The sequence below is a fragment of the Zeus faber genome (genome assembly GCF_960531495.2).
Source record: "Zeus faber genome assembly, chromosome: 5".
NCBI classification, from domain to species: Eukaryota; Metazoa; Chordata; class Actinopteri; order Zeiformes; family Zeidae; genus Zeus; species Zeus faber.
In genome coordinates this window covers 10656290-10718618 of record NC_137192.1, presented here as the reverse complement: position 1 = coordinate 10718618, position 62329 = coordinate 10656290, and the positions used below count along the sequence as shown (strand labels likewise).

The following is a 62329-nucleotide window of genomic DNA, read 5'->3' as shown; positions in this document are numbered from 1 at the left end:
CGATATTCCCGCACAAACGCCCTGAGAGATAATGTTGGGAAAAGTGGCCAAAGTCAGGTGAGCGCAGTCTAATTGATTCATCTGTGTTCGGCGGTGAGAATTATCTCTCCTTTTGGACGGGAATTCGATTACCATAATGGTCATGGAGCAACAAACACAATAGGAAATTGTTTGGAGATTCGTTTAGGAATGTGGTAGATAACGGTAAATCTTGTTTTAGGCGGGATGGAGCAAAAGAGCCGGGATCTGAGTGACTTTGCCTTTCCAGAACAATGTCCAACTCCTTCATCAGCGGCCTCATCGTTTCTGTGCTTGACCAGGGGTTCTCAAACTAGGGTCTGCGGCCCCCTAGGCAGTCCTCAAAGGAGTTTTAGGGTCCTCGCAGAAAACGTTTTGTAACCTCTATCCCGAAGGACTTGAAGCAAAGCACACCATCCAGGTGACGAGGTTCAACGGTCACTGGAAAGTAACCCCCAGTGGTGTTCCTTTCCAGCCCATTCACACCGATTCATTGAGGACAAAACAGAGTGAGGGATTCTGCATTTTGTGCATAACAATTCTCATGGCACAGGATGCTTTTTTTTTTTTTTTTTAATTTGGCTATTCATTGCATAACCGTTTCTAAAATATATGTGTGCGTGCCAATGCCTTTCTCATTCATTCAGAGTCGCGTTCCTACTCATAGCGCGGTGCATTGTCGGTCTTTTTGTTGCAGTTTTAATGTAGCACAAAACAGGATCTGGCATCGATTTCAAGCTGCCACTAAGGTTAATGAGAACAGACATCTTGGTTTCCCTGTTTTTGATCCCCATGCAAAGAGATTCTTTATTTCTTTACGAGGTCACAGGCAGTAACCTGAGCAGGGCCATAAATAGTGTCCATCCCAGACAGGCCCAGCGTCTGTCAATACTCAGAAAGTTCACATCCGCAGAGCAAGCAGGCAACAGGGGCTATTACATAAATATTGGAGTGTTGTAAAAAATATATTTTATCACTTTTGGGTGTAATATTTCATCCTGGACATACTGGGTTTTAACAAGTAAGACGTTGTTGGGGTCTAGAGCAGTGGTTCTCAACACAGGGTTCAGGTAGATCCAGGGGTCCTTCAAGAGGTTCCAAGGGGACGCAGCAAAAATAATAATAGTTGTAAATGTTATAAAATGGGGTCTAGGGCTTAATGGGTATCAAATAGAGGGTACTTGATATGAATACGTTTGAGAATCACTGGTGTAGAGGACCACACTCACGGCCACTGCGCCAGTTCCAAATCGCCCTCATACGTGGTGTTGTACTGCCATCCAGTGGAGAAGCAGAACAACTGTTAATAAATACACTTGGTTTTTTGAGGTCACCCAGATTTATTGCTATGACAGTAACAACTGAACTATTGCCCCTTGACGTATAGCCCTTTTCCTCCTCATACATGAACACAGTATAATAATGAAATCTACCACAAAGAGCTGCTCGGCATCAGCAAAAACGGATGCTCCAAGTTCTGCCCTCCAAGGTCACTCGTAAAGGATGATTGATTAAAATCAAGTTGAATTACATCCCTGATGCGTAATATGGTGGAAAGAGACGCAGATACTTGCTTCAGCACTTTTACAATTATTTATTTCAAAATATTCCACAGCTGTTGAATATGAAATCATCCACAAGTCTGCGCACCGACCGAGAAAGGTCTGACTCAGTTCAACTTGGTTCCATTGATAAATAAAAGATCAAGCTCAAGCTCAAGAGGAGGCCAAAAGATGGGAAAATGATCTTCTGATCTTTCAGATCCCCCGTGCAGGCTTGCATGCAATTTGGGCTCGTTCCCTTTCAGACCAATTTACAGCATGGAAAGCGCAGCCATTTAAAAAAGGCTCTTGAAAAAAGTCCATCACAGACAGCTGGTAGAAGCACCCTGACCATTAGTGCCTTAAGCTGTTATTCAAGGATAATATCTCCTTTAATTGGTGAGGTCCTTTGGAATATATAATCGGTGTTTTCTCCTAAACCGAACAGACATCATCATGTATCAACACTTTATGACGTCTTACAGCAACATATGCATTTCCAGGCATTGACTCCTGGGGGTCTGGATTGGAGTAGATTTGGATTCTCACCGTGGAGTGTCGATTTACTTTGTAAACAATAACTTAACAATATCATGCAGGTTCAAATACGGCCAGACATCAGAATAACATTTCCCTTTTGCGTCACATATTTCTTATCTGTTCATTTTAGTATTGAGAAATGCACTGCTCTGTCCAATGGGGCAAATGTTGAAGCCTCAACAAAGTGGAATCTCCTTTTCGAAAACAGGAAGCTCACAATATAGTCAGACAGTCTTCATATCATATGTTACACTGGATGAAGCCGAATAGCGATAATGGTCGTGCACAGTCCACAAGAGTGAAGGCGACGCCCTGTAGCCAATGTTACCCTCTGCATGTGAAGACAGAAAGAAAGACACACGTGACTGAGTTTGTGGGTTTCCCGTTTTTGCTCTTTTTTTGGTGGGGCCTGAGTCGAAAATCAGCAACGCTATATCGCTTACACTTTTATCACTTTCAGTTCTCAGAGCTGAAAGTGTTTTGCCATGAGCGATACTTTGCGTCAATTCGGGGTCACCTCCTTAAAAAAAAAAAAAAAAACGATACACGCCAAAGAGCGCCGCATGTGAGTTTTTCGTCGACAGCTGCTCTCCTCGGCGAGGCTCTAGAGTTCATCGTGGCAGGGCCGCCACTTGGCGTGGTGCGTGACGTAGTCGACGGCCTCCAGCACCAGATGCATGAACTCCTCCACGTCAAAGGAGTAGTTGGTGAACTTGGGATGGTCTCCCAGCGTGGGGTGGTGACCCTGCGGGAGCAGAGAGAGGGGAGGAGAGGGACCGGTAAACCAGCGCGTCCAAACCTGGACGAGTCCCAGAGATCAGATTCCGTTTTTGTGCGCCCGTGTCGATGATCTTGCGGGAGGGCAGACGAGAAAAAAAACGGGCAATTTTTGACGCAAACAAGCACAACCTCAAGCGTGATGTTGTTTTTTATAAACATTCCCAGGAGGATTGTTAAAGGTTCCATTTGGCCAACAAAAGAGAGGCCCAACAATCCAAAATGAGCTCCCCAACAGCAGGTGAGCTAACTTTTTATGACACACATTTACCTGTAGAGCGGAGTGATACATAAGGTAGAATACCTCTTGTCCAATCAAATTACTCGACCGGAGCTAATTGGTGTATAAATGACAGTACACACCGCTATCTCCTCCTACTGGTAACTTGGTAACTATTAAATCCTGCTTGCGCGTGTGAGTGTGAGAGTGTGTGTGTGTGTGTTTGTGTGTGTGTGTGTGTGTGTGTGTGTGTGTGTGTGTGTGTGTGTGTCGTCGGTGAGATAAGTGAGATGAAGTGAAATAAAAGCTGGGAAACTAATGGCTGGGTGGGGAGTGTCCCCTACCTTGTCCTGTGGGAGTAATTTGTCCATTTTCTGCCAAGTCACGTACTGGATGCCCCGCAGTCGAGCCAAATCTCGATAGCAGCTCTCATCCTGACAATTATATCTGGGAGGGACAGATGCAGACACGTTATCTCTCTCTCGCGCTCTCTCTCTCTCTCTCTCTCTGTCTCTCTCTCTCTCTCTCTCCTGCCTCCATCCACCTTTATCCGTACTCCATCTCTCTCTTTATCTGCCTCGCTTCATACGGACTGATTTCCTTTCTCTCTGACACTCATAGACATGGGACAAAGCAGAAAAGAAACACACGCGCCCGCTGCCACACACCCAGACGCGATCGCACACCTTGTCTTGTATTACGCTATGTGTGGCCAGGAGTGGTGAATGCCTGGTTTAATTAGGAGATAATCCCACCGCGGAACTCACAGCTCAAAGACAACGGCCCAGTCGGGGAGGAAGAGGAGGTGCGTGAGGCCGGCACCGTGCATTCCTATGAAGATGTCAGAGTTGGAGGTGATCCTCAGCTGCTCCAGGAACGGAACATCCCTAAATAAAGACAAGACAAGGCGTAAAGAGTCCAACATCCGTCCTTTGCGTGGACCGGTTCCCACGATAAACAACCAAGTATCAGGGCGTTGTACTCATGATGGTGACGTCTAAAAACACAAGAATTTAATCACCTAGTAAACGTTATCCAATCCAAAGTAATCCAATCCAAACTTTTGTTTCCTTACTTGTATCTGAAGTCCACCACGGTGACCTCCAGTGAAGGCACGGTCTTGAGGGCGTTCACCAGCTTTAGAAACAACAGTGAGAGGTGTCCTCTGATCACGAGGGAGCCAACAATATCAACACCGGGTCGTTTAAATCGCCGGCCTTTGCTGTTTATAGCAAATAAAGTTAAAGCACTTGTGTGAGGCAGGCGGTAAATCAATGCCGTAAAGGCGGTGGCGGGCAAGAGTCGGTGACTGGGAGAGAGCGAGGGAAATCGCGAGTCGTCGAGAAGGAAGGAACGGGGGCGGGGCGGTGGCGGAGGAGGGTGTGGTGCGGGGAGAAGAGGAAAGCCCACGGTGAACGGGGGTTTGGGTATGAGTGAAGGAAAGAAAGAAAGACAGAAAGAAAGCGGCGGCGGACTCACCTGCACTTGGTTTAATATCCTCCTGTATTCCGTGCTGCGTGCCAGGAGGGTCACACGAACACGCCCCCTCTGAAAAAAACAGCAATGTGCCCAATAATCAGTCAGCCGAGGACAGAAGAGACAGACGCAAAGAGACGACGCTCAGTCACCGTCGCTGACGGTGACAAGTATCCCCTCTTCGCCGCCTTGAGGAGAACATTGGAAGAGGCTGGACTGACAATGTCGGTGTTTTGAAATTGAATGTGGTAGAAATATCTTTTCCTTGAAGAGTTTCTCAAGATGAGCCCGAGAAGAACCCACAACGCAACACAATCCGCTCCTGTACTGCCCCCTTGTGTCTGGAGAAGGACCTGTGAAAGCGTTTCTTTTGTTGTTGTTTTTTTAAGGCCCCCGGAGCGCGTACCAAAAATCGCAGTGGCATATGGGAGTAAACAATGAGCGTCGTAACCTGACACTGACTGCGCTAAATGCGCAGCGGCGACAGCGACAACAACCCACACCCTTGCCACCCTCTCACAATAGGCCTGCCAGACTACAGCGCCTTACGAGAGGCGATGAGGCTATAATGTATTCAGCGCAGACTTAATTTCTCCTCTTGCACGAAAGAACAATGGAAAAAAGAAAGAAAAACAAGCATTGAAGAGGTGCCACGGTGTGACACCAACCAAAGCATATTATGAAAAGAGGGCGATAGGGAGATGAATAAGTACCACGGAGGAGAGGAGCGGTACGAGGGTGTAGTGGCTGTGCCATTAATCTGAGGGATGAAAGGAGGAATGAAGGAAGGGGTCAGGGCTAGAAAGACCTCTCATTCAGCTGGCAGCCGGCTATCTTAGTAACCCTGCATCACTCCGGAAAGCATCTTAGCATATTCTTTTTGGAAACGCCTATGAATGCCCAATAAACTGATCCACAGACAGGGGAAAGCTATTGAGCCCTGCTGCTCGTAAAGATACAGTCAAGCGGTTGACTCGCATGATCATAAAGTTGGAGTGTTATACTGTAGGTCTACATGATAAAGAGGGAGGTGGGGATGTGACTGTAAGAATGAATGCCGAGGTGAAAGAACTGGTGGCTAAGTGTGTTAGTATTCCTTTGCAAGGGTACTGCTGGAAAGCTTTACATGTATGGCCGGATACACTTTTATAATTAGATATCCAATGTCAGGCGGTGAGAGGTATGCTCGTACAGAATTACCAATTTAAAGTTCTTATGCCTGGTTGAAAACCAAAGGTTATGGCACTTACTCCCCCAGGTTCAATGCCAGCATAAAAGGTGGCAAAAGAAAAATGCATTATTAATATAGAAATATCTTAAATTAATTTGGAATTAATGTGCAACATTTTTAAAATGCCTGAAAAAAACAAATATTCAAGAAATGTTCGTCATGCACTAATGCATCATTTATTTGGCAAGTTGTAAGGCAGTTGGAGCTGCAAGTTTAGTCTATGTTGATGAGTTGATAATTCAGCCACGGTAACGACACACGGCACAAAGCAATGGGCTGGTACAGATCCAGCACACTGCTGCTGTCAGTCACTGGGTGCATCAGTTGATGAACGGCGGCAGCTGGTGGTGCCACCACGGTGTGGAAGGAGCCCTCAAACCAGAGTGGTGGAAGGAGCTACCCAGCTTGTTACGCTCTGCAGATGCTCACAACCTTCAAGAAATATCTGATCCTCTCTTAGCTATGTCTAACTGTTCGAGTTTTTGTCGATGTTGACTGGTTTAAGTTGTTGTATTGACATAATTCACTAACAACATATGAGTACTTGTCATACCGCACTAACACATAAACAAAAAAAATGACGAATCAAACAACTTTTATTCCGATTCCTTAAAGCTATCTTTGCACTTGTATCTGGTTGAATTTAGAAACAGGTGCACACTTAAATTTGAGGTTGCTCCAATGGTCGATGTCTGCCTTGATTGTTTCTAGCCATTGTTTGAAGTCATCCTTCAAAGATTGATGTGACTTCCCAAACAGGGATCTGGGACTCCAACATCACCTGAATTTCGAGCTTCATTCTTGAGGGGGGAAATACATCTACACATAGTGAGTGTCCTTAGCGTTGTCCTATGAACGAAAATCGCCTGGATTGATAGGGGAAAGAAAAGCCCTGTTTGACCATGATGGGATGGTAATTAAGGTGTTAACTACGTCAAGACTACGATGACATAATGACAACATAATCAACCTGCTGCTGTCACTCGGCATTTGGATCACCTGACGACCCAACAACAGTCATACATCCCCACCCCGGTCAGATGGATTCAGCTGACGCCAGGCAGGTCCCTGGTGGTCTAGCGGTTAGGATTCGGCGCTCTCTGGGATGCGATGGAACAAGCGTAGGCGAAGAAAGCCCAAAACCAATACATTGTGGAAAACGATCGTAGTGTCTCTATCATAAAAGCCCTGTTTCGTCATGATGAGAATGGTAATTCAGGCTTTCAACCACTTGAAGATGAGGATTACGCAACCGCAACACGGTCATCCTGCTGCTGCCACTCAGCTGGGTGCATCGATGACCCAACAACGCTCATGCGTTCGACGTCAGATGGCTTGTCAACGCCTCGGGCAGCTCCCTGGTGGTCTAGTGGTTAGGATTCGGCGCTCTCACCGCCGCGGCCCGGGTTCGATTCCCGGCCAGGGAACTCTTCTTTATGCACCTGCTCCTGGCTGTGCCCCCGGAGGACGGACAAGCCAGGGATGGGTTAAACGCAGAGGCCTCACTTCACCGGCCACCATCCAAAGCGTGTGCGTGTGTGTGTGTGTGTTGTAGTGTGGTGTGGTGTGCTGTGTGACGATTAAAGATTGTTCTTCTTACTCCTACCGTCCAGGAAATGGCCGGCTTGCAGTTAATTATTCAATTCATATATTTGCTTCTATTACACAATTTAACACTATCAGAGGTGGAAAGAAATCACAGAAAGCACAAATACTTCTGGATATGGATATGACAAGTACTTTTACCTAAAAGTAAATAAGTATGTAAGTACTTGCAAAGACTCCGACGCAGTCTCCCAGGTACTGCACACCACACTCTGAGACACTCTGAGACATCTCAGATTTCAACACCACAGTCCCCAGACTGGCTGTCAAGCTGCTGGAGCTAGGACTGGACCCTCCGCTGTGCGCCTGGATCCTGGACTCCCTCACTGCCGGGCACCAGCTGGTTGGGGTGGGGAGGCACACGTCCAGCTCCCTCACCCTGCACACAGGATCCCCCTCAGGGCTGCGTCCTCAGCCCCCTACTGTACTCCCTGTACACACATGACTGTGTGGCCAGGTCCAGCTCCAACACCATCATCAACTTTGCTGATGACAGCGTCGTGGTCGTGGGCCTGATCACCGACAACGATGAGAAGGCCTACCGTGTGGAGGTGGCTGACCTGTCACTCTTTTGCCAGGACAACAGCCTCCACCTGAACGTCAGCAAAACTAAGGCGCTGATTGTGGACTTTAGGAGGGGATTTCAACCAAGGACGCACGCCCCGTTGGTGATTAATGGGACTTCTGTCGACAGGGTGAGCAGCTTCAAGTACCTGGGAGTCCACATCACGGAGGATTTCACTGCACACACAGACACTCTGGTGAGAAAGGCGAGGCAGCGTCTTCACCACCTCAGGCAGCCGAAGAAATTGAGGGTCTCGTTCAGGATCCTCAAGTCCTTCTACTGTGGAGCGGTGGAGAGCATCCTGACAGGCAACATCACTGCCTGGTTTCGGAACCGTACTGCTCAGGACAGACGGGCCCTGCAGAGGGTGGTGCATTCAGCCGAAGGAACCACTGGAACTCCCTTTCCCTTCCTGCAGGACTTATACACCAGGAGGTGTAGTCGCAGAGCACGCAGGATCATGAAGGATCCTCACCACCCCAACAACGGACTGTTCCAGCTGCTGCGGTCGGGCAAGCGCCTCCGTAGTCACACAGCAAGGACAGAGAGACTGAGACAGAGTTTCTTCCCGCAAGCCGCTGAACTCACTATTGGTCCTCACTGAGACACAAACATAGGCCCCACAGCCTTACTGTACCGTATGTTGCAAACTGTACTGCATTCTGTATCACTGTACAGGGTTATAGCATACTGTGCTTTATTGCTGTTCTGTTCAGTGTTACTGTATTGCTGTGACATACTGCTGTATAACTCTCCACACACACTACCTCACTTTATTCACATGCCACTTCCCGGCACATATCTGTATACAGTGGTACCTCGACTTACGACTGCATCTACTTACGACTAATCCAAGATAGGAGCAGCGATAGTCGCGAAAATTTGTATCGACTTGTGACCGACTGCTCCAAGATACGACCGTGGAAATTTGCAGTTGGCGCGTGGGCGGCCATGTTCGTTGCTAGTCAGCGGGCGACCTACATCGTGTGTGCACGTAGTTCGTGGCTTATCGATATTTTTTTCATATTAACTGTGTTTGTGCTGTGTATTTTTTTTTTTTTTTTGTATTTTGTTTTATTTTGTTTGTTTTCACCCTTCATGATGAGTCCCAAGAAGAAGGATGACGAGAAAAAGAAAAAGGCAATGACTCCCATTGAAGCAGGAGGAAATCATAGAAAAATATGAGCGTGGTGTGCGCACGACTTCCACCATCGCAACCATCCTTAAGAAGAAGGAAGAGTTCAAGAAGGCTGATGTGGCGGAGGGCGTTGGCATCCTGACGAAGTTGCGGCCAAAACTACTGGATGAAGTTGAGAAGTTGCTGCTTACTTGGGTGAATGAAAAGCAGTTGATAGGAGATCCGGTCACCGAAGAAATTCTTGGTGAAAAGGCAAGGCGACTGTACAAAGATGTACGGCAACAAAACTCCCGGGATATCTGAAGAGGAGAGGTTCAAGGCTAGTCACAGTGGTGTTGCTCACGGAGAGGCAGCCAGTTCAGATAGAATACCTTAAGGAATTAGAGGAATTCATCGACGAAAATCGCTTGATCCCTCAGCAGTTATTCAACTGGATGAAACTGGATTATTCTGGAAAAAGCTTCCAAATAGGGCTTACATCACTGCCGAAGAGTCAACGATGCCCGGCCATAAGCCCATGAAAGACCATCTCACACTTTGTGTCCGTGCGAATGCGAGTGGTGACCTGAAGATTGAGCTTTGAAATTGATGAAGACGACATAGAAGACCTGGTAAAGGAGCACAGTGACAAACTAACGACAGAGGAAGTCCAACAGCGGCAAGGAAAACAAGTGAGGCAGTTGTAGAAAGAGGTTTCTTCGGAGGAGGAGGTAGAGGAAGTGATATCAAATGTCAATTTACAGTCGTTCTTTCAGGATTGGGAGAAATTTGAGGAGTTTGCTAGAAAACATCACCCAAATAAAGAAGTGGTAAATCGTCAACTTGTGTAATGATAAGGTTGTGGCATATTTTGAAGCCATTGAAAAGCGTAGGCAAAAGCAAGTGACGATTGAACGCTACCTAAAAAAAAGTGAGGTTCAAAGTGGTGTGAAAAAGGCCAAATGAAGATGTGATGGAAGGAAATAAGAAATCTAAAATTGAAAAATGTTAATGAGGAGGCTTCACCCCCCTCCTCTATGCAGTAACCCCTCATCTCCTCCTCCACACTCTTCGTCTCCAGTACGCCATCGGTCGTCACAAAAAAAGGTAAGGTGCCAATTCAAATTACTGTACAGTGTTATTTATTATTTTTCATAATGCTTACTTATTGTTTATAACTTCCAGTATGGTTTCACGTGAAAAAGGTTCAAATCGAGTGTACATTTATTATGTTTAGGTGCACGGAACGAATTCGATGAGTTACCATTAATTTATATGGGAAAAACTGCTTCGACATACGACTGTTTTAACACACGACCGTTCTTATAGAACGAATTACAGTCGTAAGTCGAGGTACCACTGTATACATAATAGCCTATTCGTTTTATTTCGATTTTGTATTCATACTTTGTGAGTTAATAAGTTAGCTATTGTGCCAGTTGGTACTTATTCTGCATAATCTCTGGGTGCGTTGCAATGTCATTTCACTACATATATGTATGCTCGTATGTATATGTTTGTGACAAATAAACATGTCAATGTTGTACTTTAACTTCTACTAGATTTTATGTCAGAGTGTATATACTCTTACTTCAGAGAAAATTAGTACTTTCGCCATCATTGAAAAAAGTACACATCATCGCACTAAATCGCTTGTTTGACTGCATCAATTTTTGCATTCTTCACATTGTTTCACAATGAACTCCCGCCTTCTGGAGCGGCTGTATGAACAGTCAGTCTTCCTGTCTATCTGTCAGTTCATCCCTTCCTCCATCGCCTCACTTCCTGACATTGTGCCTACCTTGGACCCTTCCTGGTGGATGTTAAGTCGATGGAGGACATGTTGGGAGAAGGCCCTGAACATCCCCTCACTGTGGCAGTCTGAGATCTGAAAAAAGCCCAACAACACATTGGGAAGTGCTATTTCATCAATAGTAACATGGTCATTTCAAGGCCTTAAATCTTAAAAGTATGAGATAATTGTTTTCTCAGTAACAGTCTGAAAGTGCAATTTCACATGGGATGAATTGAATACGAATATCATACACAAAATCTACTCCCCGGGCGCGTCCACGTATGCTGCCACTGCTCCTGGCTGTGCCCCCGGAGGAAGGACAAGCCAAGGATGGGTCAAAAGCAGAGAATCCATTTCACCGGCCACCATCAAAGCATGTGCATGTGTGTGTGTGTGCAAGCATGTGTTGTAGTGTGGTGTGTTGCGTGATAAATAAAGACTGTTTCTTCTTCTTCTTCTTACTTGGATACTTCCTCGTCAGCTCAGTTCTAAACTTGAGACTGAATGTTCTACACATTTAAACTCTATAAACATTATTAGCAGTACAACAGAGCTGAAAAAAGGTGAAATCAAAGGAAAGCCACTTTCTGAATTTAAGGTGAACTGAAAACTTGATAGAACCACAGTCTAAAGGCCCCCTTTCCAGACCAGGGTCTGTTGGATATTTTGCCAAAAAAACTAAAACAAAATAAGAACAAAAAAAATAATAATAATAATAAAAAAAATAAAAATAAAATAAAAATAAAATAATAATAATAATAATAATAATAATAATAATAATAATAATAATAATAATAATATTTCATTAAATTAATTTCAATTTAGAAATAACATTATATAAAAACTGTAATTTTAAAAATTGAATTTTATAATTTTACATTTAAAAATAAAATTATATAAGAATTGTAATTTTAATATATAATTTTATCATTTTAATATAAATTCCTTCACAGACCTCAGTTTGTACATACATGTACAAGTCCATAGTGATGCAGAATGAAATCAGTAATACAACCAGCAACCCTCAGCTAAAAACACCTTGCACAGCATCTCTGTGAAGCCTATGCACATGCCAGATTTGTGAATCTCTCCTAGACACAAGGCACCGGGGCAATAAATGCGAGCACATGAATATAAACATGATGAGAACAGCAAGGGCAATCACGAATATCAGCCATGGGGCTAAGCTATCAATATGTCACACCTCAAGGCTGGAGCCCTGTGCCGATACACATTAATGACTGAATCATCTTTCCACAAATCACCTCGAAATTATCATTTAAATAGCATATCCACCGGACAACGTATTGAATACCTTGCATTAATATTTGACCCTAATTGACTTGTTTGGGGTAAAACACCATGTCTGCATTGTGTGCAGAATGCATAGGGGTGAAGAACAGGGTAGAAAACACTGCCTGGATTGTGTGATACAAATATATGAAAACAAATAAGTGAAATCCTGGTGTAAGGCACTATGTTAAAAGTAAATGTGATTAATACGAAGACATCTAATGCGTGGTACATCCTTGCATGCACACCAACACACAAACACAGACGCACTGACGTACCAGAGGAGTGTTGTAAAATAGGCCATATCTCATCCTCGGGAGAAGAGAGAAGAAGGCATCTTTGAAACACACCTGTCGGTTGTGCACGAAAAAGTGGGTTAGCGTTCGGTATGCCTGTCACAGGAAACTCATTAATAAAGGACAAAAATAAACAGCACAAAACTATTTCATTGTATATGTTGCTTTCCAGACCTTAAGGAAGTTCAGATTACACCCTGAAACACTGAGTAACACCCTGTGACATAATACTAAACGTAAGAGTGGGTATGGGGGAACCTGGATTGTTACAGTCACAGAACATGGATTGTGCAGGCTCCCAACCTGGGGGCCGCTCCGCTGCTGCGGATCGGGCGAATCAATGGGGGCTCCGCTAGTTCGTCCGATCCAGGACCAGGAAGTAATTTAGGGTTTGTTTTCCCCCCGCGGTGAGGGAGATGCGCGCTTCGAGGGACACGCGCGCGGACCGGGGGCGAGACGAGCGCTGGGCGCGGCGAGCCGGACCCGTCGCGGCAGCAGTGAGCCTAAACTCTAAAAGCCCTTCTGGACTTTTTTGCCAGCGAGCCGTCAATTTTTCCCCTTTTGGCCCACGAGCCTTTTGGTTAAATAATTAATAACTACACGCCAACAGGCGCCGTTTTGCCTCCACCCGCCTCCTCCCTCTCATTGCCTGGCCTTGGGCCAGAACACACGTCCACATCCAGTTTTGCTCTTTTCTCACTAAATTGGATAAAGTGTACCAAAATAACTCTTTGCCAAAGCTACATTTCACGAAACACTGGGCCAAATCCCGAACACCACTGGTGTCACTATTTTTTTTAATGATTTTGTGGATAATTGTTTCTACAAATGCAAGTTAAGTCAATTTAGCATTTGGTTTGTCCTTTTCAAAGACATTCAACTATCCCTCTAATTAAATCCCTCTAATCATCAAATCTAAGTCGTTTGTTTCGCAGATAAAGTAGCAGGAACGAGCGCTCCAAGCATTCTGCTCCGTGACACAAATCTGGAGCTGTGATTGGCAGCGTGAGGCAGCGTGACGCCGGCAGTAGGAGCAGCGTTTTATTGACATCCGTTCGCCCGAAAAGAAACTCCTGATCCAGACACTCACTGCGCTCAGGTTGGTTGTTGATTTGGCTCGCATTGGAAGCAGATTTTCCCAGTACAATACAAGATTATGCGCTGCATTAAACGAGGTGGTGTGCGCGGCATAAAAAATACAGAAATGCGTAAATACCGGATTTGGCATCCCCTCACAAACTCGCCCTCCGGTGCGCGCGTCGCCGTGAAATGGTTCTACCGACATGTTTGCAGGTTGAAAATAACTGTTATTCACTTTCCCACAACAGGAGAATAGTGTCATCAACGATTAAGGAAAATGCTATTTGCTTCTTTTCAGATGAATATTTTGGGTAGTTGGATGGATTGAGTAGTTAACGACAGACAACCGCAATGTCTCGTTAAGTGCGGAGGACCTTCGTATGGTGGTGAAAATGTGGAACCGAATAAGGCTTTTAAATATCGGCCGTAGTACAGCTCGGTGGGGCTCTGTCTCAACAACATAAAAAGTTGTGGAGTGGGAAAAGAGCAAAAACACGTCACTTCACTGAGAAATGAAGAGGGTTTAGAAACACACCAAATCGCTAATGACAGTTTTGATCGAAAATATTGTGACGTCACTTCCAAGCCGAATCCGCCAGCCCTGGGAGGCACCACCGATGCCCGGAGACATTTTAAAGGCGTTACCAGTTCCTTCGGGAAGGGGCCGAGACATTTACCCTTTTGGAATCGTAGGTCTTCAGGTGGATGACATCATAATCTGTGAAGACCTTCCACGTGTCGGAGAACAAATCTCCGTATCCATGGAAACTCTGAGAGGAGATGTAAGGCACAGCATTAAGACTTGTCCAAACAAAACGCTTCAACTAATTTCCCGCAGGCACTCTCAAAAGCAAAGGCAACATCCACCTGTTTGCGATGTTCCCCGGATTTACTGCTCTTCTTTGTCAGTGTTTTTTAACCTCGCTGTGCCGCCGCCCCCCCCCAATATGCGATATAAGCAATATGCGGGATAAGCCCGCCCGTAAATCATTCTGTTGTTCGACCAAATTGCCTCCCCTTGACGCCTTCTGCCGGCATGAAGAAAAAAAAAAAAAAAAAACAGGACATCAAGGGTGCGCGACTATTCTGACAAACAACAGGTGTTTGGTTCCGGTTTCACAGGGAAGCAATTATTTCTGTTTGACTGTTAGATGACCTGAGGGTAAAAACACGTGGCCTCAACTCAAACTTCGTCATAAGTAACGGTCACCCCCCCCCCCCCGACGAGCCCCAGTGCGTGGTACGCGGCCCCCCGCTACCCACCGTGTCCCACATGAGGACGTGGATGTCCGAGCTGAAGGAGTTGTTGATGTGCTGGGAGATGTACAGGTTGACAAAGTCGCAGAAGTGGTGGTACATGTTCACTCCTGTCGAAAAAGAGGTGAGCATTTAGGTGCTGCCGCCTTCTCATGCCTCCCCGTACGGCGGCAGGACGCACGCCGGATTCAAGCCGCCGACGCGTTTCGCGAACGACCTCCAGATGGTCAAAACGAGACAAACTCTTGAAGTAGGCTGTGAATATTCCACCCCGATTTGTCTTTCATTCGACTTTTGATTCGGGCCGGGAAGTTCGTTGCGCATGCACAAATGTGTTAAATGTGTTTAAAACCCCATTAAGTTCTGTCAAACAACAGGGCCGGAGCTCACGGTTCGATTTAGATGCAAAGGGTCACAAGACTTGATCGACTTTATACAGAACAAAAATCCCTGCCTACTTTTCACTGTACCGTCTGATGTCCATTGCAAACCCAGTGTAATGCAGAACATGAAATATTTACATGCATCCGTGATGACGGCGGCACTTCATTTGAAGTGGAACATTTTCAAATCGCATCGCGGAGTCGAAACACTGGGATTGCAACGGATCCGGCGGGCGCTTACCAGCGTCCAGCTTCATGAAGACGGTGGGCTTTTCGATGACGAGGTCACAGTGTCCATCCTCAACGGGCTGGAAGTCCAGCTCCGTGTACGTCTGCAGCTCAGCGAACCTGACAGAGAATCGAAACTCGCATCAGTTGGTGACCATGAACAGTGCAGCGACACATGATGAAGAGAAGTCCAAGACCAGTCCAAGACCATGTGTCATGGTCTTGGACTGGTCTGGACTTCTCTTCAACCAAACACACAAAAAAGAAACAACATTTTCTTTCACTGTGGCTTTTCCTTTCTATAAGGTATTCCGTGGAGGATAAGGGAGGAGAAAAGTTTATCGGGGGGGGGGGGGGGGCCTTTCGTACTCTCCGGGAAATAGTTTGGCTCTGCACAGCTGATATTTATCACACCGCAAGCAGCCATAAGATTTTCTACTCAAAAAAAAAGAACGAGTGGAAAAATCAAAAGGCACGAGCCAGCCAGGAGTCGAACCTAGAATCTTCTGATCCGTAGTCAGACGCGTTATCCATTGCGCCACTGGCCCACTGAGCAGCAAAAGTCGTCTGACAAAACACGAGCGTGGGCCGCAGAGGTGGCCCCTGACGCGCATGACCCCACTCCCTGCAGAGGGGGTGCATCGGTGACCTCTTGACCTTTCCCGGCCGCCGACCTCATCACGCACGGGAGCAGAGAAGGAATTCGGCTACCTCAAGTCAACGAGTTGAGCTGACGGTGTTGAGCAGGGATCCGGACGAGGCGGTGGTCCAAATCTCGGGGGAATAACCGCTCGCGTTTTTGCGAAGAGTGGTATAAAAAAAGTAGAAAGACAACCGTCAACACGACTGTTCAACCAAGACCTTCGGGATCATCGGCCCCCCTACTCCAATCGCTCCGATGCCTTGTGGTAACATTACGATCAGAGCAAGCTCCTTACAGGTAAGAACCATTACCACCTCATCACTCCATTCAGGCCAGCGGGGCGAGGTTTCTCCTTCTTTTGGCCGCTTTGGTTATGGGCGGGTTTGTTTTGCGCTCCAACATCACTTCGGGGCTCAGTGTTTTTGTTAAGTATCTTCGTGAGACGATGACCAGAGTTGGCCGACCCCGCTACCTGACCTGAGTTTCTGGGCGGGGCGGACCGGATCGAATTCACTTTTTCATCGCCGATAGCTGGAGGAAAAAAAGGCAAACGAGGCGGGGCGGGAAACGCGGGGTCGGGCTCAGGTCCACAGCGGCGAGGAAAGACACAAGATCGTTTGAAGTATCTTTCGGCAACCCCAGCAGCCGCGTTGCACTGTCGCCGACACTCGCTGACCTGCGCGCCGAGCTGAGTCAGAAAGAGGAAAACCTCTCTGGGACCGATGGGACTTCTAGCCACAACATATACAGAGTCCCGGAGAACCGGCAGCACACGGCGCCCCGGCATGAGGGAGAACAGACGACACCAAGTGTGCTCGTGCGCCCGCGCTCGCTCTCTCTCTCTCTCTCGCCCTCTCTTTTCATATGCAAAGTAAAGACTGAGCTGGTGTGAACGATGTGGGACCCTGCGCAAGAACAAGCGGTCAGCCAAAGTTTGGGGCTAGATCTCCGCCACGGTGGAGTCACCGCCGCCGCCTTCCAATACCTTGTTGTGATCATTTTGGGAGATGGCGATAGCTGTGCGGCTCGAAATGCACGTTTTCTGGACTTTTCTCTATTTTCCCCTTCATCTACCGCAGTCTGCTCACGTGGCCGACTCAGTTTCCTACTGTCGCCCCCTTAGATCATTTTCAATCACACATTCGGGGCAAACATGTTATTTGTTCATTGATCGCATTACATACATTTCCCCTCCAAAAACCAGTGAATATAATGATATTATAGTCTATCATGGATATCATCGTTTTAATGTGACATCACCATGCCTGGGTTTAGGGTTCGTCGAAACAATGCTTTAGTCATGAAAAGCCAGCCAAGTTAGTTAGTTAGCAAGCCTGTTCGTTTTTTTTTTTTTTGTTTTTTATAAATTCACTTTATAATTTACCTGATTGCTTCTGTAAAGCCCTCAATCTTATCAACTATGTTGGAGGATGGAGTATCTGTATCTGTAGTAATGTCACGTTGTACCTGTATGGACGCACTCTGGTGGTGTTACCTGGTACTGCATGCACCAAATCACGTGCCGCCAGCTGCCGTGCGCGTCACACATTCCACAAAACAACTTCCCAGGGCAGCCCCGCCAGCCTCCCTGGTGGTCTAGTGGTTAGGATTCGGCGCTCTCACCGCCGCGGCCCGGGTTCGATTCCCGGTCAGGGAACGCGCCTTTTGATTTAAACCCCCTTTTTTTGGGGGGGGGTCTTAAACGTTTCGGACAGGCCTTACCAGGACTGCAGAGGGCTCTTGTGGTCTCCGCCGGCGGCCAGCGCGCGCTTGTTCAGGCTGCAACGCCCGCCAATCTCTCCCTTTTGGATGAAATCCTCATTATACCTACACCGCGAACACAAATCGGGGGTTGGGAAGAAATACAGGAGGGCATGTGTGCTGTGAAGGATCCGCGCCGAGACTTTCCGCAGCCAGACTTTTTTTTCCCCCCTCGGCGCTACTGACCTTTCGTGACCTCTGCGGGGTCTCCGCAAGTCCAGGTAAAGGTTGCTAGCCCTGCAGAACCGGGTGTGGCCGCTGCATCTCAACGATGAGTCGCCCTGGAATGAGAATTTGAGCTTATCACCCCTTTAAGAGCCCGACGCTTTAAGGAATGTGCGAAAATAGCTGGAAATACTTTCATGTTGATGGATCCAAACTCATGTCCATTGTACTCTACATTTCTATCTATCGTGTTGATATTAGACTTGAAAGAGAAGATCCGTGCCGCCCCCTGTTGTTTTTTCCTGTTGACTCTGCGGGCCCGTGGGAACTAAGGAAACGAGGTGGACTTACAGGCCCGCTGGCCTTGCACAGAGTCTTCATCTCAGCGAGGTGCTCCCTGACGTAGCCAAAGTCCGCCTGCTTCCAGAACAGCTCCTGGGCCGCCTCCAGAGAAGGAGCCCTGAAGGCCCTCAACCACAGAGAGACATTCAGGATTTTTCTGTGAGGTTTACATGATATCAAAGGCTGTCTGCTGGTAGGTGTTGGAATACTGAACTTTAGTCCAGAGGACAAAATGACAAAATCATCAATTGTGTGTTTGTGGCTACGCGTCGTGAGAAAATATACCATCTCGAGTCGACTTTGGAGCAGACCGGGTAACTAAAGCGCTTCTCCGGAACGCAGGTCTTCTCGTAGCCCCAGCAGGCCGACAAATACAGCAGTGCATCCTGTGCGTAGGAAAAGGGGAAGAATGAAGTCGGAGTTCCTTACTACTTTATCACCTAATCTATAAAATAAATCAAAAACTGGTATCAATGTCAAACTAACACCCCTTTCCCACTGCAACAATAAACCCGGTAAGACCAGGTAAAATCCGGCATTTGTCACCAGCGGGAAAATTCAAACCTGGCCTCTCATGACCCTGCAAAACACACAGGTTTTAATGGGCTCCACCTCCGATCAGCTCTGATGTGAACGGGACACCCGGGCCGACGCGCTCATTTTGGCCCCTTTACCGGCGCGATGCGACGCACGTTGAAATTCCGCTGGCGTTTAAATTGACAGGAATATCCGTGTATGATTCAATCATTTCACATCCCATTTACGATCCTAAATCAGAAGTTGACTTTTTTTTCCGAATGGGGGACCATGAAATGTTGTGAGTGTGGGGGTCGCACTGTGGGGGGCACAGCGAGAGAACCCCCACGCTCCGAGTCACTCCAGTCTCCTCTACGGTTTTGTTCCCAATCGCACTGGAACCATGACACACGTTCGACGTGTTCGTGACGTCGAGCGTGAGGCACCAGAAAAAAATTGGCATTTCTCCTGACAATGGGAAAGGTGTCAATCGCCTATTTTGGCGGGTTTAAAAAAAAACTGTAAAACCTGCTCAATTTGGTGTGAAAACGGTACAAGTTACATTACATAGCAGGTCCACAGCCAGTGCAGGCTGGAGGATGTTTTGACTCAAAATGGACCATGAAAGGGTAATAACGACACATAGCTTGTATCTTAACACCTTTGATTAGGTCTGTGATCTTTCAGTGACTTGGACACTTACAACCCAAAATTTGTTTTATGCAGATAACCGCACTGAAGCAATTGAATTTGAATTTCAGCCTGGTACTCCAGATTTCACTTTGCCCAAGATCTGACCCAATTTTTAATTTTTTTTAATTTTATTTACACCATCAATTATGAGCCAGTAAATATACATATTTGAATGATCGAAAATAACTTTCTCTTTGATTTTTCCCACGCCTCTTTTCCAAATATCTCTTTCCGAAGACATGACATCACAGGTGACAAGACCTATCTTGAAAATGGCTCTAGGTGTAGTGCGCAGTGTTGTCACTACTGGTGTTGAGCGAACTTCCATAAAACAGGAACACAGCGTGTTTCTGGAATTTAGGGATACACACATTTAGTGATATAAGTTCAGCAGTTTCCAAGTCACGTTATGAAACGGGTTCCACTCCCAAGTGCAACAAGCCCCCTATAGCACAGCGGAAAAATAGCAGAACATCGATAACTGGATGCAGCCATACCACGCGAGCCCACCCCGTGATCACACACGGAGGGGGAAAAAAAAAAAAGACTCAAGGAGTCCATATCTTACTTTAAAAGGGCAGAGCGGGTCCAAGCGGCAGTGCTTGGCCACCCTCTTGTTGCTGTGGAGGAAGTAGGGAATGTGTTCCGGCGGCAGAGAGAGGCCGCTGTAGTTGAACAGCGGTGTCGGTGCTTTGTGGCCGGTGTTCCAGGGCTTCTCGGCAGCGACCGCGGCGAAAGAAACGACTATGCCCAACGCCACCGGCAGCAGCATAGTCAGACGGGCCACACACACACATGTGAGACAAACACAGCTCTTCACAGCACGCTGAAAAAGAAAGAGAGGGAGAGAGAGAGCGAGAGAGAGGGGGAGAGAGGGATGGGTGGATGGGGAGCGAGGGATGGAGTCGGAGGCGGTGTGATATCGGCCGGGAGCCCCGCGCCGCCGTGTGCAAGTGTGTGGGCGCGAGCGGGAGGGCGGGAACTTCGCTCCAGGGAGGTTTTGTGCGCCACAAAAGGGCGCTGGGGTGGCAGGAAATATAAGTGACATTCTTCCTTCCATTGTTTCAGCGCTCACAGCTGGAAAAGGTGGAGGCTGAGTTTGCACAAAAAGAAGGGGGGGAGGGGGGGTGGTGGGGTCGCTCCTTAGCGAGTTAAGCGGAACTGGTACCTCAAGGGCTGTGCATCCTGGACCCCCGTAAGGGACGTCTGCCTTTTGAGCAAGGCGCCGTCAGCTGGGATTATCGGGAACACCCTTGTGACAAAAAGACGAAACGAAGCTCCATGAGCCGATAGCAAACATCGCAACGCAATTGCTGTTTATGCAGCCATCAAACGCTGAGATAAGTCTTATCCGCGTCATCCGGCGTCAGCAGAGGAAACCAACCATTAAAAGAAAAATAAACACGTCCAAAGAACGCAGTGTTGGTTTGTCCCCCCCCCCAGAGACATTGCAGATCAGGGTATTTTATGGCTCCCTGTCAATCTCTTCGCTGCACTCTGCTTGTTTTGAGTCCTGTGAAGGTCAGGGGGGGGGGCGCCACCAACAACAGAAACAGCACACAGAGGAGCACATACACGGCAAAAAAATGAATAAAAATATACATTTAATGGCTCTTTCTCGCGAGGTGCCAGCCAAATCAATCTGCCGCGGATGTCAAATGTGGGATTTTTTTTCAGACAAAACGTAGTTAGGGATTACCACTTTAATCATTTCAAACTGTGTCCTAATCCCACACATTCGCCTGCCCGAAAACTAGTAGGAATCGCTTATGGAAGTGTAACATCGAATAGTGTAGTCAATTGGCAAGATAAATGTTTTAACTGAAACAGATGAACGTCCCACTAAAAGTGATGTATGAGTCCAAGACGCACGAGTGAAAAGAGATGGACGTTATTACACGTTAACCATAAATATATATATATTTTTTTTCGCTCGCGGGTTCACTATTACATAATTTCCCCGAATGAAGAATAAATTCAGGGATGACAAATAAGCACCCAGCTTCGCGACTCCCTTCCAAGTTCTCCATTTATGTCAATAACACCGTTAACTTTACAGTAATCCCGCTCCGGAGGAGGGGGGGGGGGAGGGGGCAGGTTTCCCCGCAACTGCTTCGTAGAAATTCCCCGATCGGCACAAAACCCGTGACAGAGAACATCTCCAACGCGACTTCGTCTGAAGCCCATTCATCGAAAACGTGTTTTAATACCTGAACGTCCGACTTCGGGCTCCTTGGAGTAGCAGGTCGCCATAACACCGGAAACCTACCGGCGTGCGGTCCCGCCTGAAGCCACTAGGGCGTGCGGTACCGCGTCACGCCACTAGGGCGTGCGGCCCGCGTCCGGCCACGAGGGCGCGCTGTGCAGCGCCCGAACAGCCCCGCAAATGAAAGCCTCCGGCACTCGCTTCCACCACCCGAATAAATGTTTTATTCATATACACATTTGTACATTTGTTAAAATCCGAAACGCCGGGATTCCAAACACGGACTGTGATCTGAGCCACACAACACTTGCCTGTTGAACAAACAGCATCCACTGGAATAGAAACCCATTTTTGATAAATCTCAAGAACAGTTGAAATCAATTTGGACATAACTAAGTATGGTGAAATTGTGCAGTGCAAATATACTTCGAAACATTTCCTTCACGGTAACATCTTCCATCATGATTCTCAGTCAAGGGTTTAAATGAGGGGGGGGGAAACAACAGAAGACATACATATACCTTCTATATATAATCTGCGTTCGATAGGTCATCCTGTCACCACCACTTCCCCTTAATTAAATAGGCAAATTTTACGACAGTTAAAATAAAATTATAGTACATACAAAGATTCATTGGATTTAATCTTTCCTCTCTCAACAGTGTTGAAACGTAGAACTCTAAACAGGAAGTGTTGTTTTTCGGAGTCCCAGCTGGAGCGCGGCGCCAGTTCAGTCTATTTCTGGTTCTTGAGCAGCTCGTCGATCTGTGTCTTGTACATGTTTTTCACGTCCTCCAGGTCCAGTCTCAGCTCCTCGGCCTCCTCTGCCTTCTCGCCGTACATCTGCAGGATGGTGTTGTGTCTCTGCTCGAGTTCCTGTGAGCGCAACAGCCATGGCAAAGTGGGAGATAGGACGATTTGCGATTTTTGTTTTTAAGAGGATTCGTGGCAAAGTAAGGCGAGCCGGCAGCTCGACAGAAAACCAAGACTTCCTTATTCCACCTTTATTAAGAAAACCAAACGTACTGCAGTTACACGTTTGTACTTCACTGTCCACAACAGCACAAGTGAAAGTAGTGTTAAAAACACATAAAAACCAAAGGCAGCATGTATATAATAGTGACAAATCACTGATTTCACGTTTCAGGTTAATGATAAGCCTCACCTTGAGCTGGATTCTCAGTTTGGGGATCTCCTTCACCTTGTCGTCCAGCTCGTCGTTCTGCGTGGTGAGGCGGACCATCTCCTCGGCCATGACAGAGCGACTCCTCTCCAGACCCGAGATTTCCAACTGAGGGGAGGGAGACGGACAACGAAGGCGATGGAAGCCAATATATTGGTGTATTGATTATCCCGAACTTTCTGAACCGTCAAAACTGTTCGGCAACATTTAATGTAGCAGCAAGAGCCCAGGCTCAGAAAAAGTTCATATTTCCAGCATACCTAAGGTGCAGCAATGAAAATAAATGCTTAAAAGGACATGTATCATCCTAAGCATTAGAGAAAATCTCCAAGAATTCATTCAAATTCCAAGCACATTCCAAACCTTGGAAATGCAACATTGAAAATCAAGCGTATTTCCTTCTTCCAAGACCTCATACAACCCCTGAACAGTTGCGGTGTCAGTGACAATGATTTGGACACAAGCGTTTCAAATTAAATAAAACAATTAAATATAGGTAGAATTTATTTCGCATAAAATAATTGTCACTGTAAAGCCACGGACACCCTCCTAAACTGGGACGGTCTGCCTGGAAACCTGGCTTGTGAGGAGGAGGAGGAGGAGGAGGAGGAGGGGGGCCTGGGTCCGCACCTGTAGCTGTGCGATCTCCCCCTCTCGCAGTTTGAGCTGCGACTGGAGGTTCTCCAGGATGCTGGAGCCTCCGGAGAGCCGGGCGGCCTCGTACAGGTTGCCCCCGCTGATGGACACGGGCGTGATGCCCAGCGAGTGCTCCAGAGTGTCGTCCTAGGGAGAAGGACGGAGACGCGAGTGAGGTAAGTCGGGTTCAAGTTCAAGTTCCTGCCCGCGACCAGCTTTCCATTCGTACGGGTGGTGTACCTGGGACAGCATGGAGGAGTGCAGCCCGCCGTTGTCCGCGCCGCTGATGGAGCTGGAGCGTGACAGCGAGGGGGTGGAGGAGGCGGGGGGCTCGGCTGCAGAGTGGCCCATGAACTTCCTCTCCTGACGGAGGAAACGCGGCAGCCAGAAAAACATCAACCTCCAACGTCATATTTGGATATCGTTTAAATTGAGATCAGATCATTAACTAGCTAAGGTAGAAGCAGAGACACGAGCTGGCTCTAACACCACAGGAGTCTGTCAACATCCATTTCAAAGAACTTACCTTTTCCTTCAGGGCCTCTTGTGCAAGGTAGCATTTCTTCTTTTCTTGCTCCACCTTCATCTTCTCCATCTCCAGCTGATTGGTCAGCAGCAGCTGGTGGGAGGAGCAAACCACAGTTATTTTAGAGGTTGGTGTTTGTTACAATGAGCAGAGATGCAGACCTGCCAACATTGGGAAAATATTTTGAGGACCACAACAGTGTAACAGGGAGTCTCCATTGACTTTGAGTTACTGCAGCTAAATGACTCCTTCAGTTATTCACACCGTGGCCGTCTCGTAATGAGGCTCATCACATCGTATGCAAGCTACTACGGCTACATACATAGAGTATACACATTGATATCATTAGGATATACCCCCTGAAATGCATCAGCTTGTAAAGTTACCAACATGTTTACCAACTAGAGATGCACCGACTGCAATTCTTGGCCGATTCCTACTTCTGATTTATTTTTTAAATCTGACCTGCCGATTCAGATTTTGGCCGATTCTGACTTTCATTCAATTGTGTGTTCATAATAAACCATTGACCGTTAAATAACTTTTATGTTGTTGTCCTATCTCTTTGAGCCTATATCCATGATCGGAGGAATCAAATGTTCTTATCATTTGGTGTCACTGGGTATATCTGCTGTACGTCAATGGCAAATACATCATGTGACCTGATCACACTCATGTGATTGTACAGCTGCACATATGGACTGCTGCTGCAATTTTCAGTTCCCACAATAGTGAGATTACTGATTTTGACACTGTGTGTTTATTATTGTTCATTATTCACTATGGAACAATAACACAACATGAAACTGTCCCTGAGTTCCAATAAAGTTCCAATATAGTACCAATAAAATACAACCTGTAACTCTCACTGAGTTTTAATAGAACACAACATAAAACTAACATGGAAATGTCCACTTTAAACTTCAAATGAAAGTCTCTTTCACTTTTAAGTGCAAATATTCCTTTCTATTATATTTGTATGGTACTTGGTCATTGCAAAAAAATATAATGAATGGCCAAATCTTCTCCCTCTTGTTCACTGGAAGTCTTTCTTCGCTCACTGTGCATTAAACCAACTGAATCAGCTCCAACGACTCGTTTTACTGAATGATTAGTCAAGAATCTTCTTTGTTTACCATGAAGTACCTCCAAACAGCCGGTCTTTTCTTTCTTTCGCTCTCTTTCAAGCGTCAACTACGTTACATTATGTTGGTATCGGGTTTGAGTATCGGAGCATCATCTGGTCCAATCAGAAGGATGTAGTTTCAATACCAAATAAATGTACAGAATTGTTTGGTTTTGACTGATTTTTTTGCATAGTCAGCTGGCATTTCCTACCTGCCTTATTTGACCAAAGAATTGCGAGGTTGGTACACAATATGCGTGCAGGTTGGCAGGTCTGAGAGATGGAAAGAATATACAAAGTGTACCTTCTCTTTCTTTGCATCTTCCAGCATGCGGCTGTGTTCTCCTCGCAGGTTTTCCAACTCAGCGTGCTCCCTGCGTGAAGACACACGTGTTGACGCAAGTGATAAAAAAAAAAAAACTATCATGCACAACTGTCTTCGAAAAATATATTCAAGATATAGCCTTTACCTCCTTGAGCCGTTACCTTTACCTTTTGACATTTTACTAAGCAACCACGGACTTAGTAAATTAATTTATTTATATGATTTAGTCTCACTATCGCAATGCCGGCATTATAGCATGGTCATGTAGCTGGAGGAAGGAAATTGCATGTAAACCTGATTTTCTTTTTATAGAAGGTTGAGATTAAACCGCTTCCGTTTACCGCACAGAACATAATACCGTCCAAAATATTTCCAAGATAATGGCCGACCCGATAGCATGAGGCAGATTGGTGAACTGCGACTAATGTTGAGCCGGGTAATGAGTGGATCGGCCTACGGGGAAAAAAAAGTTTTTCCCCGAGCCAGCCAGGAGTCGAACCTAGAATCTTCTGATCCGTAGTCAGACGCGTTATCCATTGCGCCACTGGCCCGTTTGGCTGGGATGTGCTTGTCACCCCACACAAGCGCACAGCACAAAGGACCAAGCTCCACCCACAAGGCTGCTCCTCCCCCCAGGGGGTTAAAAGCTATTCAACAGTAGAATTATAGACTAGAACATCTAATATCAGCTTTTTTCCATGACATGTTTGAACACAGCCAGATAGGCAGCTATTGTTATTAGCAATGGCACACCTCGCTGGTGGCTATCTGACACTGTCTTTTCAAGTGTCCTGAAGGATAATTACATGCCTGGCCTGACGCAAATAAGGTTATTTGAGGAGATCGAGTGCGTCTGTAAAGGTGAGTGTACACTACCTGCTGCTCTCATCCTCCAAACTCTCCCTCGAACTCTTCTCCGCCTCAAGCCGAACCAGGACACGACCCTTCTCCTGGCGGAGCAAGGAATTCTGGGACTCGAGAGAGGCCAGCTGGGACCTGATGGCCAGCAGCTCCTCCGTGGCCGAACGCTCCTTCTCCACGGCAACAGCCAGCTGCGCCTGGGCGTCCGCTGCTCGATAAGGGGAGCGGTTTCAGCCTTTATCCACAGAGTTCAAACGGATTGAACATTATTTCGTAGTACAGGATGTCGGACACGCCTGCTCTCACCTAGCCTGTCAGAAATGTTTGTTTCCAGTTTCTCCCATGATGCCGTCTGGCCCCCCAACGAGGCCTGCAGATTCTCAATCTGTCGGAGTAAGGGGCGAGTCGCCGACGTGACGCTCTGACTCAGTTCCTGATTCCTGGTCTCCGCTTCCTGGAGCCTCTGAAGGGAGGATGAGACGAGATGATTTCGAGGGGTTGAGTGTCGGGCTGCACGATATATCGTTTGAGCATCGTCATCAGCAGTTGCAGTAGTCACATTGCAGGACCAACACAAACACATCATGCTGCAACTTTATTTTTTTTCTGCGGATGATGAAGGGTTCTTGGTCGAGACGGTACCAAGAACCGGTTACAAATTTCCAAGAAGCGTGGATTCGATAAGACATGCATTCCGATTCTGCTTATCAGCTCCTAACTTTTGCATATTTCAGTGACCCTCCTGACTCGCTCACCTGATGCCGTCGCGGCGCGGTAGCAGACCGGAAAATAATCGTAATCCATCCAATTGACTTCCCGAATCAGCTCGTGTACGTTTACATCGCTCCCGACATGCAGGCAACATAAAGCACCTTGGCATAAAATGTCCGTAAAGCAGTTGCTGCTGATTTGCGACATAGGGATAGATAGGTATCGGGATGCGCACACACTTCTGTTTACATCCTGGACCATGGCTCACTATAGCAAACGCTCAAAAGTTTGGCTTAGCTTCACTACATTTAAATATAAATTTTTACTAATATTTGTCCATTACATATTTAAATAGTTTCGGTTTGTTATTGTTTTTGTTGATCATTCCTGATAAGAAAGAGTAATATTTATTTTTTATGATTGAAGGAAAAAGGAAACCTACCTGTCACAGTTGACAGTTTACTGATTTTAGCCTAAATGTGCCAAGAATAAAGATATTGTTTTTATTTTCTATGCAGATGCACTCCCCTACAAAATCACCCCAATCAGTCTAGAATTATTAATTCTTTCCAAATAGAGCTATTCAAGTCATCTGGTGAAAATTCCTGTATTTTTTCATATCACAATAAACTGTATATATCACAGAAAAGATAAAAATTGCAATGTCTATCGTACAAGTTTTATCGTACAGCCTTCGTTAAGTGTGTGGGAGGCCTAATTTATACATCTGACCTTGTGTTCTTCAGATGTCAGAGCTCTTCAGATGTCGACAGTTTCTGCGGAAGTATAAATTGGCCCTTAGACCTTTAAAATGGGCTTCCCATACCTGCTGCAGCTCCCGGACCTCCTCCCTCAGATAATCCTCTTTCCTGGCCTGCTGCTGCTCCGCCCGCTGCAGGGCCAGCCTCAGGTCAGCCACCTGCACACAGGGTTTCGATTTCAGTTGAAAAATGTCATCACTGCGACAGTCCATGCAGTGTAAAGAATAATACGGTAGTGAAATAAATTGGGATTGGAATTTCATGTAGATATGCCACTTAGCAAATCAGCATTGTGCTTGCAACAGGACTTCAATCTGTGCATTCGTTTGAAGTATAGATTTGAACAGTGGTTACTGGCATTATAGTTCAAGTTTGCGAGTAAGGTGCCCTGCACTGCTGTTAAAATGTTTTCAAAACCCCCTGCTCCAGGTCAAATTTATAATACTTTTAGCCATCACTGAACATACCTACAGTGATAAAAAAAAAAAACTTATGTAAGGAGAAAATGAATGAATGTTGAAATCATATCCAAATAACAAATTATCAATCTCAGGGCCAGTGGCTTTAATAGCAGAGAATTTAGAAAGTTACCAGCCCGGAAAGCCAGTGGAATGTTTTGCTCATCGTCAACCCCTGGTATCCATGAGCCCAGCCAGGCTTACCTGGTTGGCCAGGGCCTCCTGCTGGATCCGGGTCTCCTCCTGTGCCTTCTCCAGGGCCAGGCTCAGCTGCTCCTTGGCCTGGGTCGCCCTGCTGAGAGCTGCCTCCTGGGCCTCGCTGGCCCTGCTAGCATTGGCCTTGTGGAGCTCTGCCAGCTCCCTGCAGACACAGACACACAAGCTCCATTGACCTTTCCTTTCAGAAGATGAATGCCATGCAGCCGGCTGTATTGTAGCAAGCTTAAAGTCACATCAGGCAGAAGCTATGATCGATTTGATTGTTCAATTTGATAGCTATGATCATCGAAGTTATGATCATCCATTTGATTGGTCATTTAGACTATGTGATTAATTCAGATGAGATAACACTTTATTACTCTCCAGGGTAAATTCAGGAGAAAGAGACCGGCAGTGAAGGCAGCCATGCAAACGGCCAATTTACTCATTGGGAGCAGTGCATAAGACAATGAGAAAAAACAAGGAAACGACACTGTTGAATTCTAATTTGAAATGATCGATTTTAACTTATAGGTCAAAATAAAAGCCAATAATGTCAACATGAAATGTAAGCCCTGGTTTGAGGCTGTTTTCCTGCTTCAGTGGAGTGTTTACTTGTAAGAGTTGTCCAAAGCCGCCTGGAGGCTCCGATTCTTCTCTTGCAGCTCCTCCGCCTCCATCTGCAGCCGGCTCAGCTCCTTCTCTTGCTGCTCCACCACACCGCTCAGCTTCTTGATGTTGTCCCTGTGCTGCTTCTCTACCTCCTCCTTCCCATCCAGAACCTTCAACAGAGTTTTTAACCGGAAGTGTTTAACCGGATATAGGGGGAAAAAGCTTTGATTTACCAAATACTGTTTTTGAACTTCTTAAATCAAATCTGCCTATAAATTTCAGGAAAAACAGGACAGATGTAATCTAAGAAATAAAGCTTATAAAGAACCTTATAATGAAGACGGAAATTTACAGTTTACGGTCAATTAATTGATTTTTATGTGAAATTTGGCAGCTCTTTAAATATTAAAATACAGTCACAAAAGGTTACTTTTTTGCTTTGTTTGCCTGCACCAAGGGAATCCCAGATAGTCTGTCGTAATTGCAGCCTCTTTTTTCTGTGTTGACGAAGCCCAGTCTGTCTACTGTCTCCATCCCTCTTTCTATGTGCATCTTTCACACGGACTATTTCCTCTGAGAGGACAAGCATGGCAGAAAAAACATGATGCAAAGAGGAAGAGACCCAAAGCATCTGGAACCAATAAGCCATGTTCTTTGGATCAAATATTGCGGAACATAGAAGGGCTAATGAGACGACCAACATTAGACTAGCGTCCACGAGACACAGGATTCCAAGCCCAAATAGGTCTGAATAGGTTATGATAGACTAGTTCTCCCTCTAGTGGTAGAAGATCACATAACAATTTAATGCAAAAACCAAGAGAAATGAAAGAAATGGAAAATGAGCACTGATGACCACGTCTCTTCAAACATAGTCGCTGGTAAGTCCAGGTCCACCGGTGCCCTCGCTCTGCTGACCTGCTGCAGGTGACTGAGCTCCTCTTCCTGCTCTTTGACCTTCTTGCTCTGCTTGGTGATCCTGGAGTCGCTCTCCTTCTCCTTCACACGCAGCTTCTTGATGATGTTGCAGTGCTGCAGCTGCTGCTTCGACAGCTTCTCACCTGAGAACCATTGAAAACATTCTGTTCAGCCACTTTGAACAAGTTATTTTGTCTTAGGACATGCAATGTCAAATCACTTTCTGAAGGGGATTCAAATTAAATCCCACTCCTGAGAGTGAGACCGTGAGTGAGACTAACACTTGGGACTAAGTGTTTTGAGATACAGAATACTTTAATCTCCTAAATTATTTTAGGAGCATGAGTGTCCTCGTGAGTGCAATTGAGAGCTCAGAAAACTCAATTTCTTGTGCTGTGGATGGGGGAGTATTTCCAAAAGCCTAAGTAGGCTTCCAGATAACAAGCTCCACCTTCCTCCAGCAGGCCTCTGATCTGCTCCTCCTTCTCTTTGATGATTTCCATTGTCTCGTTGGAGTTCAGCCTCTTGGACAGCTCTTCTCGCAAGCCCTTGATCTCCTACAGTGGATGAAACACACATCCACCTATTAAAAAGAGAAACCCTGGACAGCTACAGTCGTTTTGGTGAAAAATAACACTGCAATAACAATAAACAGTGCAGCTATAAATTCAAGTAAAAATAAAACCACAGATTGAAGAAATAGAATTTCGGAGTGGCTATGGAAACTCGTCTGTATTTTATTGTGATCAGCATGGTTACCTTCTTCGCGATGTCTCTTTCTTTGCAGGCCAGCTGAGCCTTCCTCTCTGCATCGGCAATGCGCTGCGTGAACTCGTCCTTCAGAGACTGAACCATGGAGCTCTCCTCCTTTAGGTTAATCACTTCGCTGGAGGATATATGTGACTCATTAGTCTAATATTGTCAAAACCGGACACATGGACCAAATGGTTTTCTCTGGCCTTTACAAGTATTTAGTTGCATTAGTTGATCAGTTGCATTAGTTGCATATTTAAACAATGTAAAAGTAAATCCACATCTACACAACAGCATCTCTCATTTTAAGTACTAAATTTGCGCGTGTGCCCTCCCCGTAGTATATTGACGGTACAAGTAATGTAATGCAGCAAATGCGGTCTCCCCATTCCAGAAGTGCAGGATTTATTATTTACAAGTTAAGTATTTACTCAAAAACATCAAATTTTTACTAAATTAAGTCCCATAGGAAGGGAAAGCAATGGGGAGACCATTTCTTTAGCCTAACAGTACAGAGCAGGACAGTCCCTTAAAAATTTTAAGGAACCCAAACGAAAAAAATAGATGTAAAATAAAAAGACAGGCACAGGGGCCGGCACGCACCACTGTCTGGAGGAGAAAAAAAATAAAAAAGACTCTCTGAGTTACGGGTTTCATTTTCCATCCAAGTAAAAAAACGAGGAAATTAAATAAATCTCTCTCTATGAGATAATAATATATATTGGTATATTATAATCGCAAGATTTGCATATAGAGCGGCAGGTACGTGTGGGGGAGGGGGATGCCTGAGCACCTGCCCCATGGCCCCCACGGTGCCATTTTTATCATGTGCGTTTTTTATTTTTTAAGCGTGAATGGGTATCGAGGTAGCGGATTGTCTGGGCAATTAATGGACAGCTCTGAGCGGAGAGGGGGAGAGCCACTGCCCCTCCCTCCCTCTCTGCTCCAGTTTCAGAACATGGTAAACTGCACTTACACCGTTTCAATGCTCAGCTTTCTCCTGGCGGATAGAAACACTTAAAAAGAATGTCTGTCATCAATGCCAATCGTGATCGATGCAGTCGATCGCCGATAGACGATTTAATCGTAGGTCTGCCCAAGCCTAACCTGACCTAAATATCTGCTGCAGTATAAGACTCAAACTCAGACAATCATGGAATGATTATTTATTACTGCTATTCAGAAATAGGTGTGGTGAGCATATACTCACTCTTTAAGGTTGTCACACTCTTCCACTAGCCTGGCCTTGTCCTTGCTCACTGCCAGCAGCTGGGACTCCCTCTTCTCCAGCCGGCTTGTCAGCTCATCAATCACCTTTAGGAACCACAATATTATTCAGAAAACGTTTTTTTTTTTTACCCCTCAATGGGAGAGTTTAAGAGCAAAGGCCTACCTGGAATAAACCACCATAAACCACACACACACACACACACACACACACACACACACACACACACACACACACACACACACACACACACACACACACACACACACACACACACACACACACACACACACACACACACACACAAACAGTATATAAATCAAATAGTATTACCTTCTAAGTTTAAATACACTGCCAATGTCTGCTTTGTTATTACTTTTTAATATGTGAAGCACTGTGACATTGTTATTATTTTTAAGAATTGATTGGATTTTAACCTGATTTATACCAGTTCAACACCAGGTCACTGAAAAGGTCTAGATAAGAACATATACTGATACAATCCACTACTTATTAAAATTCATCACCAGGCATTACCTTCTGAAGCTCCAGAATCTGACAGGTGGAGACACTCTTCATCTCTTCTGTGATAGGCGGGGTGGGACTTTCGTCCACCTCCGGGGTGGGACTCGACAGCGTGACGCTCACTTCCAGATGCCCGTCTTGTTCCGTCAGCTCCTCGGGCTGCTCGCTGTTAACAGGCGTAGCGCTCCGTCCACTCTCCTCCATCTCGTCCAACGACTGGTCCCTCATCGTTTCAGTGAGCCCTTCTTCTTCTTCTTCTTCTTCTTCTTCTTCCTCCTCTTCCACCTCTTCCTCCTCCTGCCCGTCCTGCTCCCCCTCCTTCCCAACACCCCCCTCCTCCTGACTCTGAAGGGCGGCTGGCGACACGGCCGTACCGGGGGTCGGACCGACGGTGACGGAGGCCAGCGTCCGACTCCCAGGGACGTCGTCGTCCGAGTTCACCTCGCTGACGCTGCGGCTGTCCAGCGACTGCATGCTGAACGAATCAATGCGCTCAAAGGCGTCAGAGGAGGAGCCACAGCTCTCCGTCAGCTTGGCGTAGTCGTCCAGACGAGGGAACTCTCCGCAGGCCGAGGCGGAGAGCAGCTGGAAGGAACCTTGCATCAGGTGGAGGCTGGCCTTGGCCTCGGCAGTCTCCTGCCTGGAGCTGGCTGAGCTCTCGCTCAGCACGCTCTCGTGGTCCAGCACCTCGATGTCGCTCGTGGTGGAGGTGCCCGATGAGAAGGCGCTGACCGGCGGCGAGGGGGTGTCGTTCTGACGGTCCTCCGCCTTTGGCTCTTTACCTTCCACGAGTATCTCCTTCGGGGGCGAGGGCGGCGATGGATCAGAAGGGGCGGAGCATTTGGGCTCAGACGTGGCGGCTGACGGGTCGGGGGAGGGAGTGACGTCGGGCTCAGTGAGTTGTTCTGAGGCAGCAGACAAGTGTTCTGTTTGGAAGTCGGTGGAGATTGTATTGTGAACGTCATTTTCATCCCAGCTATCATTTGCCCTTTTGTCATCATAAGCAGGATCGTCGTCCCGAAATGCAACAGGGGTAATCGGCTCTAGGATAACGGAGTCTTGCTCAGGTTTGGACTCGAGCTCAATAAGCTGGATCTCCGAGAATTCCTGAACCTCTTCAGTCACATCAGTAGAACCTGACTTAAGAGACTCCGCGTCATCGTTGACAAGATCATCCTCGCTCGGCTTTTCCTTTTCCTGCGGTCTCCTATAGGTCTTAGCGGGTGCAACGGACACGACATCACTCTGGTTCGTACCCTGTCCATCTCCGGGCGGCAGAAAGGCACTGAAGAAGTTCTCTGATTCATCCACGACCGTGCGGGTCACGGGAGTGGTGATGGCTTCGGACGATGGAGGAGGTGTCGTGGGCTCCTCTTCGGGGGGCGAGTCCCACTGTGTAATTCCCCATCCTCCACCTAACGATGACTTCACGGGTAGATCTGGTTTGGGGTGGAGGGGAAACAAAACAGTTATTCCTGATTATCTCAAAAGACCATTAACTGCAACAGTCAAGTCAACTTCAGAATATTAGCCAGCTTCACTGACCATCATAGGGCATCACCACTGTGTCACCCCACTGGTCTTCCTCCTTGATGTCCAGCACTCTGTCGATGGACTTCTGGGCTGTTGTCAGAGCCTGCTTGGCGAAGCTTGACAGGTGGGAAGCGTTGAACCAGCTCATCCTGGATCCTTCTTGCACACTTTTATGTGTTTATCAAAGTCAGCTCACCCAGCTGGCTCGCAAGTCAACACAAACAACTAGCTCATGGTTACAATGGTCAGTTTAAGCGGAAACCTTTCTGAACTACAAATTCAGTGAGCTCGAAATGAGGTAGGCTACCTTAGTAAATATCAGAGATGTGGCCCGAAACTGTTGGAGTTAGCATTACTACTAGTTAGCATTACTGCTATCAACATCCAACACTGCGGTGCGATTCCCGAATTCAGTTCGCTACATAAACGCATATTTCCAACAACGTGACGAGACACATCGCATCGACCCAACGCGCCCTTAGTATCATGGTTTCTCTACGTCTGCTTTGGACTTCTTCCCCCCGCTGTCATGGATTGTTTTGGTCGCTCCGCTAGCACGAGAGCTAATGCTAACGTAAACCAACTCGCTGCTTCCTGTACACGTAGCGCAGTGACGTCTAAGTCGCTGGGCGTGTCTAATGCCATGGCCTACGTCATCGTGGCTATTTAATTCTCTTTAGTTAATAATTCATTTAATTACGTTTGGAATTCATTTAATTGCATGTCGTTTATTATCTAATTGAATGTCGTTTATTATTTAATTTGATGCAGTTTGTTATTTCATTGTATTTATACTTTGTTTATTATTTATTTTAATGTAGTTCTGATGCACAGTTCATATTTCACAGGTTGCAGAATAAAGCATAATTTGACCAAAGAAAAAGCTACAATTCACTGACTCACAACAGTCCTTTGTATGAAAAACTAATTTATTCCAGTTCACATCATCATTTGTCTGGTCAAGGACCAGTGCAGTTGTCACTGCAAACTTTGGGACAAACAAACAAAACCAAACAAGTGTTTGAATAAATAAATACGTCAAGTCACCGAGTAATAATTACTTCGTTTAAACATAGAAGGGTTTTGAGGTTGCAGTGTACGGAGATACGAGTACTAGATCCTGAAGACACTGCAGTCGGGCTATCGAGTGCAAAATATGGATTTTCGGTGCGAGAACACAGCGAAGCGATAAGCGAGGCTGAGAACCACCGCGCGTGGATGCAGTGCGCCGCTACTCTCGTTTCAGAAGCGTCGCACAGAGTCTGCGGCGAGTCGGGGTCGCCCCTCCTGACAACCACGACCCCAGACGGGGTAGCAGCGCATGCGTCCGTCTCATGAGGTGAAGCCGAGTCTGAACAGCACGGTCTGCGGCGTGGTGACGTCAGCGACGGCCAGCTCCTGCCCGTCCCTCAGCCCCAGCTCTGGAAAGACAGAGACGCGTGAATAAGATAAACATTTCATTCCTAGTACCGTCCTCGCTATATTTATCTTGCCAAATGAGCCGGTGAAAACAAACAAAAGTGATCCACATTTCAACTGTCAATCATTCCTCAGTCGCTCAGCCGTAATTCTGAAAATGGCCAATGGGTGGCGCTTCTCGTGAAAATGCATTACTGAAGGAACAAACTCTTCGTTTTCCTTCACCGACATACACCATTTCCACTTAAATGTATTTTTTTAAATTTCTCCAAGATGTTCATGTGAAGGCGTGTCCAAGATCGCCCAGGTGCAACACTTCTCCGACTCCCAAGACTGAAATCCACTTATTGCGACACATTGAATCGGGTGGGAAACGCCGCTGTCACCACCACGGGTGTGACCGGGGGCTTCTTGACTGAAGGCCACTCACCCTTAAGTGTTCTGGACAGATTCGGCCTCGTCCGCTGCTCGATCGAGGCGACGCTCTGTGGACAGAACACGCACGTGACTCAAAAAAAGCCTTCAACGCCACCCAATTTCATCAGAGCGCGCGCGGTCTCGGACAGACCGGAGGACTAGAGATCTCTTACCGGTAAGTATAACGTTTTGTTCTTGCCCTCCACTGTAGCCGTTATGGCCGGCGATTTCATTTGTCTGGGGAAGGGGGGAAAAAAAAAAAAAGCACAAAATATTTACAGCTGCGCTCATTTACTGACCCCAATGTAAGGAAAATGTCAGGATCTAAAGACAGGAAGCTCCATAGGTAGTCAGAGGGAGAGCTAAAATCTAACAAACTAGGTTAGGAAATAATCCTATAATATAATATTATAATATAAATGCACTGGAGGCGGGTGGACCTACAGGGAGGCACTCGCAGTCAGGTAGTCCAGGATCTCCTGCAGCTTGGAAGACGGTGAGAATTTCAAGTCCAGGGGCACTTGGCTGCAGGCCAAACAGTTTTGCTGCAGCATCGGTGGATAAAACGCATCTTTTATAGCCAATTCAAATGTTTAAACCCGCAGCAGACTCTAACCTCAAGATGTAAGCAAAGGACCGACCTTCCGTTCTGCCTCGAACGTGTAGGTGTACAGGCCGTCGACGTCGTTGAAGACCATGTAGTTGTTGAGAGGAACATAGGCACTGAAAAAGACGGCAAGGATACACTTTATATTCTTTTATATCTTAAAAAAATAAAAAAATAAAAACCTTCGTCTAATCAAGGTGAACTCACCTTGATGCTATTTTGAAAACTTCAGTTGCGCAGGCAGCTGGAACAGAGCCAAGAGAGGGGAGGGAAAAAAACGAGCAGACGATGATCGTGTTGATAATTATTTTTTCAACATTAGGTCAATGGACATGACGCTGCTTGGGAAATGATTAACGGGAGCCGCCATTATTTACCTGCGATGACCGCATTCGTGGACGCTACGGCCGGAATGATCCTCTTCACGACGCCTGCAGCGTAAAATGTTGGTTTGAAAGGAGAACGTTCAACTTTTTAAATCTATGGTCAAAAACACAGCTTCCACAAAGCCTTTACTATGAAGAAGGTTGCAGCTTTTGTATTTTATATGCAGTGGTGTGAAAAAGTGTCTGCCCCCCTGCCTGATTTTCCAGTTTGTTTTTTCAATTTGTGGGTTTTAAAGGGAGCAGGAAATGAGATGACACCAAAACTCACTTCTGTCAATTGTTCTAACTCCCAGTGAATTTATTTTACAGGCGAATAGCGCCTAAATTCTATTTCTCTCAGTTGCCAATTACCGGAAATATTGATAAATTATGATTGATTGATTGATTAAGAAATCAATCAATCATAATTTATCAATTTGATTTATCATTTCCATTTCCTCCTCATGAATTTAGCTTTTAGCCGTTCCCTGTGAATCTGGCCCTCGGTGTCCTGTGAAAACGGAGTAAATCAGACAGGGGGCAAATACTTCCACTGAATAAAATCCAGTGCTGCCAAGTGGATATAAATAATACAGCGCGAGTGCAGTGCGTTGCGTGACTAGCAGAACTTGGAGGGAGTGTGGTCTCACCCTGGGTGAGTCTGTACGTGACTCCCGTGATGCTGAACTCTGCCGCCCTCTCCTGAGACCTCTGGTACACCCACTGGATGTGCTGAGGGTCGTCCCCGTCCAGGCCCACACCCTCTTTGGAGGCAAACAAACAAACGCAGAGAATGTTTTGGAGTTCAGTCTGGAAATGTGAGACGGGTTAAATGCGACGAAAAAAAACTCGGCCCGGGTACCTCCAAAGGGCTTCTCTTTGGGCCACAGCAGTATCCGGACGTACTCGACGCAATGTTCCGGCAAACGCGGCATGGAGGCTATCGTGCACATGGGGAAGTTGATCTGTGGAGCGCAGACAAATGTCATGCGGAGCACACCTGGATGCTTCCCCCACACATTTTCTCACGGGATCTTCGGTTTATCTGAGGGGGCTTCCTTACCTGGGGAGGGTAGAGCTCAAGGGTGCAGTCCATGCAGGCGGTCAGACCAGGCAGAATGACCCTGGCGTTGCCTTTAAAACCTTCTGTGCCTCCGTCGATCAGGGGAACGACGGAGCTCGGGTCCAGGACGTTGTCCTCATACACCAGCAGAGACAGCTGGAGGCCAGGAGGAGGAGTTTGTTTGGCATGGGTTCAGTGCCTGACGGTGTTGTTCTCAAAGCCTTGATTAGTCTTTCACAATAACGACATAAGAACGACTTGATGGGGTTTGAAAGGATGAGTCCCTCTTACCAACATGCCATTCATCCATCTCCTGGCAATTATGGAGTCTAGTCCACAGACGATGATGTGAAATTCTAGGGGGAAGAAGAAGCGAAATCTGAGTGCAAATGAAGAGTTTTACTCCTGATGACACCGCAGCCTGCGAGGTACAGGAAGTAACCCTGGTGATGCTTACGTCTATAAAACGTCTCGTCAAAGTCTTGAATTTTCTTAAAATGGCTATTAAAGGGTTAAGGGAGATTTGATGTTTGTACAAAATTAGGCATGTTTGTTTCTCTCATGATTTTTCCACCTCATTCATCTCTAAAGGAGCGATGGACAACTTTTTTTCGCTTTGACTTATCATTATGAAGTTAATGTTGATTGCACGGTGTAATGGCGACGGAATAATGACACCATCGGCGTTTAGATTGCTTCCCTGCCTGCGCTTTCACTATGCAATTCTCCATGCCACCGGGTACAAAACCCCAGGGAAATGATCAATTTACAGCAGCCAATACGCAACCATTAGTGGAAATGGCGAACGGCGGAGCAATCTGCTCTGCGTAGATCATAAATCCTTGAATAAAATTGAATGAAAATGTGTCTATTGCTCCTTCAACTGGAGACAGTAAACAAAACATTCAAAATGCATTTTAATGAGGGATCTTATAGCCGTCTGACATTTGTATTAAACACTGCTATAAGATAAAAAAAAGATACGGGACCACGTGGCATCCAGGAACTCTGCTGTTGATAAAATCGGCTGCAACTTCCGCCTTGGGTCGACCGACATCTTTAGGCCTGGAAAACAAATCATGTGCAAGACGTTTCAAGTGAGTAACTGGTTGAGATTGATATGAAGAACATATACAGTATATATAATGCATAAAAAAAAGCTGACCTGAAGAGAAACTGTCTATTCAGGTTGGAGACATCGATCGTGTCCATGTCAACAACATGGATGTTGCAAAAGCCCGACATGGCCTGAGCAACAGCGGGAGGACAGGAAAGAACATTTAAAACAACTAGGACACTAGATACCATTTATTCTTTTTAAATAGGGTTCATTCCGCCATTACAAAATTTTATTCAACGACTTTCAAGCGCTATTTGTTCATTTCCACTTTCAAGAACAAATATGATCAATTTTCAATGTGATCTTTACGAATTAAAATGTAATGTAATTTTAGTTTCATTGTATATTATTTACATTAGTATATCATATATATATTATTTATCTGATTGTCATCTACTATCATAAGTATCTATTTCCAACAAAAGCGATTCTGGGGGAAAAAAAGTACGTTCCAATTTAAATAAAAACAGGTTTTCAAGCACCTCAGTACAAAAGGGGCTGTTTTCAAGGTATTTCAGTACTTAAATGTTTGAGGACCCAATAAGAACCCCATTCAAACCTTTTAAGAGAGTAAATAGCATCATACACACCAGGTTTTTAAGGAGTTCACATCCAAGGCCACCGGCGCCAATGACAAGGACTTTGCAGGTGTCCAACAAAAATTGCAACGACTGAGGAAAAGTAAAGAAATAAAATAAAATAAAGAAAAGGTTATATTAACGACGTCAAAGAGACATCTTAACAACATGACACGTTATTGGCTTGAACAAAATAACAAACACCTCTGTGCTGGCTTCGAAGTCCGGATGCGTGAAGGGCCCTGATCGCTCCAGAAACTTCCTGACGTGGTTCCACCGTCCCTCCCACGCCGTCCTCTCTCCACTGCCGCCATCCACCATCATCCTGCAGACGATAAGAGTTTCAGAAGAAGGTCAACTACGGTCATCGCAAAAAAAAAAAAAAAAAAAAATCACCATAAAACCTTGTGCTCCCAAATGTATCCGTGTAGCAAACATCCTGTTTTAATACCATGTGCGTGAAGTGGTGGGATCATGCAAAACATCAGATGCGTAGTTTGTCAGATCATGCAATAATATCAAACAGCAGGATGACATTCTGGATAGCCATATGTTGTTCATAATAACAATAATAACACGTAATCATAAATATCAAGGGGGCGTGTCTGTCCCTGTCTTCAGCTGAGCTCCCTGTCCTCTAGTGATGAAAGGTTCGGCTCTTTTTTTGGATTCGGTTCTTGATGAGTCGCTCACAAAAAAATGACAAAAAAAAAAAAGAGTCGTTGGATTGTCTGACTCTGCAACGGTGTGATTCGGTTGGTGTATCGCATGGTGATCCAGGGGGGACCTCCAATGAGCGATGAACGAGTTAGAACAGTGGATTGGCTCTCGTTCGGTAACAGAATTCTTCACGGGAAGCCTTTCATTCTGTTACAATTCTGTAACTCCGGTGAATATTAAAGTGTAAATCAGACACATTCAATAATGACTACTGCCAAATGCTTTGGTCTTTTTTTTCCCCCCAGATAAATTTAACCCCCGATGATTATTTTCAGTTTGCGAGTCGAAGACGAACTCGCTTTCTCGCTCTATTGCCGGAGTGACACCAGACCCCCGAGTCATTTAAAATACTAGTTCGCTTCGAACGAATCGTTTGAGAGTTTCGCATCACAACTCCACAGCTCAAAGCAGCTAGCTAAGCGGCTAGCTAGCCTGTAAACACCGAGTAAGGGAGGAATGCACATTACAAGTAATATATCACATCATTTATCTGATATATCTAAATAGTCCCCGTATACTAGTCATCCGATCATCAAATCAGCTAACATGACCCCTCCTCCTGCCTGGGAACCTCAAACCTTCCATTCACCACTAACTTCTCAGTCAGCTCCACTACTCTGCTTCTTTTCTTCCCCCTATAAAAAGAGAGAATACAAGGAGATCCGATCATACTCCGCTTTCCGATGGTTACTGAGATCTGAAAGCATCGGTTTTTTTTTTGGGTGGGGGAGAGGGGGTCAGTTACAAGTCGATTCACTGTGTTCCTTGTTTGGTTCTTCGGCAGCTACTTACGGCTCATCCGAATCCGCCATGTTTTCCTGTGACTTGTCAGAAGGGCAGAGAGCGGGCAATGACCACGGCGACCACGAGGGGGCAGCACATACCGTCTAACCCGCAGACCCGGAGAGGCCAGTTCAGACGGTGCGTTCACGTCATGTGGGAAATGTGGCTTTCACACCTTTGCCCCCGGCGTGACCTGTTTTACACCAAGACGCAACCAGCTGCAAACATATATATATATATATATATATATATATATATATATTTTAACGTATATATGTACATACAAATATATAAATAAATAAACATAGTTAAATAGATCATTTTTTTATTTGACCTTCATTTCATAATGATTAATAATTCAATGCAAATCAATGGGCGTGGTTATCTCGCAGATTCAGAGCACTGCTATTGGCTACTACCGCTTCTTCTGCACAACACTGGCGTAGAAGTTGGATCCAGGGGCCGGTAGGGAGGGAACCGGTCGCGGTGGAGGGCCACCACCTGGTTTCGCTTGGCCAGCCGCACCCTGTACGCCACATCCGACAGCCGTTCCAGCACAGTGCAAGGGCCAGCGCACTGGCTCGACAGCTTGGGGGAGAGGCCCTTCTTTCCTCTCCGGACAGTGGACCCACACTTGGGTCCCGGGTGCAATGTCCGTTCCCCGGCAGCAGGATTCGTAGGCCCACTTCTGTCGTCGCCGGTGTTACTCTATGCACTCCCGCAGCGCAAATGTTTGGACATGAACTCTGTACCCCAGTCGACTCGGGCCGCCCCTGGAGCCGGAGGGGAACAGACTTTGCACCCGGGGACCAGGTGTGGATCTGCTGTCCGGAGAGAAAGGATGGCCTCTCCCCCAAGCTGTCGAGGCAGTGGGCTGGCCTTTGACACTGTGCTGGAACAGCTATCGGACGTGGCGTACAGGGTGCGGCTAGTCAAGCGGAACCGGGTGGTGGCTCTCCACTGTGACCGGCTCGCTCCCTACCTGCCGCTGACTCCAACCGAGGCGGAATTGGGAGCTGAGGACCAGCTCCGGCATTATGAAATAAAAGTCCCCTTAAATAAATGATAATTGTCCTTTTAAAAAAGTCCTTTTTATAATCAAAAAATATTTATTTATTTATTGAACTATATTTATTCATTTATATATTTATATATAAATGGCGTTCCATAGTTTACAGCATATAGGCTGGTCCACCTTTCCCGGCGAGAATGCATCGATCAGGTATGTGCAAGACGTTAAAGGCAACCGCGGTGAATTTGATAAAGCAGCGGAGCCGGTTGCGGTCAGTAAACTGTGGCTATGGACTAACATTCACAAAAAAACAGTGCCATCATTTGGAAAAATATCCTTACTACCTCAAGGGAAAATAAACAAATCAATCAACCAGAAGAAGATCTTTCCCGAAAATAATTTGAATGTCGTCGAGCAAAGACGAGGGTAATGTCGGATGTTGAAAAAAGACGGGGCGCGGCTTTTTGATGATCTATGTTCCAAAAAGCAATTCCTCTTTTTTACTCTCATACGTACCCTGGCCTGGACGATAGTGCGCATAATTTCCATCTCTCTGCATGACATGAATGCAGCATTCAAGTCCAGCTGCAGGGTTAAGAGCCAAATAAATTAATAAAGTACATGTTTCTATTGAATATTTATTAGTAATTATTAAGTAATAATTCTCAAGGGATACATTTGACACAGGTTTTTTACTGTTTTATTTTAATTTATTTATTTTATTTAAAGTCTACAATTTTTTACAACAAAGTGTAAACATAGGTAGTTCACAGTTCCTACCATCTTTGCATGCTTTTGGGGCCTGTCATAGTCATTTTAATGATGGCTAAGAGATTGAAAGTGGCTTTGTGGTAATTACCTGATAAATACTCTGCTCTTCGGGTCTGCCCTATAAGGTAAGCAATTACCTGTAAAACCAATTAACAGTTAAATAGGTAAAGAGAAATGGGCCATGCAAGTAAAGTAAATCACTACTAAGAGCAAAGTGGTAATTAATCGTATTAATCCTGATTGGCCGGAATGTAATCTGCACCATTGTTAATAATTAAATTCCAATATATTTACAGCTCTTGTTCTATTAACCTGTTCAGCTCGGAAGCCCTTTCTTGGTGGGGAGTGGGAAGTTGGTGCCATATACAAGTGCCTTTCACCATCAGAAAGCTGAGCGCCCAAGGAATAATTTGAGATGCAGCTTGACCATGTACAGTATTTCAAACTTTTATATCAATTAAGAGGTAAAAAAAGATTTTTTTTTTAATTGCGCCTGATTGAATGATTAATATTTTGAGTGTAAAGGGGCTTTGAACATTATACTCATGCCTATTGATGGCCATTCCCTTGTGATTTGTTGCTGCACCAAGTTGTGGGTTGATACCATTAGTTACACTGCTTTGGTACACTTTCTAGCCATTTTTGACCATTTGAGGGAAAAAGTTTGAGAAAAATCCCCCAAAATGGCCACCTGGAGACTTGAAGACCATTTTCTAAAGTGTTTTTCACTTTAGTAAATGTAATGCTCTGGTGCAGTATCAATAACTTTCGAAAAATTGGAGATTTGTGTGATTTTGACGATCTTGACGATTGGATGACAAGCACTAGTTTCTGAAAATGGCTCAGAAAAACCCACGTATCTTCAATGTACCTGGACATCCCATACATTTTCTGAATTGTCTATGTGTCCTGATTCCGGGCCTAGAGTTTCATGAGGCTGTGATTATCCTTGAGGTCACAATAGGTCATTTTATACAGTAAAGTCACAAAAAAAAAACCACTTTTGAGAAAAATCTTCGGATTTACAACAGTCTCATCTTTGTAGCCACACCCAGTTTCTACAATTCCATGATTGTTTAGGGACCACAGTGTGCAAAAACAGGGGAAATAAAAAAGGTAAAAATAACATCTTTGCACTACATCTAGAACACGCTCTGTTTAGGACCCTGATGCTACCGTACCTTGTGCAGCTGAAATATGTCCGGCATGGCTGTAAAGGTGAAACTTTTTCCGTTCCAATGAGCCCAATTTCATTCAGATATCTTGACGTGAGGGCTCAAGCGACCTGTTTGAAAAAATTTACTTTTGTTGGGAAAAAAAAAAATATCGCCAACTTTGGAGCTATGTTACTGTGCCGCGTCTGTCGGCACAGTAACATAGCTCAGGTCAAGTTTAATGGCCTCTCTAGTGAGGGAATCTCCCACTAGAAATTGATTTACCACTATGTTGTAGTGATGAAACCCGGTGTTAAACCTCTCATAAAAGGGTGATTCATAAACCTGCGATGACCTTAATGCATTTAAAGACATGCCTTTGGTGCGTTCAGGTCCTTCATCCATATTTCCACATTACTTTCTATAGTTTAAGGAATTGTTCACAAAAAGCTTATGGGGGAGGGGGGTTGGGGTCACAAGCATTCTCTCTCCGAGTGATATTTGGGCAAAGCATCGTTTTATTTCTTCTTCTAATTTTAATGAGATGTTCCGAGCGACGGCCTCCAAAATCCCATGACTAAAAATAACTGCCCCTCTGATGTCCTTCATAGCTGACTGGCTTCCATTCCAGCCGGTCTCGCTCTCTTTGTGTTTGTGATACGTCTAATCGGAACTCATCTGTCACTTCATCTCAATTGTCTCAATGCGTAGAAAGAACAATGCAATAAGCGTTCCATCAAATAAGTTCATCTCAAAAGCATTTTTTAACACATATTCACATATATCACATATTTGATGATTGTAAGTGAGCTGAATCTTTTTTTTTTCCCTCCTTCCTCACCAGTAAGTCGCCTCTTCCCCCCTCGTGGCCACCGGGTCGTCTGGGTTTTGCATCACAAAAATGTGAGGAAAAACGTTTGCTCAGCTGGACATTTATCATGTTCCTGAATAAGAGTTTAAAATTTCCTTTATTTCGTTGTTTGCAGTGCAAAAAAAAAAATAATAATAATAGAAAATACACACACTTCACTTACGTAAAAAGAGATTTTTTGATAGTGAATATGGTGACATCCAACATTAACTTTAATGTTAATAATGTCCTTATTTTATATATGTGACCTATTAACTTATTTTTAAGCCCAGTTCCAATAAAAAACTTGACCGACGTCACTTCCAGTAATAGTGTGGGGACGCGGAAAATGCGCAACACAGCTTTCCGTGAGCGGAATCCGACTCTCTACAGGGATGAACGGACTTCCGCTTTGTACAGGTCGTTTCTCGTATTCAGTGTGAAGCGGGCTCAAGGTTCAAAGCGTCAGCAACTTCACCTTGTCCTTGGATCTGGTAAAGTTGTTCAATTGTGTCAGGTGCTCATGTTCTGAATCTGACTCCCGTGCCTTTTAGATGACCCTGCACGCTGTAATCCATCAACAACCTCCTGCTACTCAACGTATCCATGAAGTCGTCGTGATGAGTGACGTGGGGGCCGGTTCGATTCTCGATCGCGGCAGGTTATCCATCACCTGACAGGCGTCTGGCAAATGAACGCATACAGGTGGGGGGACTTTTGTCATTGTTTATCAAATGTGAGTCTCCCCCCCCCTCTCTTTTATTTATAGTACCCACTCGATGACACTGCCATTAGGAATTTGGCAGGTCTAAGTAGCTTTCATTCCATTTACCGCGTGTCCCCTCCGTCGGGTTTTCCAAAGCGTCCACGATAATGCATCGGCGTAACGTGCGATGTTGGAACGTCAGCTGGAGGATTTCGGGGGACGCTACGAGGGTGCCACTGTGTCGCGTGTTGCACTCGGTGATTGATGACAGCGCCTGTCTCCGTGCCTTGATTAAGGCTCCAGTGATTTATCGCCGCGGCTCACATCGTAATTTGCCTCTTTCCATACGCGGCAGAGTTGTCTCGCTGTACAACGCGAGCGAACGTGTCCGCGTATCGCCCGTTGTCTTCTTTTGTATATCCAAGCAGCTCGCCGAGACTCGCTGAATAATGTTCCCGGGGAAAATGAAACTCCCTCCGCTGACATTACTTGAGCAATAAAGCTGGAAATATCCCCGGTTGCACACAACACACTTATTGAATTATCTTATAGGTGATGGATGTGTTTACGTTTTCAACTGGAATTGCCTGGAGCATATTCACTTCATTGTGGCCGCGAACCCGTCTGATCGACGGCATCCTTGATGTGTTTGATATTTCGTGTCTGTGAGCTTCGGTTTGTCCCGGTGTCATCGGTTTGACAGAGTAGAAGGAGCAAACCCACCGGGGCTGGAGATTCAATCTAAAATGTGTTTATGTCGCGTCCAAACTGGCCTTCATAACAGATACAAATTTGAGGACGGCCTTCTGCTTTTTTGGACTATATTTCGTTTCTCAATTAACTTGATGGGGAACTATGCAGGCAAGACTTGACCTTCAGTCCCCATAGCCGTGCTAAGTTGCATTTCCACAATTAATATCTGACTGATCTCTGGGGTTGAAATCGGGTTCTGAGAAGAAAACAAACAAGGTGTTCAATAGCACACTCCATCTTCATAGCGCGGGGCGGGGTGTCGTTGCTGGTTTGCACTTTGTTCTTCCTGTTTCTGATGGGCCGGGCCCCACGGGCGATTTGTGCAAGGCGCTTCCTGCCTGGAGGGGTGGAGGGCTCGATGTGACCTCACCTCGCATGTTTTTTCCCGCTGTTTGGTTCCCGGGAGCCCTTTTTCTAAAATGCAGGAAAAAGCCGAAGATTTAGAGCCAAGCCCACTGATCAGGTTGTGGCTTTGAAGACCACGCCGACGGCTGAGAATGTAGACAATTGTTGATTGGTGATTGTTGCGGCTAACCATGATGTAAATAGACTTTTCTTGTCAGCAAATGGAGTTTATTAAGATGTTGGACAAACAGAGACACCCACCAAGCCTCAAATGCAAAGCGTGTGAAAAATGGGGAATAAGCAAAAAAAACGTGACAAAACGAAATGTTTAAATCTTATTGAAACTTTTCCTGCATTGTCATTGGCATCATTACCATTTCATGCCGCAGGTCTGATCTGAATAACAATACACGAGGCATTGAGTCATCAAAATAGAAATCCAATTCTAACCGTCTAACCGATTAACATTCACCACAAGCCGTGACACTTCTGTACATATTTTGGCTTGAAAATGTTTTAAACTAGTTGTTTTGATAATATAGTCCATATATATATATATATATATAGTATCTATAATGTAGATAATATAGTTTTATGTTGTTCTATTGCACTGAGGAGAGTCCCATGCACTCAAACATCTCTCTATCACCTTTCACCTTGTCCTTTATTTTTTTGTACTTTGGCTCCCGCAGCTTAAAAAAAAGATGGAAAAAAATGAATATTTTACAAAATTACTGAGCTCCAAGTCATTTTTTCAAAAGATCCCAGTTCAACCTGTATCTACGAAACTTGTTTTGATTCTTAAGCAGATCTTCCACCCACCTAACTACGGTATATTAGATGTAAAACACCATACGCTGTTTGACACCTCGTGACACTAAGATCCATTGGGGATCTGTGGTCATTTGAAATGTTCCTGTAATACATACAGAACACTTCTCCCTCTGTGTTCCTTCGTATCGCCGCTCACCGCTCCATAGGAATATTTCCAAGCCTTAAGACGTCGGAATGGAAATCTCCCCCTCTTGCTTATTTCAACAGCGTTTATTCCTGCGTGCGCTTCCTATTTCCTGTCCTCCTCAGCACACTTCCTGTTCTGCAATTCCTCCCATTCCTCCATCACTATTGTCCCCCTAGGCCCTCTTGCTGAAAAGCGATTGCATTGTGGAGGCAACATCTATTCTGTCAGCAGTCACCCAAGAATTTAGGAGGGCATGGCAAACAACAGCTTTAAGAAACCAAAAAAAAAACCAGCCTCCAGTTCCGTGATGGGGGAGGAGCGGCCTGAAAGTGAACCTCTGGGCCTCTCCTTACCGCGATATGTCAAGGCGTGGAGGTGTTTTTGCGAGGGAGGCGGAGCCGTACGTGGCCGCCTTGGATCCACATTGTTTTGTCTGTGGCGTTCCCACCCTCAGGTCTGAGTCCCAGGGGAGTCCTTCAGCCCCGCGTTTCATTTTGTCGTCTTTCCTCTGCAGTGAGCGGGGCGGGGTGGTGTTTTAGGAAGCGGGTTATATCCTTCCTCTCCGCCGAGGACAGGGCTGAGGAGGGGCGAGGCCGCAGGTCTGGGTGACCAGGCCGTAGGTACAGTCCTGATGGAGGGTTTTGTCTCGCTTTTGAGACTCGACTCTCGCAGGCGACTTGGTAGAAAAAAAACAGATTTGTGACATTTTTCTTTGTTCATTGGATTTGGTCGGTGTAATGGACGTTGAGAGGAGGGAGGACTTCCGGGGAACGACGGACTAGAGCGAGGAGATTCGGGTCAGCTCTGCGTCGTGAATGGAATCCTCACAGGAATCATTTCATTCTTTCAAAATGTATTTATTTTGGTGCAATGTGTGTAAGTGTAAATAGAATGGAAGTGTAAATCACTGACATTCAATATAAGTTCAACCAAATGCCTTGATCTTTTTCTCCATTTTCACATGAATCAAGCCTGTAGAATTATTTTCAGTTCACAAGTTGAAGAGTCACAGACTCCCTCGCTCGTGGGACACGCGGTAACAGAATCGCAAACGAACAAATAACTCTTTTTTCCCCAGTGACTCCAGACGTCTGAGTCATTCCAACTATTTGTTCACCAGGAACGAATCTTTCACAAGTCGTGCATCACTACAGCTAGCGGCTTGTGGCTGTGCTCCCATGGACCTGGTACAAGCAACCCATAACGTCCCTGCGTGTATCACTGTTATGCAGCTGAACATATTTCCACTGCTCTATGTTTTATTGCATAAAGAGGATCGCACCAGTTATAATATCTAGTCATGATGTGCACCTAATCACAATAAAACCACATGTCTGTAATGAGCATTTCAGCAATGTAATTTTCTCTTTTTCTCTTGGGCACTGTGAGACACGACTCGATGTCCCAAATGACGGAGTAGTAAGTCATCTTTATATGCACAAAATAAAAGCAAAATCTCCACTATGCACGGGGAGGGAGTTTCAACATATATTTTTGTTAACCTAGATCTCTACAAAGCTGTCTGCATTAATGATAACTACCGTCTCTCATAACTACATTTCACACCATCAATTATATCCCACATCCCAAAACCTCACAAGAATCCTCCCACGGAGGATTAAGGGCCCTTGCCGGCTGACTTTGGTTTTACCCACAAACACTCCTCCGTACGACCACAAACTGCAGTGAAACCCATACTGGCAGCCTCCTGTTCCCACATCTGAGTGAAGACAGCTTGACACGCAGATGAGCGCTGCGATGAGGACATATTGGACGTCAAACATCTCTGAATTCCAACTGGTGTTAACACATACGTAGCTACAGCCCGATCGTCATTGATCCGGGTTTGGTCGACAACGTAGAAGGTGCTCCCGAGGAGGACGCATCTCGCTGCATCTTGTTATCTACTCCAGAGCTCGAAGCTCCTCCAATCGTGGTCATAATGAATTCATTAGAACGGGAGTGGGATGAGATCTTGATTAAAACAATTTTAGGCGACATATTCATCAAGGCGGCAGCCGTATGACGTTTATGAGCTCTCGCGCACCGATCAATGGAGTAATTGCCGTAGCGCCACTTTGTTAAACACACGCTCCCACCAAACACACACACACACACACACACACACACACAGACGCACACACGTTCGCTTTGACAGCGAGCGCGGGAACTGTCGTCTTCCCTCCCCAGAAGGAGGTGGTGCAACTGTGTGTCACTGTCTCCCAGCATCCCCTTGAGTTATTGCCAGCTCTGACGCCCGCCTGCTTGTGGCACTAACACACCCAAATGGGAAGAAAATTAAACGCCCCACCGAGATAATAAAGAGTTCATCCTGGTTGTTTGTCTAGCAATGGTCCGGGCGTTGTGGTGAATGATTTTTAACATATTACTCAGGGCAGAGTGCCTCGCAGCCCAGCAGCCCCTCATTGCACCTCCTCTCCCGGGGTTGCGTTGTTATTTCTACACAGCCAGCCCACGGCCATGGTCTCAGGCTGACCCGCAACCTGCCAGCGCATCCGGGGGGTTTGATGCTGGCTCAGAATTGTACTGAGTGAAGACTGATACATTTAACCGAAAATATGATGCCGTGTGGAAAAGTTTTGGATTATGGGATTTGAAATGATTGAAGTTGAATGGTTTTACTCTATACAGCGCTTTGATCTAGTCAATATTACATATTCAATAGATATCAATATTAAATAGTAATTCTGAGATTTATTAGTGATTCCTTCCATACTGTAAGTACTGGAGCATACATTAAATCAGCTTTTGCACGTCAATTGCAAACATGAACATAGACATATATAGAGATATTAAACGTAAGGCATCCTCATATCTGTCCACTATTGTTTGCAAAATAAACTATGGAACTATGGCGATTCTAGACAACTTCCAAACATAAAGAAATGTTTTCTTATTATTCTGGAAATAACTCTCCCTCCTCAGATTTTGAAAACTGGAATCAAACTTTTTTTCGCCCTCGGTGCTTTAGGATTTGTGAGCGTCACACGCTGCAGATTGCATGCCCGGTGAATACAACAAATGTGGTCAAAAAAAAAAAAGGCTTTTATCTTCCACAACACCTTCCCTCCTGACAACAGCTGTCAGGGACCAGATTAATAATGAAGTGGAAAATGAGATAATGCTGTGTCATTAAAAGTTTACAGTTCTCTACAGAACTGGATAATGGGCGTGCCAGCAATCATAATTACCGCTCCACAGCCGCCGGAGTGCTTACTTATAAATGAAGTGTCTACAAAAAAAAACCCTCTCTCTGCTAGTTCCGGGTCTTGGGGAAACTTTTAAATCTGAGAGAAAACTAATTTAATTACTTCCCAAAAGCTGCAGTAGGTGGTAAAAGATGATGAAACGGACAGTCGAAAAAAAAAATCTTGATTACTCACTGTACACCACAGTAAAAATAATCCATCTAGAGCCAGTCGGGTCCCAAAGTTGAATATTTCTGTCCACAAGGTAATTCATAACGTAGTAGTAATTATAGTGTATTGTTTACCATGTAAAGCGTCACACTTTTGTTCATGAAATATGCTAAGATGATGGAAAGTGTAAACATCTTATATGGGCGGTTTGGCGGACACAGATTAGGTCTAATTTTAGACTAAATCACACTTTTAATCTGGACTGACTGAAATTGACTTTCTCAGTCATAGTTTAAAATACTCTCATGTTTGGCCCTGGTCTTGGCTATAAAAAAAATATCTGATTTCCAGAAGGAAGATTAGAGCTTATCTAGGTCTAAGTTAAGGTTTAAATAAAACCTGACCAGAGACAGGTTTATCTATGGATTAATGGATGTGGCCTCCAGGTGGACCAGGTTGATTTGGACTAAAACCAGCACCAAGACCAGAAAGAAGAAGCTGACTAGTCCTTAAGTACCTTACTCTCAGACTTTCCTGTCTAGAACTAAGTAATTGTAAATTAAGCAATGTCTCGGAAAGGCATTTTAAAATTCTGTATTAATTTAAGTAGGATTATCTTAGTCCTGATTTTAGAGTAAACCCCATCTGCGAAAGCGCCCCTTAATGAATATGTAGGTGATTGATTTTAGGCAGCGCCCCATTAATCCAGAGTCTGCTAGCGTGGACTAATGTAAGATTCACATTTTCACATTCACAGTTTTTTCGATGTGATAAGTTAAGAAGTCGAACACCACGGGCTTCAAATTCAACTTCCAGGGCTTGTGTATTATATGCATTAAAAAATCTTCCATATGCATCCACAGGAATGAGTATGGAAGGTTCTACTGAGCCTTGGTTCGCGGGTTTCAAGATAAGGGTTCAGCGCGCCGCTCTGCCTGGCGGATCAATACCACAGCATTATATCTCCCAGTACAGCCATTCTTGCACCAACAACAGCAGCAAGCTTATTCAACTATTTATGACCTTGTTTAGTGTCCAATCCCAATTCATCAGAATGACGAGGCAGGGGGTTTCAGTTGGGAGGGCAGTTCTGCTCACTAGACACCAAATAGCAAATTTGCAATCCGTTGCCCACGGCTACTTCTCTAATCACCCCAATGTGCATTTTTTTTTTTTTTTTTACGTAGAATTACAAAATTTCTATGTTTGTCTCTAAGATTTCAGCAAATAAAAAGCCCTCTTACGTCAAATATTCTTATTTTTTTCCAAAAATTATTCAAGATTCAAGATGAATGATTGGACAATAACCCATAGCTCACTATGTAACCCCCCTGTACTCATTTGTAATATGTATACTTATTCTTTATTTATTTGATTGGTAAATTGGTATGGTTTGGGTTTTTTCTCAGTTTGCTTTATCAATATGGGATTTGCATATCTATATGTCTGTGATCTATTTCATGGAAACACTTCTGGTATCACCATTTCACTGGATGAAATTGAGGTAGTGATTTTATCCACCCCTTCCAGAAATGAGCTTTATTGAGCAATTTCACGCCACCAGTTGAGAAGTCTGCTTGGTGTTAAATGTACAAAATCCAGCATGTACACCATTAGTTTTATTGTATATTCCAGGCGGTGCTCTTTGTGTGTGTGTGTGTGTGTGTGTGTGTGTGTGTGTGTGTGTGTGTGTGTGTGTGTGTGTGTGTGTGTGTGTGTGTGTGTGTGTGTGTGTGTGTGTGTGTGTGTGGTGTGTAAACATAAACAGCAACCCTTAAGCCGTGGTGCGGTACAGTGTCAACATGGTATCTCTTAGTTATATACATCCCACGGTGATGCTCAGGTGGGCAATAACCACGTCATGTGTTGCGCGAAGGCAATAACATTGTTAATGGAGGAACAAAGCAAAACAGCGCTGTTTATCACGGGTGTGGAAGCTTCACATGGCGAACGGAACTACCCCTTGAGCCGGTGTGGATGTGTTGTGTTTTTAATATGAACAGTATCTTGCTGAGGTGTCATTCAAGGGCCTGTGGGGTTCCGGCGGGTCGGCGGAATCAATTTACTCTCCCGTTTGTAAAAAAACCCACGGCTATGAACCACAACAGCACAGAGTAGCTGGAGCTTCTCCTGCCAAGTGGTTCTGTTTGCAGAGGTCAGGTGAGAGAAAACAAATGAGAGAAAAAGAAAGTTTCTTATTGGCTAAAAAACATATATTCCCATCATAGTGTGAGTGTGTGTGTGTGTGTGTGTGTGTGTGTGTGTGTGTGTCTGTGTCTGTGTGTGTGTGTGGCTTAGTGGTGTGTGTGTTGGTGGGGGAGATGCGGGCGTACAATCTGTCTCCAGGGAAAAGTAGCACTGAGCACTTGCATTTTAACACATGCTTGGCTGAACACACACACACACACACACTCACACACACACACACACACGTGCCCACACACGCACACACATACACATTAGGTCAGTTAACCGTATGTGCTGAGGCGGGATGTTTCTGTGAATGGCTGATGAGTCAGTGGAGGTGGATGTACTCCTTTGAGGGTTGGAGCCCTGACACCGTCCTCAGTGGTCATCACATTTAGAGGTACTCACCAGGTTTTTTAAGTATACTGTTGTGTTGTATGAGGCCAAATTCCTGACCGCTGACGCTTGATGACCGTGCTGTGTGTGTGTGTCATTGTCCAATCTATAGTGTTAAGGAAAACCCCTAGAACGCTGCCGGAAAGACAAGTAAGACCCTTCTGTACTCAGAGTATTCGCTTTCATTTGTTTTTTTTACACAAAGTCAGCAATGCCAGATGACCATCTTGAAGAATTGGAATTGTTTCACAATCAAAATGTATTATTTCTGTAAACTTCCTTAAATTGATGGTATTATTTGTTGTATGGCCTTTTTCCACATGTCCTTTGGTGCCTGAGTCAGAGACATGACACAACATAGTCATCACAACGTTAGGCCATGTTGTGTGATCGAGTGGTCAAGTGATAGAGTGACCACGCCGATACAGAAGCTCCAAGTAGAAACAGAAATAAATCAGTGATAAATTATAAATAATGATTTTGGGAGGCCTATTCCTCTGCACCACCTTAAGAAATAGAAATATCTACCGCTTCCCGTCCGTACCGTGTAAAACTGCTTCAATGGCCCTTTAAAGCTGATGTAATGTGTTTTTACCAAATGCCCTCAAAACCAATATTTATTTATCTGACAATAAGTAAAAGTCAATGATATTGTGGCTATTTGTGCGTATTGATTCGATGTTAGGAGCCATTATTTGAAGTGTGCTTCTCCCCGGCGCTCAGAGGAATGGCCATCAGATGCGATTACCATAATCAGGTTAGTGTTTTGCTTTTGGCGGAGTGACTGCCTTTGTAATGGCTCTGTCCCATTATTATTCCACTCGGTAATGGATGCACATAGCAGATGAGGTGGTGACAGTGCCGTCCTCTGCCGTGAGACACCACCAGCACGGATCACTGCGGCAGCACGGGTCTACATGAGTGTGTTAATCCTATTATGGTTTAATGAAAACTGCAGAAAATTGCCCGCTGAGAGATAGAGGGTCACCCGATTGTGTTCGGAGTCATCGGAGCAGACAGAGGCCAAAATGTGGTCTTAAATGTCGGATATTTTCGCTACTTGTACGACTCAAACAAACTTCCGTTCCGTCTCGATGACCGCCTACATCTTAATTTCCCAGCCCGTCGACCCGCCCGGCTCGCTGTGCCGCTGCACGACGCGCTGAGTGATAAAAGTCGCTCTGCCGCACGTCACATCTCTTCTCACGACTCGACCCCAGAATCACATCTCAACTCTTAACCGCAGTCGTATCAGAGGAATCGAGAAACGTTTCTGGATAATTGTATCCCCCACTGTGCCGCCCCACATACATGCCCAACCCCCCCCAATGCTGAAGGGTGTGTTACTTAACTGGAGTGGTGGCGGTGGCGGGTGTTGTATGGAACAATAAGCATGTGCCGATCCTGCGGGGGAATGGGAATCCAATAGTGAGCTTTGCCCCACGGATGGTATCGCCTCCCTTTTATGGCCTGTTTATGTCTGTGTTAGCACAAACTTTGTAATGGAGCTCGTAAAATCTTGCATAGCGCTCGAAGGTACAGATTTTCTCGCAGTTGGAAACCCTATACCTTGCCACGCTGCACAGGGGGAAGATTACAGACTTGTGTCCTCGCTGCGCTGGGTTTTTATTTCCACCGTCGCGTTATCCCGCATGGCGACCGCAATCCAATTCATGCGCTGATAATGTTTGGAAACGACTATGACGGCTGCCTGAAACTCCTTTACCTCCTGCCAGAGCATGGAGATCTTGGGCAAAGTATGTCACGGTCAACTTGGTTTAGACTTGGTAGAGTACAAGAAAATATATTTTGCCGTGGCTCGGAAGTTGGGCTGCGTGCTTTGCACCTACAGTAAATGTGGGAGCAACAGTCAGAATTGTATTTTTTTTTTCAGCATCTCGTTCTGATCCCGCTCCGCCTTACCTTCAGACAGCGCATAATCTCATTAGAGAAGAATATAGAGAGTCAAAATACACACACACGCACGCACGCACGCACGCACACACACACACACACACACACACACACACACACACACACACATTCGAATGCAGGCGCTTTATGTCTGCCATATTTAAGCGTACCCTCTATCAGCATCAATATCTCTTTATTACCTACTGAGAAGAAAGTGCCTTCATTACCCGCCATTTAAATCTCCTTGTTATTGCGTTGGCGCCACAGCAGTGGATACGTGAACCAATGCGACACGGCAGAGCCGCGCTCCGGCTCTGAAACCCTACTGTGGGTGGGGAGCGGGTATTAAAGACAATGACCAGCGGGTCAACGAGGGGTGAGGGGAGGGAGTGGGTCCCCAGAGGACCGGTGCGGAGGTGCCTTCATTGCACCAAATAAAGACAACGAGGGCAATATCGTCTCCGCCGGTGTTTGCCGAGATAGCAACGATCCCGCCGCAGGTCAGTGTATCAAAGATGACCTTTATTGACCCTCCTCGGTTGCCATGGCGACACGTCCATGTCCCCACGAAGAAGAGGCGTCTGGGGGTCTGATTGACGGCGGCCAATACGGAGGGTGAGGAAGAAGACACGCGTCACCCAGGCAGCTATCCATGATACACGCTGTTATTACCACGACCAGTGTTGGACTTCTGCTTCCTAATGACAATAATCATCATATTATACGCCACAATGATGCTGCATCCCTTACAAACCCTTTCACGCCTGCTACGGCTGCTTTTTCCATCTTTGAACTCCACGACCTGTGCACCACGGCTGGTCATAGACGTAGTCAAATGAACAGGCTCAAGCATATTGCGCACCTTGTGGATTTTCCAGCTGCCGTAAATGAACGCCGACGACACCATTTGTGCTGACGTTGGGAGAATCCCTCAAGCCTCACACACATACACACAAACACAAACACCTTCCTCCCCAGGGCTTATTGTGCATGTGAATATAAGACAGATCTTCGGGTCCACCTCAGCAATAGAGTGACCAGAAATGGAACAATTGCAACCTCGGAATTACCCAAGGGCTATATGAATGAGATGACTGGAGAGGAGGGGGAGTTGAAGAGACAGACAATGTAGAATGTGGGTGGGCAGATGAGCTTTTTCTTCCGCTATCATCCTAAATCCAAATAAGGTCACCTTGCATCCACCCAGGGGGACACCCATATTGACGGAAGAATAAATAAAGAATATAGGCGAATGTGACGGTAAGCAGAAACCTGGGGTGAACCCAAAGCATCAACATGCCAAGCAAGAAAAGCACATAAAATGCAATGTAAAGATAAATGACGGAAATTATACTTAACATCAGAGAACTGAGAGCAAGCACATCTACAGTGTGAACGGACCCAAGATAATCTAAAGTAATCTAAGAGTCCTCATCTGTCCAAGAATTGAATGCCTGGTCCACCCAGTATTAAGAACCACATTCTGTATATTTATTAAATTAAGATATCCGTCACAGATATACAGTATATCCAGGAAGGCAGGGAAAACAGATTTTCCAACATCGTCATTTCATAAACCCGGGGACATCTACTACAACTGTCAAACGCAAAAATGATATTTATTATTATGTACATGACGCTTCTTCATGCTGACACGTGCGCACGTGATAATCCAGAGGTCTCTCTCTCTCTTTGTTGTTGGGTTAGATGTCAGTCGGAGCTTTGTACAGTTTAAGGGTTCAAGTCTTGATCTTTTATTCATACATTTTTCAGGATTTAAGATGTAAAATACACACACACACACACACACACACACACACACACACACACACACACACACACACACACACACACACACACACACACACACACACACACACACACACACACAGACACACACATTATTCTACTGGTATCAAAGTAAGGTCCGTGTAAATACACCTGGTGAGGACCCATGTTGGTGCACACCCTGGTGCACTTCTAAACCAGAAAGAAATTGTTAATTCAGAGACAAGTCCTCACAAGTATACTGTAGTAAAACAAACACACGCATACACACGCACTGAACACACACACCGTGGTGAATTATAACCCAAATCTGTCTGTCTTGCAGCTTGGCGGCTGTTTTTATTGTCGCTAAAGGCCACCACAAAAGAAAATAGTGTTATTTTAACCCAGATCTCTCATTTCCGCCCTGTTAGGGTCTCGCCGTGATTAGAAAGTGCTTAATTAATCCAAAACAAAGGCTTGTGGAGACACACAAGAGAGCTTGTGGCGCAGGCTGTTGATATTGTTCTATCAGACAACTCGGAGCGGGAGGAAGTCCTCCGTCTGCGCTGCCAGGCCGGGCTGTTTTTTGGGGAGGGTGGTGGGGGGGGTATGGGACCGCTGTGTTATCTTTGTGTAAAGGTCGCCCAGGTCTGGCGGAAGGCACACACACACACACACACATACAGACACACACACTCACACTGTGTGTTGTGTTTTCCGCATACTCTGGTGTGGCTATCTATCGCAATCGTGAGCTCCAGTGAGTGAACGCACACACAAAGACATCATGGCGCTCGCTCATATCTGCACACAAGCAGCATGATGAAGGATGCATTGTCAATGCAAGCTGGAAATTCCCCAAATGCATTTGGTTTCCTACAGTGTGTGTTTGTGCACTGGTGTGTTTATGTTTGTGTGTGTGTGTGTGTGTGTGTGTGTGTGTGTGTGTGTGTGTGTGTGTGTGTGTGTGTGTGTGTGTGTGTGTGTGTGTGTGTGTGTGTGTGTGTCATGCGTGTGCGTGTGGGTGTGTGGGTGTGTGCTTGTGTGTGTGTGTGTGTGTGTGTGTGTGTGTGTGTGCGTGTGTGCATGTGTGCGTGGGTGTGTGGATGTGTGCGTGTGTGGGTGTGTGGGTGTCTGTGTGTGTCGGGTGTTATTGTTTTCAGGTGTATAAATCATGTACTATTCATATCGTGTTTAGAATAAATAGCTCTGATTTATTCTGGGTGTAGCCTTATGGTTTTGGCTGATATTGTGCAGAATGTCAGGTGGAATTTGTGTAATTCATGTGACATATTTTCCTAAACTTCTTCTAAATGTCACAAGCATGAAAAATGTCATCACGACGAACGCTGCTTGAAACATGACGAGGCCGAACATTCACAGAGCATTTACCTCCACAACGCACAAATTGACATTGGACACACTGTTACATAAGACAAATAATACTCTGCACCCAGGCCCGAGCCAGGGTTGGAGAAAGGCCAGTGTTTTGAAAAGTGCAGCCAAAAAGATTTGTTTCACTTGCAGTAGTATCTGCATCCTCCCAGTCTCCCCTGGCAGAGAGATGTGAAAACAGTCACAGGAAGAGTAAATCCAGGCGCGGGGGGAGGGAGTTCCACGTTCCCATTGTTTTCCCCACTGGCTCTCCACCAAAGGAGAACTGCCCCTTCTGTCCCTTCTTACTCAGCCATACCAGAATTCTGCTGTTCCACCAACAGTGCAGGGGCATATGGTATTCACACTTATACACAGGCATGGGAAAGGACACCTCTGCACGGAAACACACACACGTGCGCACACGTGCACACACACCCACACACATACACACACACACACACACATGCACATGAACACACACACACACACACACACACACACACACGCACGCACGCACGCACGCGCACGACACACACACACACACACACACACACACACACACACACACACATGCACATGAACACACACACACACAAAATCAGGCATAGGGGTTTTATAGTGTTATAGTGTTATACTTAAACAAGATTAGTTGGAATTATGTAGATATAAATATCTACAAAAAGATCTATAATAATATAAAATATTTTACAATTACTTATAAATGCTAAAAAAAAAACAACAGTATTAATTGGACATCCGGATTGTGAGAACATTCCTCACAATCCGGATGTCCTATTTTACAGAGGTGGGAGTAAGTCACACATGTGCAAGTGTTAAGCAAGTCCCAAGTTACGGCTGTGAGAATCAACCTAAGTCAAGTGGAGACCCTGCTGGAAGTCAAGCGAGACAAGTCAAGTCATACGAAATCCGGATGATCTACCCCAGTTTCCATATTTTAATCAATTAGAAGACAGTGGTCATGAAATGTTGAGTTTGATTTTCATCATTAATGAAGACTGTTGCAGCCTGCTTACACTTCATAAATGTTACAGATATTTGACATTTTGTGGTAATCAATGTCAAGCCTCCTAAACAGTGGCGGCCTCACGCAGGGGCTCACCGGCGATATAGCCCCGTCAAGGATTTCCTCACAATTTTCATTAAACACCTCAAATCAAAACAACTACTGCCAGACAATTATTTTAAAGCTTCAAATGTATTGAAGACTGATAATTCGTAAAACAGGCAAGTGTAGAGCAGTGGAGTAAATTGGCTGTGGAGCAATCTCCGCTCCGCTATGTGTCCCGGTTTCTGGTTTCTCCAAACAAAACAACGATGTATTCATTTTCCTCCGTTTCCTAATTGAAAGAAAAATCCCTGCGCGTCCTATCTCAGGCTCAGAGTAGGTTGCCAGGTTCGTTGAAATCACCCAATCAAGTTTCAAAAACAAAACGTAACTTCTCAATATCTAGAAAAAATGCAAATATTTCATTTTGAAAAGTCAAGTTCTTTTGAGTCATCTGTCTCAAGTCTCAGTCAAGTCTCATGAATACCAAGTCAAAGTCAAGTCGAGTCTTTTATCAATTTTAGTCAAGCAGGTCTCAAGTCCTCGAATTTGCGACTCATGTCTGACACTATTCAAGTCATGTGACTCGAGCCCCCCACCTCTGCCTATTAGTGCTGGTGGGTATTCAGGTATTTTGTTCTTTTAAACCATACAGTAAATGGCCACACACACACACACGCACGCACGCACACACACACACACACACACACACACACACACACACACACACACACACACACACACACCCACACACACACACCAAAAAAAACAAAAAACAAAAAATCGTAAATCCGGGGACCGGTCCTCACAAGTATAGTAAAACAACTGACACACACACACACACACACACGCGCGCAATGACTCTTATAGAGCTCTTGTTTTGTTTAATCACGAGGAGAGAAGGAGACCTGAGTGTTCTGGTGTATTAAAATCATAAACAAAATCATGTCATTGAAAATATAGGAGTCAGTAATGGATGCTCAAGGCTGATGCCTAACATTGTCTCATTTGGATACACACAGAAACAACAGCAATTCTTGGGGATTTTATTTTGAGAAGCTGTTTTTATGGAGGTAATTGGAGTAAGGAGAAAAGAATAACATGTTGCCTTGTTATCAGTGGCCGACCTCTCACTCTCTAATTAGCAGGGGTGTGACAGCTATTGTGCACTAAGCAAGCCCCTCTCTACCGGAGACCAATGAGATCTCAGCAGCATGGACATTTTATCTTAATATGAGACGACGCTTAATAGAAGGAGCATTGCTGGAATTACACAGTAATGCACCGTAATGAGACGGTGACACGCCGCTCTGACGCTTAACGGTGCCGGAAATATGGGATAAGGGATGTGGCTTTAAAACGCACGGGGTCTCTAAAAGCACTAGAAGTCACTGTAGAGTAAACAGAGCAATGTTATACTCATTGGAAATCTTTTTGTGTTATCATACAATAACGCACACACACACACACAACAACCTGTGCGATAAATGTGCAGTATAATATATTGAAATAACACTGTAATAAGTTAGAATAACCTATCCGTTATTTGCCATGCCAGAGACATACCCTCTATATTCATCTTTATATTTATATTTATAAACACTCAACACTTGCATCCTTACTACCTCTTAGCTCCTATCCTAGCCTGTTTTGGAATTTATCTTTAACTGGTGCACGGAACGCACTTTGTATATTCTGGATATATTGTATTTTTTTATATATCTATATTTCTGTATGAAAATGTACTTGGCTCAAGGAACATATTTGGATCATTTGAAGTCATTGTATAAGGAAACAATGATACAGTCTATAGTTTTATGGATTTATAGTTTTTTTTTTTTGATTATTGGGTCTTGGTGTCTTTTTGTTGGGGAGGGGGGTGTGGTTGGGGGAGGATGGGAGGGAGTAATAACGGCTATATTTGCTGTTTCTTTTTGTTTTTGGAAAATGCTGACTCGATCCCCTGGTCCGCCTGTTTACTGCTCTAGTCCCGCTCCGGGCTGTCACCATGTCGGACTGTGGCAGTGGCTGTTGAGGAACACTCTGGCGGGAGTGTTCCTCCTCACTCCGTTGGGGGAATACAGTGCACGCAGCTGAAAACAAGTCAGCAGAATGCAATGCTGATTAATGCAACAGTCTCTCATATATATATATATATATATATATAAAGATATAAATTTGTGTATATATAGATAGATATAGATATATAGATAAAGATATATATATAAAGATATATATATATATATATATATATAAAGATATAAATATAAATATATATGTATAGATAAAGATATATAACGATATAATGACCGACCGTTCCTTCTTTTTGAATTCATTCATTCTAACCCTTCAAGTATTCTTCATCCTCCGACAATGTACTTCTGCCGTCCAGGATGTCGCATTGTATGTTCTCTGGTGTCTTGTAATTACAATCTGAGGCTTGGGACGACTGCAGGGTGGACGTTATTGGTTGTGCAAAAGGCTCTGAGATCAATAAAAGACGTCAATAACGC

General features: G+C 45.3%; 3 protein-coding genes across 4 annotated transcripts; all 3 read right to left on the bottom strand.

Moving 5' to 3' along the window:
• Window positions 1-1641: 1641 nt before the first annotated feature.
• Window positions 1642-20786, bottom strand: eogt (EGF domain-specific O-linked N-acetylglucosamine (GlcNAc) transferase). Its single transcript, XM_080000321.1, has 16 exons — window positions 20711-20786; window positions 20111-20368; window positions 18619-18719; window positions 18343-18451; window positions 18013-18107; window positions 17788-17892; window positions 15436-15542; window positions 14818-14921; window positions 14232-14324; window positions 12457-12528; window positions 10892-10978; window positions 4576-4644; window positions 4172-4233; window positions 3864-3983; window positions 3441-3543; window positions 1642-2844 (listed from the first exon to the last, which is right to left on the bottom strand). Exons 2-16 carry the CDS (start codon window positions 20312-20314, stop codon window positions 2704-2706), a joined length of 1572 nt encoding a protein of 523 aa, XP_079856447.1. The 5' UTR covers window positions 20315-20368; window positions 20711-20786; the 3' UTR covers window positions 1642-2703.
• Window positions 20787-21965: 1179 nt separating this feature from the next.
• tmf1 (TATA element modulatory factor 1) lies at window positions 21966-34649 on the bottom strand. Its single transcript, XM_080000493.1, has 17 exons — window positions 34115-34649; window positions 32582-34008; window positions 32027-32130; window positions 30823-30949; window positions 30515-30620; window positions 30064-30206; window positions 29149-29315; window positions 28540-28696; window positions 27943-28035; window positions 26712-26868; window positions 26421-26613; window positions 25524-25593; window positions 24094-24186; window positions 23808-23930; window positions 23562-23714; window positions 22914-23039; window positions 21966-22624 (listed from the first exon to the last, which is right to left on the bottom strand). The coding sequence occupies exons 1-17, from the start codon at window positions 34248-34250 to the stop codon at window positions 22484-22486; spliced, it is 3516 nt and encodes a 1171-aa protein (XP_079856619.1). The 5' UTR covers window positions 34251-34649; the 3' UTR covers window positions 21966-22483.
• A 397-nt stretch (window positions 34650-35046) lies between these two features.
• Window positions 35047-41204, bottom strand: uba3 (ubiquitin-like modifier activating enzyme 3). 2 transcript variants are annotated; one of them, XM_080001599.1, is made up of 18 exons: window positions 41184-41204; window positions 40988-41026; window positions 39876-39996; window positions 39684-39764; window positions 39139-39221; window positions 38958-39038; window positions 38431-38474; window positions 38265-38329; window positions 37974-38129; window positions 37773-37875; window positions 37561-37674; window positions 36923-36976; window positions 36753-36789; window positions 36580-36661; window positions 36383-36483; window positions 36112-36175; window positions 35952-36006; window positions 35047-35523 (listed from the first exon to the last, which is right to left on the bottom strand). In XM_080001599.1, exons 1-18 carry the CDS (start codon window positions 41201-41203, stop codon window positions 35435-35437), a joined length of 1389 nt encoding a protein of 462 aa, XP_079857725.1. In that variant the 5' UTR covers window position 41204; the 3' UTR covers window positions 35047-35434. The 2 variants fall into 2 exon arrangements, with proteins under 2 accessions (XP_079857725.1, XP_079857726.1); XM_080001600.1 differs by lacking the exon at window positions 40988-41026 and having other exon boundaries at window positions 41184-41197.
• Between the last annotated feature and the right edge of the window lie 21125 nt (window positions 41205-62329).

Bases quoted from the DNA above. Each gene is read 5' to 3' on its own strand.
- eogt (XM_080000321.1), bottom strand. From the start codon at position 20,314: ATGCTGCTGCCGGTGGCGTTGGGCATAGTCGTTTCTTTCGCCGCGGTC. The intron at 18,108-18,342 runs GTAAGTCCACCT...TTCTCATTCCAG, and splicing joins TGTGCAAGGCCAGCGGGCCT to GGCGACTCATCGTTGAGATG. The intron at 14,922-15,435 runs GTAAGCGCCCGC...CTTTTTCGACAG, and splicing joins CTTCATGAAGCTGGACGCTG to GAGTGAACATGTACCACCAC.
- tmf1 (XM_080000493.1), bottom strand. From the start codon at position 34,250: ATGAGCTGGTTCAACGCTTCCCACCTGTCAAGCTTCGCCAAGCAGGCT. The intron at 34,009-34,114 runs GTCAGTGAAGCT...ACCCCAAACCAG, and splicing joins AGTGGTGATGCCCTATGATG to ATCTACCCGTGAAGTCATCG. The intron at 30,621-30,822 runs GTAACCATGCTG...CATCCACTGTAG, and splicing joins AAAGAGACATCGCGAAGAAG to GAGATCAAGGGCTTGCGAGA.
- uba3 (XM_080001599.1), bottom strand. From the start codon at position 41,203: ATGGCGGATTCGGATGAGCC. The intron at 39,765-39,875 runs GTGTTTGTTATT...ACTTTTCCTCAG, and splicing joins ACTTCGAAGCCAGCACAGAG to TCGTTGCAATTTTTGTTGGA. The intron at 36,977-37,560 runs GTGAGACCACAC...TTTACGCTGCAG, and splicing joins CACGTACAGACTCACCCAGG to GCGTCGTGAAGAGGATCATT.